The 72,089-nt window shown below is 37.4% G+C and overlaps 1 protein-coding gene across 3 annotated transcripts; it reads right to left on the bottom strand.

Annotated features, from left to right (window-relative positions):
• Nucleotides 1–33,814: 33,814 nt before the first annotated feature.
• LOC107086957 (uncharacterized WD repeat-containing protein alr3466-like) lies at nucleotides 33,815–53,916 on the bottom strand. 3 transcript variants are annotated; one of them, XM_015378263.1, is made up of 10 exons: nucleotides 53,857–53,916; nucleotides 50,976–51,085; nucleotides 50,155–50,460; nucleotides 45,715–45,888; nucleotides 45,156–45,230; nucleotides 43,683–43,775; nucleotides 43,379–43,553; nucleotides 38,030–38,197; nucleotides 35,452–35,600; nucleotides 33,815–34,828 (listed from the first exon to the last, which is right to left on the bottom strand). In XM_015378263.1, exons 3-10 carry the CDS (start codon nucleotides 50,401–50,403, stop codon nucleotides 34,625–34,627), a joined length of 1,287 nt encoding a protein of 428 aa, XP_015233749.1. In that variant the 5' UTR covers nucleotides 50,404–50,460; nucleotides 50,976–51,085; nucleotides 53,857–53,916; the 3' UTR covers nucleotides 33,815–34,624. The 3 variants fall into 3 exon arrangements, with proteins under 3 accessions (XP_015233749.1, XP_015233748.1, XP_015233750.1); XM_015378262.1 differs by lacking the exons at nucleotides 50,976–51,085; nucleotides 53,857–53,916 and adding exons at nucleotides 50,572–50,666; nucleotides 50,762–50,826; XM_015378264.1 differs by lacking the exons at nucleotides 35,452–35,600; nucleotides 50,976–51,085; nucleotides 53,857–53,916 and adding exons at nucleotides 50,572–50,666; nucleotides 50,762–50,826.
• Nucleotides 53,917–72,089: the final 18,173 nt, after the last annotated feature.

The following is a 72,089-nucleotide window of genomic DNA, read 5'->3' as shown; positions in this document are numbered from 1 at the left end:
TGTTATATTTAAGCAGTTTTGAGTTACTCTCTGTTGCCCCCTGGTGCCTGTTTCTTTTGCCCTTCTAGTCACTTCCATCCACACCTGCTCCATATCAGCTGATTACCCCAGTCTTTTTTCTCTCTCCCATATATACTCTTCCTGTGTAGTTCTTCAATGTTGGTTCATTGATGTTACTTGGCTCCTCATGTGTGTGTTTTCCTTGGTTTTTGGCTTCTACTATTTTGTTCTTGGATTTTGTTTCTGTTACCCTTTGACTTCATTAAACTTGTATGAATTCATCTCTGCCTTTGGGTACTCAACCAACCTCCAGCCCCACGTTGACACAGTGTAGTGTTCATATTCCTATTTATGAAAACTTTGGAAAGCTCTGAATCATCCTTCTTCTGATTTGAAATAATACACTTCTTTAGTTTTGCCTGACACATAAAATTCCCCCCTAAATACACTGAATTGTTTGGTTTTAGGATGACACTATGGCAAGAAATAACTGCAGGAAGCAGTGGCTTATCAGATTTATACAAAGTCCTGAATTACAAATGATATGGTAAAATTACTGTTAGAGGGCACACCTGCTCTTAAAAGAGCCAAAAGTAAAACATTTTACCTTAATATATCTTCTTCTAAGTCCCTATGCAGAGGATCTAAGTGTTTATGAGACTTTTGAAGGGCCTATCATCGCCCCCCACTGTCTGTGTGTGGAAAACCACACTTGCATCCTTCAACAATGTGACCCAGTGACAGTCTCGCTGCTCTGTTCTTGCCAAGACTAACAGATTTACCGCACCCCAGGGTGGGGAGCTAACAATAACCACGTGACCCTCCCTGCACAACTTGGAGATCATAGAACATTTTTGGATTTTTAAGGTTTATGACATTGAAAAGTAACCAGAAACTAAGCTGATGTACACTAGTTTACAATACTACCAGCCACTTAAGACATTTGGATGTGAAATTTGTCTTCCAGCTGCTTTAAGAGTGACAGTTCGGTGGAGATGTGCTTGGCAGACCATTTAGAAGGCATTCAGTGGGTCCATCCAAAGGCAGTGATGAATGAGTCAGGAAGGGGAGGCAGGATGCTTGCTATTAATAGTTAATTTAGCATAGGGACCTCCCAACATTCCTATTTGCAAATGGTTTAGAGGCATATGGCAGCTTACATTTTAACAAAAACACATCATTTGAAGACATGTACCCTGTGTAATACATACAAATCTGCACACCTTTATAGATTTGGGTTTATAGGAGAAAGCCTTACATTTTTGTGTAACTATTGTTTTTTTGTAGGTTTTTTCTATAAGGCTGTAGTCCTAATTTGACAAGCATCATCCATGGTTGTCTAGATTCATCAGAGCAATCCAGATTTCCCTTTTTACTCAGGATAGTGTTCTTTATGTTGACCCCACTAAAGGTGAATAACAGATCAGTAGTTACAAAGTGCTTATACAGACATTGTCCTTATCACTGATTCTAGACAAGATGATTCATGATTACAGGTCCCATAATAGTTAGTGATCTAGAGAAAATGCTAAAAGATAAAGGTTTCAGTTGGTCTTTTAATGAAAAAATTACTGCAATCATTCTACCAAGAATGTATCCTTCTATAAAAACAGAGAAACTAAAATAGAAATAAAAAGTAACAAACAAATTACCACATTAGTTAAAAAATAATCCATTAATACAGACGCAGTTCTTTGGTTCAGCTCATCTTCTCTTTCTCCCCACAGCCCACCATCCTTATCTTCAGCTTATATTTCCACTTCTCCTTTCGTTGCAGCAGGATTGTGAACAGTGCCAGCATTGCTCTCTGGTGTCACATTTCCTCTAATCTTCTCTCTCTTTAAGTTCCCCCTCTGTTTCATGTCCCAGGTGCAGTGTTTCCAAACACCAGCGGTTCTTCTGCAGAATAGGAAAGGGAACAACTATAAAAACAACAACATTTAAGAGCTGATCAGAGAGATGACCTTGAATTCCAGTAAATTTTCAACTAAAACCCACAGATTAAGTGTTTATGCGGATATGGAGACAATAAAGCAGCACCTTAGCCTCAGTGAGAATTATTACACTAATTAAAATACTAGTGGAAACTCTTTCATTTGAACTACTGTCTCTGTGTTGCTGTCCTTGCTTTAAAACACATTCATAATTAAGATTTGGCAACCTGATGTGTTGAATATGCATGCAGCACATTTTCTGTCTGGGTAAACAGGATTCAGGAAATGTAGTAATCCAACAGCAGAGAATGGGACAGAACAAGATACTTAAACATAGCATGACACCTTTAAAGCAAATCTCTTCAAATGTGTTTTATATGTATGCCATGCTGTAGGTCCTGCATGCGTTCTTCTTTGGGCTGTGGTGAGCTAATTTGAATTAATTTGTTTCACTGTGTGTTTGGGGGAGCCTAAGGCAAGCTGAAAAAAGGCAACACTCAGCAGCCACCGCCGCAGGCTACCTTAATATGGTCTCCCTTTGAGACAAGCGCACAAACCTCTAACCATTGCCTGACGCTGGGTTTCACATTTATTTCATCAACAGGATGCTGCCACCCACCAGCATGCCAAAGAGTGGGAGGTTAGTCTTTATCAGAGCAAAAACGCACAACTGTACCATTAAACTGTAAAGATGTAAGGCCACTTCCTCGGTGGAGTGATGCTGCATAAAGGAAACATTTTGTTATTACGACTGCTGCCATGCAGCTGTGTGTTAGTTTACCTTAGAAGCAACCATCTCTTCAGGCAGGCAGCTAAGAGCCAGGAGCCTATCACCGTCCCTAAATATGTCCAAATGAGTCACATGGTCAAAGTGGGGTTGAAAACTCTGCAGTATTTTTAAAGACCATCAGAGACTTCCTTGTTTGGTTTGACACACTAAAACTAAGGGCCCACATGAGAAAATTGAGGAAAAAAATACACTGTCAAATGAATAAATAGGTATTTGTATGGTGCACCAAATATGTACTAACACCTCTTTAACATTTTCCCTCTTCCTCATGTCAAAACCACTAACTTAAAAATATTTTATTGGGTTTTATTCCGACAGACCTACACAAAGAATTAACTCTCCCACCTCGGCTCTGAATTGTGCTGCTACTCATGAGCTACCTTGGGTCTCTTTGCTTTGTCTTTGATTAATGCTCTTCTTATCCGCCCTGTCAGTTTAGGTGGACAAGCATGTCTCAGCAGAAACAGAGCAGTACCTTTTTCCATTATCAAATGATAAAGTGAACATTGCCCCCGAACACCAAAACTTGCTTTAAACTTCTCCATAACTGCATGTCTGAAGGGTCTGCTGTGTTCCTTGATCTTCATGATTCTGCTTGTCAGATATTTAAAGACATTTCTATTACGGTACATACATCTTTAGTTACTGGATAGTGACTCGCTCATGGGGTTTTGCAAGGTACTGCAGGGGAGTTGTGAAATTTTCTAATTTTGGGTTAATCTAAATCAAACCTAAATGAGATGCTACAACAGTTGCTCTTGTGGGAAAATGTGAAGGAGTTAAAGAGGTGTTACCATAATGGCACTAGTGGCTCTTTTTGTTTGGACAGTAGGCTGACAAGAAAGGGGGTATGAGAGAGGGGGAGAGACTTTCGGCAAAGGACCACAGGCCGGATTTGATCTCAGGTCGGCCGCGTCAAGGATTAAGGCCTCTGTAAATGGATTGTGTGCGCTAACTAATGTGCCACCAAAGCCAAACCCAATTATTATTATTTTGTTAGCATTTTTATTCCACAATATGCAGACTACTACATCTGTTTTCTTACAAGCTACCTTTAAGGTTGACATATTAGATCTTTATTATAAGATCTTATGCTTAATGAACTCACAATAATTATACTCGGGTATCATTCCCAGAAATTAGAAATGATATGGATTGTTGTTGTTGTTGTTTTTTTTTTGTATTACAACAAAGAAGGTCCTGAGGTGTAGATACTATTTTGTTCTAACAATATTCTGGATGAAATCCTGCAGCAAAGTTGCTCTCAGGCATAAAACTGACCTTTCAGTAAGACGATAATTACAAACAAGCTGACAATGTTGCTTTGAAAATTCAGAAAAAAGTAAATACTATCACTTTTCACACTTTGTGAAACATATTTAAAGCGTATATGCTTTAAAGGTTTTGTTTCCATATGAAATAAGGCACTATCATGTAATGGGTTTCTGTAAAAAAAAAAAAAAAATGCTGCTTGACAAACTCATAGTTGATAATTATCTTTTTGTTTTCCTTATCTATAGCACATCAGCAAATACAAATAACATAAAATAAAATCTATATAAATCTGTCGGGGTTGTTAATAGCTGTAGATTAAACTGAATTGCTTGTTTTCACAAACTGTCAGAAGCATTGTTGATGGGCCGAAGCCTGTGNAAAAAAAAAAAAAAATGCTGCTTGACAAACTCATAGTTGATAATTATCTTTTTGTTTTCCTTATCTATAGCACATCAGCAAATACAAATAACATAAAATAAAATCTATATAAATCTGTCGGGGTTGTTAATAGCTGTAGATTAAACTGAATTGCTTGTTTTCACAAACTGTCAGAAGCATTGTTGATGGGCCGAAGCCTGTGTCTAAATTGAGAACTGCTCTGGCTGAGCACGTAAAACCATATGCTGCAAAATTATGTTAGTCATCCATCCAATTCAAAAGCATGCTCCAGACTTGCCACAGGAAAGGATTTCTGCCAGAGCACACTGAGCTTGCCCCATCTTCCTCAACTCTGCCACATATATACATAAATCTTCATAAATTAAACTGGAAGGCAAATGAGACATAGCCATCTGAATTCATCCCTTCTTATAAACTGTGACAGAGAGCTGAGCTGGTTATATTGTGGCAATAATACCCAAGAGGGTCTTCTTTTACTACGATTGGGAGCATGACAGTGATGCAGCTCCACCTTATACCAATGGCACGATCCTTGAATCTCAGTGAACCGAGTGGAGAGGTCAAAAGTTCTGTCTGGGTTATCAAAAACTGTTCAAATGGAAAAAATCTCACCTGATTTATTTGAAGGAAGCAATTTGCTAGTTCTATTTAAACTAGTAACTAAAAAACAACACAGACAGACAGACAGACAGGCAGGCAGGCGTACATTTGGTGTCTTGTGTTGCTTTTTAGTTACTAGTCCAAATAGAACTCATGAATTGCTTACTTCAAATAAATCAGGTGAGATTTTTTCCAATGATTCACTGCCCTGGTTGCACTTCAGTGACTGAGGCCTTAGAATGACAGACAGTGTAAAACAACATGCCTAATCTAATCTACTCTTTTCTCACTGTTCATTACATGACTTGTCTTGATCTATGTCACTCCCTGTGACTCGAAAAAATCCATCACTGTCTTTCCTGCTTTCTGCTCTTCCTCAAGTACTTGAAAATGCTCTGGTTGAATGAAACCAGCAGATTTAGTCTGAACTATAGCGCTCCAGTGCATGTATTACCAAAATGCTTTTCTTGATGTCCCACATATTGATTGTTCCCTCTCTAAAGGGCTGTGACTAAATACTTCCCTCAGGGGTTGCCATTCATGACAATAGATCCCAAAACACTTTATGAACGTGTCTGACAGTTCAGATGGACATTTCAGAGTCCAACCAAACCCAGATCCACCCAAATAACCAAATCTGCACTACTTCATGGAAATCCAAAGGCCGCTAATACCAGGACTTTGTTAAAGCTGATTTATCGGATGTTGCTAAAGCTAGCCACATAAAAAAGGATCACCATAGTCTACATATTTTTGATAAAAAGGAAAAACAAAACTTGATTTCACCAATGTTTCTGCCTTTGATATGACATAAGTACGTATATTCTGTATCATTCAACTGTGAAACATTCAAAGCCATTATTGGTAAAATGTCTCCATCCATCCATCCATCCATCCATCCATCCATCCATCCATCCATCCATCCATCCATCCATCCATCCATCCATCCATCCATCCATCCATCCATCCATCCATCCATCCATCCATCCATCCATCCACTTATCTGTCAGGGTCACCATGGGGCCTGTGCCTATCTCCTGCAGTCTATGGGCAAAAGGCATGGCACACCCTGGACAAATCACCTGTCCATTAGGGCAACACAGAGACACACGATCATGCACACACATAAACAAGCACACTTTTAGGGCAATGTAAGGATGCCAATTAACCAAACAGTCCATTTTTTGGACTGTGGGAGGAAGCCAGAGTGCCTACAGAGAACCGACACAAAAACAGTGCAAACTCCATGCAGAGAGTCCCTGTGCCAGGAGTCAAATCCAGGACCTTCTAGCTGCAGGGCAACAGTGTTACATACTGTTTCACCATGGAGCCCTTAGTGAGAAAAATGTAAAATAAACGAATAGTTGTGAAACCAGTAAAACATCTATGAGATTCTAAAATCAATTATTACTTCATAACTAATAAAAAAAAAAAACAAGATGGAAACAAGCCTGTGGGGGTGTAGCTAACAGCTTGAAAGAAACACAGAGACCTGGTTAGCACCCTTCAATGCTTCTGTTTAACTTGTGGTAGCAGTCAGAGTCTGATGGGTTCTCCTTAGTTCTGCAATCAACCTGCCGCCATCCTGAACAGTATTGATAGTTTGATGTGCAAATGCTAATTACTTTATGTATGTCGTTTTATAAAAAGCTAACCATGGTATCAGGTAATTTTAATCAATGATGAACCAGACTTCCACAGATCAACTGTTCTCTTCCTTATATCTTGGTTGATCTCTCTTAATATTTGCATGGATTGTGTTGAGGGGGTTGCCTTAAAATACATTTAAGGATGTGCTTCCATTTCTTTCAGCTGTTATTAATAAACTAATAAAAAGTTGTTGAGTTAATTTTATATATATGTGTAAGTTTTTTATTTACCTTTTCATTGATCTTAATATGAACATGTGTCCTTTTATTTGATCTAAATATTCACGATACAAAGATTAGTGCTTTGTTCTTTTTCCAATTTTAATTAGAAATAATTATTTGAATATTAAGCCATTGCTTAAAATATTATCCTACACACCATAAGATTAATAATTATCTTAATTATTATAACTATCATTTAATAATCTTGTCATTGCAGAAGGTGATTGTCTGTGGTCGTAAAGGATTCTCTGTAGCTGTCTGTATTGCAGCAGATCCATTGACGTCATGACTGAAGTGAATGCTGTCATATTGTCTTACAAAGAGGTTGTCTTATTGTTCTTCACTCTTGAAAGCATCTGTCCTGACACAATCAAAGCTTTTTTCTCTGCAGGTGTACCACATAAATATCTCCATCATGGCTCCCTGCACACAGAGGAAACTAGGCAAGTATCTGAAACAGTATAAAGTTTACTTTGCCCACACAAGCTTTTACATTTACCCTTTCTACTCAAAGCCAATTACTGTATATCAGCATTAACTAAGCTTCTACACTTATACTTATAATAAATTAACTTTTATTCTGAATACACTCCCTTGTTAAAGCACCAAACTCACATTAAACCGTGAACATCTGTCCCTCACCTGTCATCTGTTCCACCATTCAACTCTTACCCAACATACCAAGGTAAAAGGCTTTTCCTTTAATCTCATTTATATAAATAGGGTCCTGTATGCTCATCTGTGAGTGCTTAAGAGAAGAATCCTAGCAGCTGTCCTACAGTAATAGTCTAATAGAGGAAAAAAATCTAGGAGCTGTTTGGTGACTATGAGGAAGAGAGGGTGTAAAATGTATGATAGGGTGTGGTTTATCTGCATTATTCGTTAAGTTCAGGGCCAGCATTGATATTTCAGGGAGGTTTTTATCATGTTATGTTTTAGTATGTATGTGTGTGTGTTTGAAAGGCAGTGATGGACATGGAGAATAAGAGTGTAAATACCTGCAGCAGCAACACAAGGCTAAGCTTAATTTGCCTCATTAAGTTTCAAAAGTGCCCTAATGTGCTAAGAACTGGCGATTGTGGTGAGAAATAATCCTTTCATATTAGAGTGCAGAGGATCATTTACACAGAACAACAAATATGCAAATCCTGTAGAAGCTCAAAGCTGAGGTCTTACAGGCAAAGATACAGACTCTTTTGATTCAACACCTTCTTCCTCTTATAACCTTGGGGCGTGTAAAGCACAGAGAAATATACATATATATATGCTTATTGGATTATTTTTGTAATCGGTAAGCTTAATGATTTCAGTTATCTTTACTGTGATTGAATTACACACATGAGCACAAAGAAACCGTCTGTGGCTACTTTTATTCATGGATATGTGTAAAAATTCCACTGACTAATTGTTTGCACTACCAAGTGGTGTGTATGGGTCTTTCTGTACCAACAAATGTTCAATGACTTTAAAAACACAACCAAATAAATAAGGGCAGTTTTTTTTGGGAAGATTCAATGAAAAAGACATTTTTTTTGAAAGTCTTTGCATTGCATCCCAGGTGACACAACATACACTTATGTAATGTTCAGTTCAGGTGTGACTATGATTTTTTTAAAAGCCTGTCCTTGTACAGATACATAAGAACATTTTTGAAGGCTATGAAGATAACAATAAACTGTGTAAAGAAAAATAAAATAACGACCAAAAGTTAGTTGTCACCTACTTCATACTAGATCACCTGAAGCAGCTTTTTTTACGAATAGGATACTTTAAATTATTAAATTATGATTGACAAAAAACAGTAAATAAAGTGAGTGATGAACAACACTTAGTACCTATAGCAGACATCTCACCCCAAAATCACCTTTGCTCAAACTTTGCAAATAAACTATGTACTTTAATGTCTTATAAGGCTGTTTACATGTCCCAGGCCTTATTTTGACAAATTAATGTCCTGCTCTTGTGTCTAAATCTAATTGTTTTATGGTTTTAAACTTGCACTGCATCTGAGTTTGAGTCAGCAACAGCCATTCCAAAAAAAGTTAAAAACAAACCACTGGACTGTTGTTTTTAACTTTTTTTTGGAATGACTATGACCTGGATGACTGAGAATCTTCACCAGCAGTCAATACTGGTGTTGGCCTCTACCGAGCAAAATTGGGGGCAGCAAAATTATTATGTGGAAAAAAAAAAAAAGACTTGATATTGAAAGTTAAATGTTTTGGAAGACATTTGAAAAATACAACCAACTACAACTACTACAACCATTTGATTCTAGAACAGGCTTTCCCCCTGTTGTGGCTGGCACTGGGGAGGGGGGCATGTTCAGCACAAACAGCAAGATGACAACACCGCAGAACACGAGGAAGTAGAAAACCTTACTGTTTACAACTTTGTCAAAGCCTCTTCATGCCATTTAAGAGCGACAGTATTTCATTTCCTGGGTTTTTTTAATCTATTCATAGTGATATACCAGTATATAGGTTAAATATGTCTCTAGATCAGTGTTTGTCAGCCCTGGTCCTCAAGGCACACTGCCTTGCATGTTTTAGCTTTTTCCCCACTTCAACACACCTGATACAGATAATTGGAATTCAGAAAATCCTGTTAATCTGCTATCAATTGATATCAGGTGTGTGACAGCCTGGAAACATCCAAGACATGCAGGGGGCAGTGGGCCTTGAGGACTAGGGTTGAAAAACACTGCTCTACATGGTTCCATTTGCGAACCATCGCCTGCAGAAGTGGCTGCTCACTCCCTGTGTTTTCCAAATTTTTCTAGGTGCTGTACATATATATATATATATATATATATATATATATATATATATATATATATATATATATATATATATATATTATATGGTGATGTTGACATTTATTTATGATTCTACATAATATATACATTGGTTGAGAAGTCGATCTTTATTTTTTAACTACAAAGAAGACCAGTAAATGACTGCTGTGGAGACATACAGCCTGTGGAGCTGGTTGACAGTTACCTTTTATATCTGTGCTTCTTTTACTATGTCTACCTCTATCTCCTCAAACCCCAGTCGGCCTCGCCAGATGGCAGCTCACACTGAGCCTGGTTCTGCCAGAGGTTTCTTCCTGTTAAAAGGGGGTTTTCCTCACCACTGTCGCTACAAACATACTTGATGTGAGGGATTACCTTTGGGACAATGAGTCGGTGCAATAAAATGGTTTCCTTAGAAAACTTTGAATCAGTTTGACTGCATGATCTGGTTGAATTGTCTCTGTAAAGTGCCTTGAGATGACGTGTTGGCACTATATAAATAAACTGAATTGAATTTACAGTAAATGCCCCAATGCATCAAGTAGCTACTAATTCAGTGAAGGTTCTCAGTCATCCAGTTCATAGTCATTCCAAAAAAGTAAAAAAAAACAATCCACTAGACTTTGTTTCTAAGTTTGAAGACGTTTTACTTCCCATTCAGGAAGATTTTTCAATTTAAAATGTCAGAAGTATCGTTGAGTTAGCCTCTTTCCCACTGAAATTAGTGGGTTTAAGAGGGTTTTCAAACACTTTCCCAATGGCAAAAAAGCTGTGTCTAACCTTTCTGGCATGTTGCAGTACGTGTCTGTTGACGCCATTACGTTGAATTGGGGTTGATGATGTCATCCTTGGCACCAGAACTGCATCATGTTTATCAAATGTAAGCAGAGTTGTTTTTGCTTGTTAGACACCACTGGCACAGTGTGTTGACACCCGTATGTTGCTCTCAATGGTTTTCACAGCATGCTGATCAGAGCCGAGGCAATTTTAACACGCGTCACTTCCCGCTGGTCATTTGACCCGGTTCGACACATGTCAGCGAGCTGTTCCCACTGCCACTAAAAGCTGATTGTTTGATTGTTCCCGGGTTTAAACTGGTTTAGGCCACTGGGAAAGAGGTATTTTTCAACACGGACTGTTTGCAGGGTTTAGCTAATGTTTCTCCAGTCAATGCTGAGGTTAAAGTTGATATATATTTGCTGCAAATTCTGTCTCTTTACACAACAACATACATGTCTGTGAATTTTTAAAAAAGCCTACTCAGCTTGATGTCAAACAATGTATGGTACAATTTTCAAAAGAAGAGGCAATACCACCATATTCGTCCCTTCCAGTCTTTATCTACTTCTTTGCAGGTGAGAAGTAGCAAACAACATGCCAATCTCATTTTGATTTCAGCTTTGCCATAGTTTTGTCACACCACCACTTCACTGTATACTTCTCAAATTTTAATTGGAGTATGTATGCACATGCACTCTCCTACTGATGTTTAAAGTGAGCAAATCTCCCCTCATGAATAACAGTTTGTATGCAGACAGTCTCCTGTAAGGCTTCTGAATGCATGTATTGTTTATGCATTTGGCTTGTGAAATATTTCATTATCAACAATTGTGATTAAACAGCTAAGAGTTCAGCATGAGATCTGCATTCCTGTGCCAACACTGGTTTCTACACCCTGGGGGCCAACAGATGTAAGCTGACATCATCTCAGAAAAAATTACCCGGATTAAGTTATTAGATTTCATAAAGCTGGATCTGGGAATGCTAAAAACCTGAAGGTCTTCTCACACATACCAGAAATACTCTTTAACACACAACCACTGCACACAAACAGAGGTAATTGTCGATTTATTTGGATTCCTGCTCTTGCAATTCCATTTGTGCAGCATTTTGGCCATCAATCAAAGCTCAGATGAGCTGAAGCTTGGTTGCTCAAAAGTTATTCAGCCACGGAGAATTAAGGGATCTGAGGAAAGAGGGAAAAGCTGAGTTGTGACTGAAGGACGTGCACAGGACTCCTGTGTACATGTACTCTGCTGTGTACGTGTGCTTCGATAGTGTCTGCATGTGAGAAGTCAAGCAGAACCTCACAGAGACAGAATATAAATGAGAAGGCTTGGTACCAAATAAAGCAAATGTTCCTGCTGCAGCTCCAGACACCAAACAAAAAGCGACACGTGCGAGCACACACACATACAAAGCAAAATGTGAAACCATACACTGTCTTCCTGAGCATGGGAGAGTCCAAACACAACTTTAAATTGACTTTTGTCACTGGTGGCCATTGCCACCACTGTTTTCACTTGGCAGCATTAATGCGTGACTTCGCGCAACATGTGCTTCCATGTGGAAACATCAGAGCTGAAATGCAGCCCTGAAGAAATATGGTGCCAAGTTCAACTAATTCACTATTGCTTTTAATCTAATGTGGTCTGGTTGAGTGGATTTGGGAGGAATAAATCTAAGAAAAAACATCATCTGAGTGGGGAGAAACAAAACCACAAGACAGAGTGATTTATAATTATGAATTCATATTGTTTTGAATTGCAAAGTGTGAGAAATTATAAGCTTGAAGGAATTTATCGCTAAATTAAACCTTCTCCATTATCGTGCAAGAAATCCATCTCTAAGAAATGCAAACCGAAAACAACAGAGGAACACTCTTTAAGTCCAATATTATGCAAAACTCACTTTATAATCGTTTGGTAACAGTCATAACTGTGTTGAAGCCTGTGTATGTGGTTCACAACTGACAAAAAAAAAACTTTCATCTCTATTATTGCCTGTCTTAACTAATGTTTTCTCAAAAGGGTTTAAATAGCATTCCCCTTGTGACATCATTAGGGGAAACAAACTCTCCACAGCAGTCTGCAGCAGGCCAAGCTACAGCCTTCATCTGTTTTATTATTCCACACTCCTATGTTATCTTTACAAACTCTGACTCGTTATCATTGTTGTTGGTTGTGGGGGCGTGGCCTACAGGAGGACGGTATTTGAAAGCCAAAGCAGCTGGTCCAGGGGAGGGCTGAATAAGGAGATTTTTGGTAAAGGTTGTGTGCCTAATCTGAGAGGTATTTTCCTGCAAAAATGGCAAAAACATGCTTTGAGTGCCTTATTGTTAGCATTTTTTTTTATTTTAAAATGTAGAATGATACCGCATGAGACCTTTAATGCCAACTCTGAAAGAAAGTCTGATAGAAATGAATACAGCTGACCAATTTTATGGGTTATTTTACATCTGTGTGATTCATCAAAACTCCTCACAATGAAAATGCTCATGACTAAGTAGAAAATGTAGAAAAGAAATCTAATTTAACTGAGCAAAATAGTTTCTTTAGCCTTGCTTAGGATCTTATTTTGAATTCTAATAAAGTTGTGATTAACATTTTCCTCATGTGCTGATGTAGCACAGGCTTTAAGTTATTTTTGAATGCAATATCACTGAAAGTAAAAAAAAAAAAAGGTGTAACACAGCTATAAACTATATATGGAATCGAGTAGCTCAAACATGAGTATTTCCTCTTAGAACACATTGCTTGGCTGGTTTGCTATGAACAGTAAAGAAAAACTGTCCAAATGCAATCCCATTGTATTGTACAAGTGGTGCTGAGCCCCCTGCTAAACACACTTTAAGGTACCCACTGTCCAGAAATTGCCAGAGGCATTTACTTTTTACTTCTAAAGCTTGCTAGTCTTGCCTGATTTTTTATAAAAATACTCAAGAAGGAAAATGACCCCAGAAGTGCAGCCTATGACTACAGTGGGTACAAACAGGTTTGATTTGCCCACTTAGGTGTACCTATTACTGCTTATCCAGGACCTTCATAATGTGGGACATCAAAGCAGCCATGTCATGGTGGCCCTTCAAGCCAGACTGGTAAAAGTTAATACAATGAATCAGAGTATCTTCCATAGCACTACAACCTTCTTCTTTTGTAGGCTAAACAGGAAGATATCATGTAGTAATGATCTTATTGGTCTAAGAAAATTCCTAAAAGATGTATGTGAATAAGCTGCAGCATAAAGTGTGGAAAATGTGAAAATTTCATGTTTCTGCTTTTCATATAGCATTATAAACTAGCAGTAAATGAGTAGGAATGAGAATAATACTGGTTTTGATGACTACTCTATTAATACTTATTATACTGACTACTGAAGTACCAGAAGATGAAGGATTTGGGATACCTAACATCGTTTGCAAGTTTTTCTTTTTTTCACTTTTTACCTGAATTTTTAAGGTTTTCAGTTGCAGGTTACTTTAACCTAGTTTAAATGTATATTATATTATATATTGTTTAACCTTTCTATGTGTTTACTTTTGTATTTTTGGAATAACTTCCTGTTTTTCCTGACACTGCAGTTAGTTAATAAATTTCAGCTGTTTGATAATAATCCTTAGCAGGATTTAGCCCCTTATCTCTCTACACCAATACAATCAAACTGTCATGATCTTGGCGCTGATGACTGGCTGCATTACTAATTTTGTTCACTTGCTTAGCTCTGCCCATTTTCTCATTGCCGTTCATCATATCCACCTGCTCCAGCTTCTATTTAACCAGCCCGCCAACCAGTCATCAGTGCCAGACTGTTCTCGTGCCAGTGGGACGAATGTGTCCAGCGTTACCTTAGTGTTTCTGATTACCTGTTCTGCCTCTCAACAACTGTGCCTGCCTGTTCCCGTTCTGATCTGTTTGCCTGACCTGTCTATGGACATCAGCCTGATTGCTGAACTTAGAAATGCTTCCTGTCACCCATCTGAATTTCCCTTTAGAACCTCTTCAGACTTCTGATCTCTTGGTTCTGAATCCTGAGATCTCTTGGGCACCAGCTTTGGCTTCGCCCTCTAGGTTATCCTGCCTTCCTTTGTCTGCTAGGATTTAATCGCCTGTCTGTTCTCCGTCCTCTGAGACTACAGCATCTGCGACTCTATGGGCGGTGCCTGCAGGCTCTTGTTGGCAGCCCACCAGGTGGTTCCTGCCTCGTTCTTTGGGCACTGATTAAACTATTGAACCAGGCTAGTGACTCACGCTCATAATCTTCATCCACCAGATTTACGTGGTCACTAACCTGTGTTTCCTTTCTGCAGAGGTTCCTGCCTTAGATGGCTGCTGCTGTTACTGCAGATCTGTTGTTAAATAAATGCTTTTTGAGTTATATGTCTGTCTGCCTTGAATACTGGGTCCCCTGTTCTGAGCCATGACACAACAGCATGCCTTGATGTTAAAATTTTAATTTCTTGCTGAGATTCTATTTTTTTTTTTTTTTTTTCACATGAGGGTCTCTTTATAATGCATAACCTTCTGCTTTACATAGTAGTGCCAACCCAAAAATACAACAGTGGCATACATTGTACTCAACAAAGTTAATAAAATTACCTATTCTTCTACACGATATACCATGTAAAAATGTTTTTCTTAGAGATTAGAATGAAACCAGTTCCAGGGCCTTTAAGTCACACAAAACAGTTTGGGAAAGACTGTAGGTGTATCCCAAATCTTTTAAAGATTACTAAATATTTGGCAAAAAAATAAAATAAACTAATTAAAATCTGTTTAAAGATGTTCTATGGCCTTGTTGTTGTTTTATGCTTTTGCAACAAATGCACCATTCTTGAACAACAGAAGAGAGCCAAACATTGCTGTTTTTCATTCAATATGTTTTTTTTGGAAACTGGCTTCATAAAAGAAATTAGGTTGTCCTGTGCAATCTAAAGAATGCCCAATTGGTCTGGGAGGAAAAAGTTCAGTACCTCAAATAACATTTTCTCACTCAGCCAATTACAACACATGTAAATTATTACTAAATTACGGTAGTAGAGTAAGTTATTTTAATGAATTTCAGTGCTTTAGACAATTTCTTACCTTAAACATTTTTAATCACATCAAACAAAAATAGTGACTAAGAAAGATTATTCCAAAAAAGTGAAAAAAAAATCTGTTTTACATAGAGGAAATTGTTGCTGTGTTTTTTTCTGCTTTAATTCAAGATCTGTGACATATACACACCAGCTCATCCTTGATTCAGAGGCTTATTGCTGCCTCCTATTGTCATAAATGCTATTCACAATCAGATTCTAATAACAAAGATCAACCAAAATCATTCAGCATTTCACACCATTATGGGTGAAAAAACTCTTCACAATCAACAAGCAATTGTCTGAGTGATGCATTGTATTCAGAGTTACTGCAACAAATGAAGCTCAATTCTATATCTAGTATTGTTTAAATATTCAAACCTAGCTTGCAGCTGAGGATTATATCCTTAAAGGGAAATAAAAAGTATTTTTATTATTGCCCATAGGTACAAGTTTAATAAATTTGATGTAGATTAGACATTTGATTAAAACTGAGTAACAAAGAGGATCTAGTAGGTTTGCTCTGTGTCTGTGAAGAAGCAGAAATGAATCCAGCAAGCTAAACTTCTAGGATGACAATATAAAAAAGTAGAAGAGGAGTGCCAATCTGAGCTGTGGGGAAGAAGAATCAAACACAGTCAGAAAGACAAGCTGAAAACACTGACAAAGAAACTTTGAAGAAGTTTCCACGTTCTGAAAGTAGCTCCTGAACTGTGCTTTTGTTCCAGCTCCCACTTTTCATTTCCTTCCGAGCTACTTTCTCGTTTCAGCTTTGAGAACGCCCCTCTCATCTGCTTTGCCACCTTCATCTCCTACTCTATCGCTTTCAGTGCTTACCTCTGGGGTTGATCGGTCGTGGAAAGCCAGAGAAGGTCTGTAGTTGTTTTGCTATCTGACTCGTGAAATGAATCTGTGCTTTTGGTATTTAAAACACAGTGATGCAATTTCACAAACAAAGAACAAACATTCTAGGTCAAACTGGGTGCAGAGCATTTGATGGTAATAAAAGCGGACCAGTAACTGGAGGATTGCTAGTTGTGCCGCCAGAGGGTGAAGAATCTAAGAAAGGAAATAGTGCTGAGATGTCTGTTGGACTTTTAGAGCATGTTCTCCTAATATGTGTTTTCAGAAAAATGACTTTCATTAAGAAACAAAACACTTGATCTTAAAAAGGAAATTATATGAAAGAATTCTGATATGTAAGATATGAGATAACTGCAACAAGCTTGGTAAGATCCATAAAAACTAGAAAAAGTTTAAGAATCAAACGGACAAACTTTGGGTAGGAGAGTTCTAAAAAAGTCCTCACAAGCTGAATAAGAAGCGGAGTGATTGGAAGAGACACGATGCCGCCATTAGCCAGAGGCACACAGTGTGTCTGCATTTTAATATGTGCTGCTGTGATTTTAGCCCTCCTCCCTGATTTTCAGAAAAAGTGTGAAGCATATCCATTTCATACTGCTGAACATGTTCTCTGATCAGCCAACTCATCCTTGTGATTGTAACAAAAGAAAGATTTGTCCCTATTCTAATTCTATTAGGTCTTTTTTATATATCTATATATAAGGCTTCTTAAACAAAAAGAACGCACAAAGAGGGATTTCCATTAATTTCTTGCTCCTTTAAATATAATCCCCTCCATAATTATTGGCACTGCTGATAAAAAGATGTCAAAAAAAAAATGCTTTTGAATGATTTCTCTTTTTTTCAGAAGCATCATCTCTCACTTAAAAATGTCCTGCAGTTTTATAACTTAGAATGTTAAAGGTATTTTATTTTTAGTTCATTTTTGAATGGAAAAAATAAATCTAGCCAGAGTTTAGTTATCTTTATTCGATTTCAATTAAATCTCAACCAGTATGAGAAAAGTGGGAAGTTATAGATATTAATGCTCATCCGTCCCTCTTGGGCTGCTGGTTTTGTTGTCTTTGATATTTTAAACAGAGTTGAGTAGAACAGATAATGATAAAAAATGTTGAGCCTTTTGGATTTTACACTGATCATCACCATAAACTCATGGTGGTGGCTACATCATGCTGAGGGCTGCTTTTCTCCATTAGGAAAGTGGGTACGGAAAGTATACAGACCCCTTTAAATGTTTCACTCTTTGTTTCATTTTAGCCATTTGTTAAGTTAATTTTATTTCTCAATGTATGCTCAGTAATCCAAAAGTATATTGGGACAATAAAAGGAGTTGGATGCAGGGTTATATAGGGTTTGAAAGGGAAATATTAGGGCATATTTGTTAGAAGGTTCTGAGTTGTTTTAGAATGGCCTAGTCAAAGGCCAAGTCTAAGACTAATTCAGAATATTTTACAAGAATCTAAAAGTAATGATTATAGAACCTCTAAATCCAATCTGACTGAGTTTCAGCTTTTTTGCAAAGAGAAAGTTTTGATTTTCTATATGTGAGAAACTTGAATGTGTTAGTAATCTGGACTACACATTCAAATTCCAATAAATTACGGTGAGGTTTGTTATATGTGAAAAAATGGGAAAAATTTCAGAGAACATATTTTCCTTTATAAAGTACATCATACTCCAGGAAAACAGGAAGGATGGAGTAAAAAGTTGAAAATGTATCTGATTAGTTTAAAGGATGTTGATACAAATTTTAATTTGTTTTTTTTGGTCTGTTTGATTGGAATTGTTAGAGTTCAATACAACCTTGCCACTCTCTTCCCGTCTTTGCGGACATATCTCTATTTTTCTCATGTAAAAGAAGTAAATCAACTTGAAAATGATCAACTTAAACACAATAAATTGAGTCGTTGCTGTATTGTGTGAAGGAAAGGGACAATTTTCCTCCAAACAGATTATCAGGACTCACAAACATCTTTAATAACCTTGTTACTTGTTAAAATGTTGGTGCACAGAGGGATGAAAGATACTGAGAATGGGTTATGTATATTAAATAAAACCAGAAAATGGAATTGTTTCATTAACTTATTTGATTTTTCTGATTTATTTGATACACGATTGCTGTTCCTGGTCATGGATATAAGGTTCATTAACTTCTAGGACATTCTTTTAGGGGTGCATAGTACATATGTTAGCAGCTATTCGTTCCAATGTGACTTCTGAAAAATATTTCATCGCTTTCTGCCTACATGCGTAGGCAGACACTCAAACAGAGCTATTTCAAGCAGAGAGAGAAGTGTGGCGCTCCGTTTCCTTTGATAACAACAACACTTAGTATAATCAGCAGATAACTGCTGCAAGTTATTTTTTCCATCTCAGTGAAGTTTCTTTTCAAAAATTCTCTTTAATTCTTAGCCTTTGTTTATTTTTATGATTCCATCTCTCTCTCCCATATTTTACACTAGTATTCTATTCGTTGTTGTTCTGAGCTGTAAGAGAAGAAAATGAGAACAAATTAAACTGTAGGCTTGCATGTGTTTGGTTATGAATCCTTGCACTATTTAATGTGAATAGGAAAAAACACCAATATGTTAGATCATAAAGCCACAATTTTAAGATTTTATAAATACAAAACAAATGTCCAAAAAACATTTACACATCTTTGACAAACAGGTCGTCATCAAAATTCCTCAGCATTCGACTGGAAGAGTTTGAGTTTATCTCCTATAGAGAAAAACTCAAAGAGAAGAGGATGGTGGGAAGTATGTCCAACAATGTGTCATAATCATGAAATGCAAAATTTTTAAACTTTATTGCTGACATAAAGACTTTATTGGCAGTGGTACCAAAAACAATGCAATTTTTTGAATAACTTCTTAGGGTTCTTTAACGAAACCACATATTATATTTTATGGCTTGATTAATCATTGTCTCACAAAAGCAGTAACATATAGGTTACCATGGTGATTTATTTTTTGAAGCTCACCTGCTCCAGACCAGGTCAACAGCCTGTCTGAGTTAAGCCTGGTGCCTTATCTGTTTTGTTAGCATCACACCCATCTGAAATTGATACCTTTTCGAAGGTTATTCTGTTTTTGTGTGTGGTGTGTGTGTGTGTTTTTTATAAGCTTGCCTTAAAATACCACTAATAGCTATTAGTGTTGTGCTGTAATTATTTTATTGTAGTAGTTTAGAGAGTTATTAGCTTTGTAATTTTATAAATGGACATTAAGGCCTTTAATAGACTGCATGCATTAAGGGGATTAGACCAGATTAGATAATTGATGAAAAAAGAAGCAAAGATGTAGTACATTAAGTGATGCCTTAAATTGTTAGGACTCCAGTCTGTGTGGTCTGTGTTTTTGTGTGTTTGTCTTCCTTCCTCCACCAGGCGGCACCTGGTTCTGATTCTCCTCCTCACACACCTGCAAGGGGTTAGCTCGTTAACGGAGTGTTCTTAAGCTGCTGACTGCCACTAACTCGATGCCAGAGTGTATGCCAGTTTTGGGTACTCTAGCCAAGCTGAGTTTTGCTGAGTCAAACTGAGTTTTGGTCAACCTGAGTTTTAATCTTGTTTTTGTCTTTGCCTCTCGGCAGGAAATCATCCTGCAAACTGGATTTTCTGACCTTCTCTCCCTGGAAGGATCTACTGAGCTTCAAGCTGAGCTGGGGATACAAACCGGGAGTTTGGATCCACTTTCCCCCCAAGGAATCGTTTGAGCTTCACACTGAGCAAGGGATTCATCTACACCACAGTCCGTTCAAGTACAGCAGGAAAACTGAGTGGCAGTCAGTCTTTCTCTGTTCATCTACAAGCAACAGCATTCTGGGTAACCCTGTCCACCCTCCTCCGTATGAGACAAACACCAGAACACATTCCTCATCTACTGGAGTCTAAGAGTCAACCTAATCTCTGAAAATGTGAGTCTGCCAACCTTTTCTCCTCTTCAAGTTCAAGAATCAATTCTCCCACTGAACCTGAACTAACTGCAGTGTCTTCCCCTCACCTTTCAGTTCCGGTTGAGCAGTGTTCAGAGCAACACTGGAAACTCCACAAAACTTCTCAATAAACCTGTTAAACTTTTTCCCTTGTCTCTCTGGACTGGTTTATGTGCATGTGGGTCTGAACTCTTGATAGAATCATGACATAAATAGCTTCAATCCTATGTGTCCTCATCAACAATGGCGTGTACTTTTTTTTTTTTTTTTTGTTTATTTGCTGACATTTACCTGCATGAACATTACTGCTTTTCTGGGGCTGGCCTTCGATGCCTGTGCAGGCTGCTTGGTCCTAATTCAGCACCACACAGAACACAGCCATTCCTTTACCTTTACACATATGATCTGTGTTGGGCTCATATTGTTCATTGGTAGTATGTTCCTGTATGCTGGAGATCTTAGCAAAGCCACTGTTTGCTTCACAATCAGAAGAGTGTATTTAATTTTAAAATGATTTGCACATATTTTCTTAATCTTCCTAAGCCATCAAAAAATGAAGCACATCAATAAAAGGAATTAGGTTAAATGTCACAAAAGAAAGTTTAGAACAGATTGACATTTTCTCACTCAGCCAATTACAACACATGTAAATGATTACTATGTAGAAGAGTAAGTTATTTTAATTAATTCCAGTGCTTTAGACAATTTCTTACCTTAAACATTTGTAATAACATCAAACAAAAATAGTGACTAAGAAAGACTATTCCAGGAATTCTTCGCTTTTCGATAAAGGACTTCCTAATGCTATTGGTGCACTGGTCTGCATAAGCATTAAGGTGGACTGTCCCTCAGCTGGACATTAAGGTGATTTTGTTAAAAGGAAATCAACACATTGAGGTAAGAGTGAGTTATTGGTTGGCCTATTTTTCTGTGATTTTCAGTCATCCAGGTCCTGGAAATTCTCTCATAATTCAGCACCAGATGAAGGATGTCCATTCCAAAGTGCAAGGCAGGTTGCCTAAACTGAACCTTTAAAACTGGTTTTGCCCATTGTCAGCTAGATACATTCATTATGTGCATGAATTAACTTGAGCACATTGCATTCCCACATATTAATTGTGATGCTAGCTGCATCTTCAGCAACATTGAAGCAAAGAACCTGTTCCTGCTTTGATCTCTTCTATAAGAGGCCTCCCTTTGTTTATATGAAGAGCCAACTTTTCTACTGGAGTAAATTCTGGAGTTGGTGGGCTGCCCCCTGTGCCAGACGCATTAACCTTTCTTTAATAACTAAGTTTAATACAGTAAGAGAGTCAAATATGTATGCATGCATCTTCTTAGGTATTAGTACAAGTCATCTGTATATTATAGACAACATTTTATCCAGATATTGCCAGGGTGCAAAATGTTCTTATATTTGATCTTGACCTTCTGTCAGGTCCTGTTTGGTCCAGTCATATTAGTTCTGTATGAACACTGACAAAATGTGTAACACAAAAAGTAGCAATGATTCATTTCCACTGCCTGACAAAGTTGTTATGTCAGATGCCACTTTTGAAATAAAGAGGATTTGATCCCGAGTCCCTGCCATTATATTCAAAGTCTTACTCTTCTGAACCACAAAAGGACTGAATGTCAAAACAAAATCTAAATCTATCAGCTATTAGATCTGGGCATGTTCCTATTTGAATTCCATCATTATTTTTTAGGAAATTGAACAACAGGTCCTTTAATTAGGATGTTTTCATTTAAAAGTGAAATGTACAATTTATGCTCTTTATGCATTTAGCACATTTACTAGTTTGTTGCATCAATGAATATGTGATCATCATCATGGTCTGTGAAAGAAAGCTCTAAATGTACCTGCCTTACTTACACCTGGCTTGGCATAGTCACACTTGTTTAGTGTGGGTTGGCCTTTTGTGAAATGGATAAAACCAGGATTGCCTTTAATCTTGGATTGCAAAGACGAAAATCGAAGCCCACTGAAGTTCAATTATATACTAAAAACACAGATAAAAACAAACTGTAGACCTTTGTTCTGAAGACTAATATCTCGATGCTTATTACATAACAGCAGGAGATGAACAAAAATTATATTTTGTTTTATAAAAGGTTTATTACATTTTATAGAGTTGGGTTAATTTTTTGTATTTAATCCTAGTCTTTTTACTTAAATATTTTGAGTTGTTTGTGTTTAAAATGAAAAAAAGGAAACAAAAAAGGAAATATTTCTATAATATCATAAAGGCACTTTGTCAAAACTTATTTCATTTCCAATATTAACATATATATATATATATATATATTTTATTTTTTTTTATTTTATTTTTTTGCATTTTTCTCTCTAACTTGGTTAAAATTTGCTTTGTAATGCAGCTAGACAGTAGTAAGAAGCAGGAGTGTTCACCCTTTATAACAATTGACTGTTAGATGAGGGGTTATGCATACGGAGCAGTTTAATGTTCTCCATTCTCAGGAGGCTGTTCAGTGCACTTGAAAGGAGTTTTTTTTCTAACTCAAGTTTTCTTTTCATTTTGTTGCCTTAGGTTGCTGCAAATGTGCACCATAAAACAAACAGGACACAAAATTAGCGATGATGCACTGCTTCTTCATACTGAGAAGAGAATCTGTCGGTGAGATGTAGATCTTTCAACCTGCGGGAGATTGTTTGGGCAGCAAAGGGCAATGGGAGTTTAAATAAGGCGCCATGCTGCACAGGGCTGCTTGGCTTCAACGGGAGGGGGTGGAGGGGCAGGTTTATGTGAAGTAGCAGGAAATTAAATGAGTGATGAAAGTCATAATGACACGATTTGCTTTTACTGCTGCTGATCTGTCGCCTCTGCTCCTTTTACCGCTGTGACACCCCTGAGAGGATGTAATTGTGAGAGAGGGGAGAAGGAAGGGGGCTACTCATAATGCGTAAGGCTTAATTTGTTTACACAGTCATTTTAACAGGAATTTGGCATCCTCTTGAGACTAAGGAGCAAGGTAAAATTAGGCATCTTTTAAGGTTACTGTAAACTTTGTTTAAAGTTAAAGTTAGAAATGGGCTCTTCTAACATAAAATGAACCCACTGTAAATCATCCGTGTCCTCTAAAGTCATGGAGGTTCAGCGGCGTGTGCGCTGGTGTGTGCATATGTGCAGACGGGGGGGAGAGACAGAAAGAGCTGAAGTCGTATAACTTGATGATAGCACACCACTGAGTCCAGCTCAATGGGTGTGAAATGATGATGATGATGAAGAGCACATGTGATGTGGGTACACAAAGGAGGCACACGAACCCATCCGCTCAAATCTGAGGCAGGGATAGTAAAACGAATGCGAGAGCCCTGGAGCGTTCTGACTTGTTAGGGTCCAGATGTCTAGTTGGCTCTGAGTTGTTGGCAGGCAGACACAGCAGGCAAGGACAGACAGAAACGCACACACACACCCTGACACACACACCCACACTGCCTTCTTCTTCTATCTCTGTGAGGAGAATCATTGACCAGGTTACCACTAAAAATAATACAAACTCTCTGACCTGGATGTTTATTTTAGACTATAACCCCCTAAATGTTCCAAATATGCCATTTTTGAGGTAGTTTTAAATGCAAGACGCTGTTGAAAACACAAACTGATGTTGTTTTTGTTTTTTTAATGGACCACGGATGATGCATTTATGTCTATGATGCAAAAGGAGAAAAAGGTGCAAGATGTTCACAGGCTCTGGCATGATTCTGTGCGGACAGTGGCTATTAAAGTCCCAAACCCGAATCACAGACAGACCTTTTGTTTAGAGCCCAGTCACAACCAAATGAGCTGAAATTTAAAGCTGGTTGGCAAAAGCGAACATCTGCTGACATATCAGCAGTATCCTAAGTAGTTTGCATAAAATCTCAGGTAACCTTTCATAATATTACAGCTTTACTATAAGCACATACCAACAGCGCAGATCAGGTGTGTGCATTTTAGCTTTTCCTGGGAATTAATATGATAATTTGGTGTTTTAGCAAATCTTGTTCAGATTTCAAAAACATGTAAGTGGACAAGTTTGTCATTTGAAAGCAACCAGTTGTTTTGAAGTTGCAACCAGCTACTTGCTGATTTTAGTTTTGAAGTTAGTCCTCCCTCATTATCATCTCATCCACTGTATAGAATGAGCCACTAGCAGTCAGAGGGAATCAGACGACAAGCAGGAGAATGCCAACACTGTTTCTTAGCAGTGAGTGCAGGGATCTTAGTTTGTTTTCCATATTTTCAAAGCGTGACCTTTTTTGTTCTCACATAATTCTTATCATGTGTCCAAGCAGCGCTGTCTTGATGGGCCTCTATCTGTCATGGTTCTGCCATTTGTGGACTTCTTCTTGAGTTTCTTTCTGGGTTTTCAGTTACACTGTGATGTTGTGTTTTCTTGGTCATTGGTTTATTTTTCATTATTTGTCATTGTAGTTGTTTTCTAGTTATTAGTGATGTTATGAGATGAGCCGAGGATTCGAGGCGTGTGTTGAGTAATGAAGGGGGCGTTTCCTCGAGTTGTGATCACTGTTTTACCTTGATTAGTGATTAAGAACCACCTACCTTAACCTCGTCATGTCTGCTCACTAAACAACATGCCCACTTTCTCCAATCAGCTGGCAGTGATCCGCTCTCAAAGTTAAGGTGAAGTGGCTTTATTCTGTATAAATACAGCCTCTAATCTCCTGTGACTGTTAACTTTTCCCAGAAGCTATTCAGCCTGCTTATTTTGCTGCTGCACAATATAAGCTGAACTTGACTATGTACATTTTTGAAAAGGCACTTCTTTCTTGCCACATGTTTTTCTCAGTTTATGGTAAACTTGCTGTACAATAAACAGGGAAGCTCTATCATCTTCGATTCTTTCATCAGCTCCAGTCTTGCTTAATAAAGCATGAATACGTAAGTCAGATTACTAACACTTGGATACTTTTAAGTGTCATAAAAAACAGTTGAGTCCTTGCGAACCTCAAAACTTATTTTCAGAAATAGAAATAAGTTGATAAACTGCATCTTGAACAGTCTTCATCTCAACCCTATTGAAATTTAAATACATGTTGTTGATGATATGCCATGAAACAAAAGAGTTTAAAGCTACAGTGTGTAACTTTTACCGACATCTAGCGGTCAGACTGCAGTCTGCAGCAACATGAACATCTCCCCCCCACCGCTTCTCCCCCCCAACAGTACGGCGAGCGTTACGGGACAAAATGTCTTCCACGACGTCCACATCACCTACCTTCTCAAGTGATGAGGTTTGTTTACATAGATAATTTTACAGATAGTATTTCATTAGTCTGTGTAGGGTATAGATTTCATGTAGACTTAAGATAATTAATATACCCGTTATTTTTTCTACATCGTTGTGACGTTTTGGCGTTCTCGCAATCGCTAGTTTGTTGGCTCTGCGCTGCCGTAGCGCAAAGATGTCTGCCTCCATGGCTGCGAGACCCGCTCCTATGTAATTATAAATAACGAATTCTAAGGCAACGCAAATATTAAGGTTAAGAGGCTGAGCTCGTAGATGATGATAAATAACATAGTTATGTATAATATATTACATTTCTGACTGTAGGCCTATATCCCTGTAATTATTACACACTGTAGCTTTAAAGAAATGATTTCTGGTGAGAACTGTGACAAAACAGAATACTGATTGTTATTCTAAAGATAATGTGGTTTCAAAACATATAAGGAACATTCAGTCAAATCTCTATAAGCGTGTAAATATATATATATATATATATTTAATTTTGCATCAGTAAAAAAATATCCACCCTAAAGTCAAATCTGTCAACCCTATTTTTGTCTTGAAAATATCTGTTAAATTCTATGTGTAATATATTGCTGAAAGTGTGTATGTACTAATCTGTTTTTATGTCCCTATTTTAATTGATTACTTTTTCCCACTTAGGAACAGAATAAGAAAAGAACAGCAGCCTCCAAACTACATCATGTTTTATTCCTTTCTCAGCGCAACCTATGCTGAATATCAGGAAATTATACTGTTTTGTAAATATATTTTACCCAACAGGCTGGACAGTAGAGCAGTGGGCAGCACTGTTGCCTTGTAGAAAGAAGCTTTAGGGTTCAATTCCCGCAAGTTCTCCCTGTGCATGTGTGAGTTCACTCCAGGTACTCCAGCAACACATGTTAAATGGCATCTCCTCATTTTCCTTAGGTGTGTTTGTGTACATGGTTGTATATCTTTATAATGTCATAGTTTTGGTTCTGTTTACGTTTAATCTTTGAGTTTTCATTGGTTTTATTCCCATTAGAAATAAAACACATAAGTCTTTGTGATGCCCTGCTACAAACTGGCGACATGTTAAGGGTGTACCCGGCCTCTTGCCCATAGAATGCTGCAGATAGGCCCACAGCGACGCTGACGGAGTAAGCAGGGGGAAGATGTATGGATGGATTTTAACCAAGACATAATAAATGACTGATTTTCTATTTTACAGAACCACTTCATGTTTAATCTCTCTGATTTACAGTGACATATTTTTTTAATGAGTGATAAAAATACACTAACGTTTGGTAAAATCATTCATCATAGCATTAATCGGAAGTGTTTGCTCAGTTGGTATCTCTCTCTGTCTCGCAACAACTTTGCATGATGACGCAGTTTGCGCCCGTGTTTATGGCATTTGACAAAGGAACACTGATTGACTCAATGGGAACACTGTAATTAAAAGGTCAGAATTTTTAAATTCTGACTGCTGCTTACAGCTACACCATGCGCTTAGTGTTGATGAAAATTGGAGAGAAGATGCTTATTGTAGCTAATTGGCCCAAGGGGTGCCAGCTCCTCTGCAGACAATGACATAAGGAGCACTCTCAAGTGGCAGTGATAGTTTATCCGACGCCGCATGCACATGCGCACAATGCAGACGTCGGCTCTCTTGCAAGAGCTCATGGGGTCAGAGCTGATGTGGTTGATTGTATTGATTAATTTTAAAATGCATAATTATTCTATTTATTTGTTAAGACTGAAATCATTATGCAGAGCAGCAGTCTGAAAAACAATGGTCAGAGCACTTGTTTCTGCCAGAAGATGATGCAACAAAGAACAAAAAAGACAAAAAGGGTATTTTTGCACAAAGGACTTGAATAATCACATGCAGATTTAATGGAAACTATATTATGGATATATTTCTGTGATGGAAAAAGCTGCTGTTTATTTCTTCCAAGGAATGGTGATTTAGTCTTTCTTTCAAATCTTATTTAATTGATGTGGGCTTTAAAGAATAGAAATGTTGCTTTACACTTTTCTGGAAAGTGTCTAAAAGTTTTTGTATTACCTGTTTATCTGTCGGCTGTGTTTTCTTTCTGCAAGGTGCTGTAGATCAGTTTAAATAACTTAGAACACTTGTATAAATAAATATCTTTACCAACACAAAAAAGTCCTAGATGATCAATATCAACCACTCCTTACTTTTTTAAACTCTCCTGCTAGAAGATAATGCTACCTTTCACGCAACAGGATGAACTACTGTAGTTCTTTTCAAAGAAAGTAATTTGTTTTTTAAACAAAAGCATAAAAGGCTTTACGTTTTCCTTTTCTGTTCAGCAGATTTGAACAGAGGTTCTATGTTTCATTTATGAGAACATGTTTTAATCGATTCTGTTTTTTTTTTAATCTTCTAAGAATCGATAACTGCAGTACATTACTGGGTTGTATGTCCCGCAGCCATGAGCTGTAGAGGATGCTGTTGACTTTAATTCTCTCTCAGCATTGTCTGCTGTTAAGAATGTTTGGATAGGAATTGTGTCTTTGTTTATTTATTTTCAGTTATTTTTTAGTTTTTCTTGTCTAAAGCCATGTGTTCATTTAATGAGCAAAAAATAAGTATGTTTTCTTGTATTTGCTTCATAGGAGAATTTAGTATCTTTAAAATAATTGTTTACCCTTAATTACCTCATATATTTGAAAGATACATACATATAAATTTTTCTAGAAAATAACTGCCTTAAGCCTTTAATAATTGAACATGGATAGCGCATTAGTTTCATTGTTATGATATTTTGCAAAACTTTTGAATAATCTAGCTGCAGATCATATTTTTTTATTTTCAGCCAGTTTTCATTTTCGGTCCAGAAGTAAAGTGCAACTGAGATAATTTCATTAGGTGGCTAAGAATCCATTCAAGCACTGGTTAAATGTACAGTTTAGAGGAAATCAACACATTGCTATGCCAAAGTTTCCTTTATTGCAATAAAAGCAAATCTAAAGTAAAAATTTTACTTAGGTTAACACACATCGTTAGTTACAATAAATCACCAATCAGGTCCAAAATCAAGCTTGAGGAGAGCATGCGCTATATTATTAATTAATTCATAAGAGAAAAACATGCAGTAATGAATGCTAAATTTAAAATTACATAATTAAAACTAACCATTTTCATTAATCACACACATTTCTGCCCAAACATTTTCTTTTCATTTTGGATCTTTGTAATGGGGTTAATTAGTATCATACAAACTTGGTTTGTTCTCTATTGCCAAACTCAGCATTTCTTCATCCATGCTTGCAATAAGAAGTTTGTTTTAAAGTTTTGAGATGCGCTCTTGGAAGTTATTTTTACTGGATTTGATCAAAAATTTCTAAGCCTCTCTGTATAAAAAAAAATATTTTGGTCGAGATGAGAAATCTGCTTCCTTACGACAGAGTATTAGGGCCAGGCTAAGGATTGTATTTATTTATTTATTAATTTTTTTTTAGAATAAAGTAATATTATGAGAATAAGGTTGTAACATTGCGAGAATAAAGTCTTAATATTGTGAGAATAAAGTTCAAAAATTACGAGAATTAAGTTATTATACCACAACCCGTTTCAGAAAGAAAGCTTTGAGCTCCGACCAGCATATGACGGCCGACCAGCTCCATCAAACAGCAACCTGAGTCCACTTTGACATACTGCCGAATTTGATGCTGGTGTGCTAAAAGATTTCCATATTTGTCAAATCGATGCCAAAGTATAACTTCACATGTTGCTCGACATTCTTCATTTTAGGGAAGAAAGTTCTTCTTGTAAGAGTTGTCATAAAATACTACTTTATTCTCACAATATCTGGGTTTGATCTCCAGTTCATAAGAGAGACACTCAGGACAAGGAGCCACACTCAAGGGAAATTTAGAGTGTTATATGTTTGGATTGTAGAAAAAAAACATGAGTACCTAGATCCCATATGTGCACTGGAAAAAATACAAACTATGCACCATTCTATGGAGAAAAAAGCTCATGAAATGGTGTGATAGCCCTGCTGACAGACCTTGCAGCTTTCTGAATCATAATGAGAAAACAAAAAGTGAATGACAGTTTTTTTCTCTACGAAGACTAGAAATTCTTTATTCTCCCTTCTCAAGTTATATTGTTTGTGCTTTATTTTTAGTTTCACATTGTGTGCATGTTTGTGGATGAGTTCAGCTACTTTGACCTGTCCATTGGTGCCTGCAGAAAACAGCTGGCTTTGCATACTGTCCAGCTCATGATGGAGATCTCTGCATTGTCATGGCAACAGCTGAACCGTCGCTTCTGTCAGCCTGCCAGCAGATCAGAGTCGCTGCTTACTACCTGCAGAGGGGGGCTGGGTATTAAAAATAAAGACTTCCATATAAGTTATTAATGATTTCAGACCCTAGTTTTAATTGTACTAATAAATGCTACAAAAGGGTGAAAATTTAGGACGGCAAAATCATAACTATGGATGTTTTATTTACATATTCCCTTGAATACATTTTATAATTTTTTTTTATTGATAAAATTATAGACAAGGAAAAGTTTAAACCAATAATAAAGCTGCAAAAAATAAGGGTAACTATGTTGAAAGTTATACTGCTGGAAATTAAGAAATAATATTGAGATAAGTAACTGTAAATCCCCCTGAAGGGATTCTGATTTGTAAAAACTAAAGGTCATCACAAACCTCAACCACAAAATCCAAAATACCTGCAAAAGCTGCTGTTTATTGGATTTATTTTTCATCTGTATTCATTGATGACCCATAATAAAATTATCATGCGGGTTTTATGTTATTTATACAAAAATCAAAGGCAAAAATATAAACTAATAATATAACAATCTGATGTTTAAAAAAAAAAATCCTTCATAGTTTAATATACTTGTAACCAATACTTTAAAAGCTTAAATATAATGGAACCTGTTCTGCTCCACCCAGTGTCAATGCCAGCCCCACAGGTTAGAATACAGTGAGTGAGATGAAATGAGGAGGGTGTGTACTGGGAAGTCTGCTAGCCTTCAGTTTGTTGTCCTGAAGCATCTTGAGGAATGTGCTTCAGAGTTGGCAATGTCGCTACAGTTCATCTTCAAGTGTAAAGTAAGGCAGGTTTATTTGTATAGCACAATTCAGTACAAGGACAATTCAAAGTACTTTACATGAATAAGGTTACAAAAGAGAAGAAGAATAAAAGCAGAATAAAAAAATGAAGATAGAAACATGATTAAGACAAATACACAGCTGGACAATACCTTCAACTAATAAAAAACCTCAGTTAAAAGTTTAACTTCAATAGTCCATGGCATATCTAAAAAAAAATATTGTATTTTTTTAACTGACTTAAAATAACTCAGGCTTTCAGCACTTTTCCAGTCTTCGGGGAGATTGTTCCAGTTAATGGAGCATAGGAACTAAATGCTGCTTCTCCATGTTTGATTCTAGTTCTGGGTGTACAGAGTAGGCTTGAACTAGAAGACCTGAGTGGTCTGGAAGGTTGATACACTGACAACAAATCTGTTATGTATTTAAGTGGCGATCCATTCAGTGATTTATAGACTAACAGAAGGATCTTAAAGTCTATTCTCTGAGCTACAGGGAGCCAATGGAAGGACTTCAGAACGCTGATGTGATCTACTTTCTTAATTCTAGTGAGAACACAGGCAGCTGCATCCTGGATTAGCTGCAGCTTTCTGACTGACTTTTAAGGCAAACATGTGAGGACACTGTTGCAATAATGAATTCTACGAGAGATAAATGCATGGATGAGTTTTTCTAGAACTTGTTTGGACATTATTTCTTTAATCCTGGAAAAGTTCTTCAGGTGATAAAAGACTGACTTAGTAACTGCCTTTGTGTTCATCTGAAGGTACAAGTCTGAATTCATAATGACAACAAGCTGTTGGCCATAATCCCTGGATTCTAGTTGTAGTAGCTGAAGCTGTGAGCTTACTTTTGATCCCTCCTCTTTTGGGCGAAAAGTTTTATCTCAGTTTTGTTTTTATTCAGTTCTAGAAAATTATACTGATGAAATATACTGATCTGTAGACTCTAAACCTGATGTGGCTCTAAACGTTGGAGAAACCTCATGCTTTGTAGTGGTGTCCAAAATAACAAGCCCAGCAAGGATAAAGACCAGTAGCTCTGTTGTCTCGTTTAGTGAAAACCTTTGAGAGACTAGTACTCTGACTCCTCAGACCCAAGGTGGAGCAGATACTGGACCATTAGATTTTGCTTCTCAGTTAAATTAGGCAGGATGACATGGCTGCTAGTGATTTCAATCCATTCAGCCTCAAATATTGAAGTGAAAACTGGAGAAGATAGGAGGGGATCCTATTTTATATAACCTGGATCTACAGCTACTTCACTGAGAGGTTGCCATGTTTCAGGCTGGGGAGCAGTGTTTTAAGTACTCTTGGTACCCTGCTGACTATACATATCAAGCCATACTCAGAGGGGTGACACTTTAAAGACCTAAGAGATAATCTCTGACCTTGGAGGGAATCTCACCATTTAATCATCATCAATAGGAGGTTAAACTTGTAAGAAAATACAAGTATAAGAGAGTCCAATTTGACCACAAGCTAGACTGGCTGACATAGGGAAGCAACCTGTGCAAGAAAGAACAGAGTAGGCTCTTCTTCTCGAGGAGGCTATGATCATTTAATGAGAGCAGTTAGTTACTGTACATGTTTTATCTATCTGCATTAGTGTTGTGTTCATTGGGATGGTCTGTTGGGGATGTTTGACCCTGAGGGACAATAAGTTGGCTTGTAACACCCATTTGTAAGTACTCTGCTATGATGATGAGGGTGGACGCAATGGGTGCAGAGTAGGAAAGAAGGATGAAGAGTCTCATACAGCCTTTATCAAAAAAATAATTTTTCAAAATTATAGTTGTCATTCAAAAACATACATTTTTATAAGTTAAATTAGATCATTTATTCGCATGGGTTTTGATACATTAGGAATGTCTGTATAATCTTTTAAACCTTTTCTGTTCACTACACCTCACTGATTGTGTAAGTCGTGGTTTTCAAGAACAACAATATCACACTAATAATGTCTCAAATATTCATGTATCAAAAATGATACACTTGGCTTTAAAGGGTTAAACCAATTTTGGTTAATTTAACCAATATATTGGTCAGAAACTGATCAAGTCATTGGTTTCGGGTCAACCAATTTCAATGGTTAATCAAACAATGATTAACTATTCTGATTGTTTGGCTGTAGTCAAGTGTAGTGTGTAATAGTTATGGACCTAGAGAACAACTGCAATGGTGTGTACTTGCACAGCTTGCTGTTACCCTTAACTGTAACATTAGTATTACTGTAAGTAGTATTACGTTCTGATGGCGATAGTGGTGTCAGATGCAGGGGTTTCACCTTTAACCAAAGGCTTTTTGATTCAAGGCCTGACCTTGGCATCAATGTTGCTATAGTAAACCAACGTTTTGGTCAAAGTGACCAATTTTTAAAAACACTACTAAATTACATTAGTAACAAAGGAACCCTCTATATGACACCCTGTCCACTCAGACGGTCACCCACAGCAACAGCCTGCTGGCCCTTTGCTGAAGAACAAAACACCTTAAGAGATTTTTTCTTACTTCTTCTATAAGACTGAATAACAGCTCAGCATGAACATGTGCACCTTTAGCACTATTATTAGTCACTTTTTAACCTGTATTTTAGTGTATTTATCTGTCAATGTGTTTCTGCCTGACATCTGAATTTTGCCTTAGGGAGATTAATAAAGTTCATCCCTCCATCTGTCCAGAATATAACATCTTTTAAAATGATAAGTAATTTTCATGTGCATGTCGGACAGATTATTACCTACTTTCCATTCTGCTCTATATAGTGTTAGAGAAGCCTCATGAGGCTTAGGTTCATTAGTCAGGCTTCTAGCTCCAGAGTGACTGCAGATGGCTACTAAGTAGGCACGCTGTCTGTAACTTGCAAAATGCAATTCTAAAAACATCTTAACAAGGAAAAATATGTCCCCTCCTCAGTTTCCACAGTGTTAATGTTCCTTGTCTTGTTGTTGTTTTCCAAACATATCACCAAAACTTTATTCATTGCAAGAAAGTTAAATCCTTTAACTCACCTGACCAGCAGTGTGCAGCAACAGATAAGAAATGATAAGTTCTGCTATACTCACTGCTCTAAACAACTATAAAGAAAAAACAAAACTTTGGCATCCAATGAGAAAACTTTATTAACCTTAAGATGCAACGTTGGAATGGGTTTGTTCCGGTAATTTTTTGTTACTAAGTTACAGAGTATTATTTTCAAGCAGCCTGTCTGTTTATTTGTCCTTTGGGATGAGCTACATTTCTCATCAAAGTAATGTCCAGCTGAAGTGGTCAAACCTGACATATTGTTCTAGACTCAAACATCCTTAAATAAAGCTTTGTAACCCTTTTATCCAAACCTTGTTTTATTTATTCTATTATTATTCATTTATTTTATGATGCAGCCAGCTTGGCTTAAGAAAAACAACAACAAAAAAAATCAGCATGATGTAGACTAGTAAAAAACTAACATTCTACACTAGGCACAGATTATTTTGAAACAGTTTTCTCCATCTGAGGAAACAAAAATATTGGAAATATTTCTAGAATATTGTTTTGCTTTAAATTAAAATACTTGCTGCTGACAGAAATATAAAATCAGGACAAAAATAAATGTACAGGTTTGCTTTGAATAAAAACAACTAAAAACGTATAATCATATGCTAGCAAAGTCTGCCTTTGGTGAGTAAAGGTTTACACTGGAAAAAGTGTCAATAAGGCAGCAGAATAATAAGCATAAAAAAATAGACTTTTTAATAAATCGTCTTGGGAAAAAAAATGGATAGTTAGTTTAGCATCTCATTCTGCCTCATTTTGGTATAAGTTATTGTTAAGTATCTCACAAAGAATAATGGGCCACCGGAGAAGATTTATCTTAGGAATCACAGAGATTCCTGGTTAGAAATTTCAGTTTAAATGAAAATGAAAGGAAGAATCATTCAATAAAAACAAGAGAAAACAGTTTAACATTTCCTTAAAAGCACTTAGGTAACAGGGTGTTGATTGTTGCTGGTCCTCCCGTCCTCTATTGTCTCCAGCAGGAGTAATTGGCTGTTGAATGTGAGCAGAAGTTGGTTAAGCTCCTCTTGTAGAGACAGGATTGTGTGAGGGTCCTTTTGTGTCTTAGGAAAGACACCAGCCAGACGGCGAACACATACTTGACTGGACACCTCCCAAAAGCACAGCACCTGGATAGGAGGTAATGTAGAAGAGGGTTTGTGTCCATGCCTTTATTGGTATGAGCGTAAAGGATGGAGATGCCATCAAAATTTAAGGTCCAATTAAAAATCATAGGATACATCTTTATCATCAAAACATCATTCATACACTTGCAGAGTCATTCTAAGTAAAAGTTATGTCTTCAACTGCATTCCCTGCTTAGTGTAACTCAGATAAACTCTTTCTGCTGTATTTCTTTATGGTGCAAAACAAGGCGACTGCTGCCGTTTTAGGAACTCCTCCAAAGAAAAACTGAGGTAAAGCCTTAAGAGTTTCTTGCTCTGGCAGATGGTGTTTGAGCAAAGGGCAGATGGAGCATAAATCACCTCTAAAATATTCATTCTCCTCAGAGAAACCAAAGAGTAGGCAAGCATGCAGTCTGCTACTACAGCAAGAGGAGAAAAAGCATAGCAACATCATCCCTGCATCAGAGAGAACATGGATTTAAAGGAAATGTCTCAGCTCAGAGAAACTTCTGTTTCCTTCATTGGCACCAGCATAAATACCAAAAGCGCACCCTCTCAGCAAAATAATGGAAGGGATGAAATCAGTATTGGGACTGCAGGAACGATAATCTTTAAATGTCTCTTACCTTGTCTTTGGAGTAGGTGATCAGCTGTCCTTTTGTTTGCATGAACTGAACTGTTGTGACAGGGCTTGAGTGTCCGATCAGTGCACACACTGGCTTAGAGGTCACATAGGGGTTCCACAGAAGGACATTGTGATCCACACCTGCTGTAGCTGCAGCCAATACATGTATTCTATATTAACAAGAATTATTATTTTTGCAGTCTGTTAAGTACAGATAAATATCAGATGCCATTGATGCCACAAAGGAGGCATTGGTAGAAAACCAGAGAAAGAAGGTCTATTCTAGGTGCATGTAAACATGTCTGGATCATCAGAAATATTCCAGCAGAAAAATATTACTTCTCAACACTTGCTCTTCTATAGTTCATTAAACACTTTTGTGTTTCTCATCTCAGCCTCAGTTTAGTTTCTACTTTGTCTCAAATTTGTCTCATGTTTTTCTCCAAAGATTCACTGGGAGAAATAAGTTAACATTACAGTACAGGAATAATTGTGATTTAAAGGGAATACCTTGCAAAACTTATATTTACACATTCATACACATTCACACTCATACAGCCACATACAGACTCACACATTATCATGGCAATTCACATTGTAGCCATAGCTGCCCTGGAGCTCACTGACAGGAAGTAAGATGAGAGCCTGAAAAGTTTGTCTAATGTTTGGTACTTGTCTAAACTGTCGATGATCTTAAAAGACTTTCAAAGTGATGTTATTATGACACTAAACTTAACTAAAGCCATGCTTATTGTCTATTTTAAATCTAGAGGAATGGAAAGCGCAATAATAGCTCTGTAAATTAATTTAAACTGTAAAACCTAAACTGCTAGTTGCATGAGCTGAGCCCTTCATTTAACTAATTATTTTATTTAATTATTATTATTTTATTTTGCTGATTCTTGTGATCCAGTTCACTAGTTTAACTGCGTTTCCAATCACTATTCTAATGACAAAATAGGCATTTTGGAGTTTTCTAATGATACTGCCCCCTGTGGCCAAAACACAGAACTGCAGCACTCTTCTGCTCCTTCTCATAGCTGGCTCTCGTACTTGATTGTTTGCTAGGTTGGACCAATAAAACATGGACGTGCTTGACGTCACATCAGCTGAAGAGTGCAGGAAGTAAATTTAGGAAAGTAGGAAACAGACTTATAGATGTATCAGTGCTACTGAGGTGTAGTGGTCATTGAGGGTCAAACAAAAAAGACTCTTTTTGTAAAACTTACATAAAGCCTTTTAAAACAGTGTTGAGATTGGCCTGAGCATGGTAACCAAGTTAACTGTTGAGTGTAAATGGCATGCACAACTGAACCGGACCGCGCCAGACACAACAGAACCGCGCTAAACTGGTAAAAGTTCATCAGTATGGCTTGCAGGGTTTGGTTCTGGCACGGTTCTCAGATAAGAGAGCATGACCAGACCACGTCATCTCCTTACAGTCAGCCTCCGTTGTCATGAAACTATATTCATAAAAATACTAGCTTCTGTACTGTGCCACATGATTACCAGTGATTCTTCTGCTTAGCAGTGTGATGAGCCTAAACGCCCATTGTTGTTTCCTGCGTCTGTACACCGTGATTAGACTACTGTTTGTCGTATCCACCTCCCAAAAGCCGACTCTGTCAAGTAAATTCACCAAAGGCTGCTTTCTTCGCCTGACTCTCCACAAACAACAAAATATCACAATGATAACAAAACATGACTTACTGAATGTTATGTGCGCTGCCATGTTGATTTGCTTGTTTACCTCTAGAGAGCAGTAGTACCGTAGATCGCCACAAGGAGGCGAGGAACCATGCTAGCGTGTTGTGTAAATGTTCGTAAGGAACCGAGCTTGGCACGGTTAACTGATCCAAGTTTGGCACGCATTGGTTTTCAGAGAGTAGTGTAAATGACGCTAATGTCTCTTTGTAAAATCCCCCCATGAAACACTAAGATAGCAGATGGCCTAAAAACGATCTTTAAGTCTTTTTCATTACTAGCTTTATTATACACCTCTCCTGTCAACCATCTTATGTGCTCCTTAGGAGATGCATATGGCACTACTTTTAGTTTTTAACACGGTCTCTTCCTTACACTTAGCTAAGACTATACAAGTCTAGCTGTGATTTCTTTTATGCTCTAAACTTAAACACTGACCTAGAACTTATCAACTTTGCTGTATTTTTTAACAAAATTAACCCACTAAAGCCATTTCTATGCTGTTTTTATGCATATGCTCCACCTTTTCATATCCCCATTCACTCTTGGCAGATGGCTGTTGCTATTGCACCTGGTTCTCCAAGAGGTATCTTCTTGTTAAAAGGGTTTTCCTTTACACTATTGGTATTTATTATCAGAATGAAGGATTGCTGCCTTTTGCTAATTTTTTTATAGTAATTAGTGGCTGCAAATTTTCCTTTTTAAGGTCAGTTGTTTCAGTCTCTTTTATTCAGTTTTATTGTATTTCACATAAAAAGGTAACACTCGAAAAAATCAAATCCTAATCAAATAAACTGAGACTTTCTTTTTTCTTTAAGTAAAAGGTTTAACTTGAATGTTCATTTGAACGTCTTGGATTACTATATTCTTCTCACCTATCAGACCAAGTCCACTGTTGTAATTCACGTCCAACACACCACTCTTTGTTGCAAAAGAAGAGACTCGCAGGCCCCTGCCATCCTTTTCCCTCCAGCCAATCACCATGCTGCTATCTGGTCTGGTGCTGCAGGACAGAAAGGCTTCAAGTGAAGCCAGGAAGCGCACTGCAGAAGGTAACAGTCAGAGACAAAAAATCAGATATGGATGGTCTAACAAAAAGCTTTTGTAGAAACAAATATGAGAAAGCATGAAAATCTGAAAAAGTAAAGGCATATAACAGAAGATAAATTATACAGACCATAAGAACTAGAGTGATAATGAAAGAGTCACATTCTGCTTCTTTGAAATACCTTGTGTGTAAATGTAAAATATCCCATTAATAAATTGAATTAGGCCTTGTAACCCACTTTGTCAGAAATAGGGACCTCCAGCCTTTTTATGAATAATGGTTGGAGCTTCGGAGTTTTTTTCTCTTTAGGTTTGGAAACAGAATACTACCAATTGTTTGATTTAAATCATCAGGTTTGGTAATTTTTTATTGAAATTTTACGAATAAAAATTATCTTCTACAGTCTGTGGAATAAGCTGAACTTCTACCTAAGTGACTTGATGACTGGATTACCATTTCTTTAAAAAAAAAAGAAAAAAATGCATTAAAACAACTGACAACCTGCTCTGGCATCTGTGGGGGTGGGTGTGCGGTTTAACCGAGGATGCTTTGGAGGGGCTTCGGCTGGTGTCGTTTGAAGGGGGTTGTCCCTCCTGGGGGTAGGTCTGGGGTGGTGTTTGGGGCTAGTCCTGAGCTACACTTTTGTAAATGTAAACATCCAAACATCTAAAGACATCCTGTGTTTAGCTCATAAATACCACCACTATCAACAGATTGTGGAAAAACTCCAGGATAGAAACGACTGATGCTCTTGAACAGCATGAAGAGGCTTTGATAAAGTTGTAAACAGCTGTGTTTCCTACTTCCTTGTGTAGTGTGTTTTTGTCAGCTTGCTCTTTGTAGATTGTTGGCAACATTCCAACTTATTGGACACACAAAAACATTTCCAGTGCTCCTTAGTTGAAATATTTGAAGATAAGGCTCTCAATCTTTTGCTTAACAGCAACTGGCTGCTGGCTCTAGGAAGATACTGTATAAATGGTTTGTTAGACCTACATGTAATAATTTTTAGTTGAAAATCTAAAATATTTGGATTAATTAAAAAAAGAAACAGATCTAGGAATTAATTATTGTGAAAAAATTTGTGGAGCTTTGTGGCATAAGGCCACTTAAGGACTAAACAACCATTAAAAAACACAATGTTAAGTCTTCTCTCTAAGATGGTTAAGGAGTGTTTCTGCATTATTACTATTGTCATATTTTAATTAGTTAGGTAAAAACAAAAAATACTTTGAATTTGTGCATATTATCAGGGCTAAAATTCAATGTAATTTAGAAACTCAATGAAGGAAAGCAAAGAGAGGAAAGACTAAACAGGTTTCAGCTTTAACCAGTCAAATGAAAATTAACTCTCAGCTCAATTTTCTTTAATGTGTTCATTAGACACATCTCACCAGATGGAAAAATGAAAAAAAAAAAAGGAAGTCGAGCCACTTTGTGAAATAGCTGTGTTCTATGTGCGATGACCGCAGCCCTGCTGTAGGGCAGAAACGAACCGATTCACAGGCGCTCATTTGCTCACTGCCATTACAAAAAAAAACTGTAATGGATCTTGCATCACCATCTATCTCAATTAACATGTTGATTGAGAAGAGTTAAATTGGTTGCCAGCGTGTCTCTATTAGAAGCTGCTTAGCTTTCAGAGACGGTGAAAATAAGCAGTGTGTGAGAGACGACATGTGACAGTCTCAGGTCAAAGATCGGCCGTATAGCTGGGCCAAATAATTACGTCTGATTACATTTCATACATCAGGACTTTTCTCCCTCATACATATCAAAAGATCAAGAATTTTCAGAAACGATTTATGAGACTTATTCTTTCTTTCAATGACATGCACAAATCAAACTTTATTACAGAAACTGATTCATAGCGCCTGCCTTCTTTAGCTGCTGTTGGAGTTAATCTCACACTATGGTTGATGACTTTAGAATTAAAACTGAAAAAGAACCAGATATCTATATGAAAAAGATCCTTTTTGGGTTTGCTTCTCAACCTCAACATTCATCTTAAGCGTTCATTTAAAGCTTTTTGGTTTGAACATTGCAACCATAAAAAAATGCTGCTCTTTAACACACAGATATTTCCCGCAGCTCTCCTTCCTTGTCCTTGCAGCATTGTGTCCATCCCAATTTGCTTCTAATTTCCACTCATTTTCCCTCTGCGTTCCATCAGCCGCTCCACTTCTCCCTTCCTTGCTCTTGTGTCTCTGGAGCCCCGAGGTTTGGAAGTCTGGATAACCAGCTATGTCTAATGGTACACAGCCCACTCATACTGAAGGGCAGGAAACTTCAAAAGAATAGCCCCAGCACCCCAGAGGTATTCTAGCACACATATATACTCTCACAAAGGCATCCATTTTGTGCACACACCATTGCATATGCACACACAGACTTGAAGATTACATTCATGCTAGACTTTGTTTTGTCTCCACGATTTCCCCTGTAGTTTGTTACCCCTTTGTCTTCCAATTTGTTGTGTTCTATCTACAGTACATGCATGCTATTCTTTTCACTTTTTTATCAAGATTTCAGCCAAGACAGTCTCAAAGCGCTGCCTTGGCTGAGTCATTGTCAAAAAGCCCAATTACTCTTCAGAGAATGTTTATTCCAGTGATGCAGCTGAGATAAAACTGAGCATCTTCTCTGCTGCACACCCCAAGCTGAACCGGGGCCAAGAACTCACACCTGTAACTTTACACTGAAAGTGAAAAACCTGCCTGTATAGAAGTGATTAAAAGTGCATACAGTAAGTGACTGAAACCACTACATAGCTCATTCCAGGTGTCAAGGTGAAAGGTGTTAGATGTGTCATCAGCATCTCTGACACCCTAAGCCTTACATTTTAGCTAAAAATACTAGTTATGTTTTTTTTTTGTTTTTTTTTACTTTTCTGATTAAAAGTAGGCAGCATATAAGGCACAACCAATCTATGTCATGTCTTACTACTTGCATTTTTGCCCTTTGTTTTATTAGTCTAGTAATCAGTGACAAGTTAATAAAGCTCAGGCATCAGCCGGCTATGTATTTGACAAGCTGGCAAACACAATTTGATCTTTAGATAAGACAGACTGCTCTGGTTTTATTATTTATTTTAAATCTCAGAAAGTCCACTGCATGAGTCCTCTTACACACCTCTTTTTTACACACATCCCTTAGACAGCATTTGCATATGACACTGTTACAAAAGGAACACAAACGTGACTTGAATAAAACAGTCAAAGGTCAATTATGACTTCACTTAATCTAACATTATGCTATGCTGTCTGTACTGATGAGGAAACATTGACCTGACAAGCTGGATCCTTGAAACTTAAAAGCAAACTGATAGCTTGTCCTACTTTATGATTAATTCTGCGTTATCTAACCACTTAAAGGGACTTAAAGAGAATGGATATGCAATTCCTGAACGGTTTGTTGAACCTTTAGTAGGAAGACAAGTAAAATATGACAGTAGCAATGCAGCAAAAGTATCAGAATGATGCAGCAGAAACCCTGGAAATTGGAGTGCATCAAAACTGAAAGAGATGAGATGTGTCAGTTATGCTGTAGGAAATGCTTTTTACATCCTAAGTTGTAGACCATCATAACCTGCTCATAACAAGAGAGGAAGGAAGCATTGTAGTACTAGAAGAAATGCGTTCAGGTTGGTAAAAGATTAACAAATATTACCATGTCTGCTCAGCATGACGGATGATCTTTAGTGCAATAAAGGCCATTTCTACAACCAATTTAAAATATGAATGTTTCACACAAATGATTAAGAGCTGGAATGTAAAGGTTGTAATGATGTCTTACATATTGAAATGCTCCAAAAATGGCTCTACGGCCTGTTGGGAGTTTGGCCTATTTTTTAAGGCATTGCGCTTGGAATCCAGAATCAAGCTGGACTCTGAGTTCTGAGTTCAAACCCCACTCCCATGGACTGACACTCTGGCTCCCTGAGCAAGACCATTAACCCCCACACTGCTCCCCGGGCATCGCACAATGGCAGCCCACTGCTCCCCAAGGAGATGCATTAAATGCTGTTCATTCTGTTGCTCTTGACCTGTGACAGTGAAACGACAATAAAACCTGAAGAAGAGTAAAAAATTTAAAAATATAACCTGTCGAATTTGTTCTATGGTAGGTCATAAAGGGTTAAACATTTCAAAATATATGTAGGAGAAACCCAAATTGAACACTGTCTGTAATTTGAATCATTATATTTGGAAAAATTACTAAGTAATACTTTTTTAGATCTCAGTTTCAAATGATCATTTAAAAAAATAACTTAATAATCTCAGGTTGCTCTAACACCCTAAAGAAATGGTTGAAGCTCTTTTTATGTTTGCACAAAAATGATAACGATTTTATAGATCAAAAGCTGTATATGTCAGCCTTTTTTTGTTTGGATAAAATGTTCAAAAGCTTCTACACAAGGTTTATCCATGCATATACAGTGTTTGAAGGGTGGTTTATATTAGATATCTATTTCAATACAGGCATACAAATTAAGATTATTTTTGTGAAAATAAAGGGTTTAACTGATAAGTGATGTTGAGCCCAAGATCTAGGGCTCTAAATGGAGCCTCATAAGAGAAGTTATAAAAAAAAATTATCAACTGGTTTACATACTTGATCAACACTGTTGATACATCATTTCAGATCCAAACTTAGATTTACACTGCAAAAAAAATTAAGTTAAATAGGTAATTTTTTCTTAAGATACATGATTTTTTTTTCTCTTCAATTGAATAGGAAAGTAAGACACTTTGCAAATGGAACATTTACATTGTAAATAAAAAAACTTGATTTGTCTTATTTCAAGTGCATATTATCTAGTTATCTTGTTTGAAGAGTAAAAACACTCATTCCATTCGCAAACTCATTTACTGACTCAAATTAAGGGTAAAAACACTTAATTTAAAGCATTTTTAACTATTTCCAGATTATTTCTCCAGTGTATAGACAAGCCAAATAACCACTGTTATTTTACCAGATAGGAGGTAGGTTGTGTGTTAATGTGTATCAAGAAATATCCCAGCTGCATTTGTTTGTTTTTTAGTATATTTACACATATTTTCCCTTTTCCCAATGGCTTGCTTTGTTTTAGGCAAGACAATACAGTAAATAATGAATTCAAGCAACAAATTCTGGCATTGAAGCAAATGATTTTGTTTATGTGAACATTCCCTACCTTTTCTGACCCATGCAGGAGAGTGAGCTTGGTGCATCTCCACATAGCAGCAGCAGTGTTTGCCTTTGACCAGCTCATCCCACAGGACTGTCGGTGCACCACTGTCAGAATCCATCCTCACACAGAGGCTGTCAAACAGACAGATCTGGGCGAAAGTAAAATTCAAAGCACTGACCTGGGAGGACAGAAATGTACATCTGTTACTTAATTGGTCAATGAACACATGGAGGTTGTGAAACAAAATGGACATTTGTGGCAGTGTTCTGCCATAGCCACTTTGGTTTTATCTCTTTCCTTGTGTTACCTTTCCCCCAATATCTCCTATGGTGAGCACAGCTTGGTCAGAATGAGACGAACCCATCCAGAAGTCCAGACACCACGGGGCAAATGTCAATCCCTTGATTTTTCAGTAAAAGAATGCATGAATATTGAATATCATGGCTGCAGCAGGATGCCCTTATATGGTGATATACTGTATAACAATGTACCATTTTAAGAGTTGCATGTAATATTGTTTAACTTTCTCTGCAAATTGCTTTGCTGGCAAAATCTGCAAATTAACTCCAAAATAATACTTAAATGACTACTGATGTTTAAAAATTATTTAACAGCCTCATGTCAACCATATTTAGTCCTAAAAAAAAGAATAGCTTTGCTGGGAAAACTTGCTACCAAAGTGATTTGAAGACATCGGCTTCTCGTTCCTTAACTGTAAAAAAAGGAAACTTTAAAAATCAAGACAACCAGCTTTTTTAGTAAAATCCATGAACAGGCTTGTGTTGAGTGAACCTAAACCAACAGGGTAAATCAAAAGTGAAATAACTTTTCAACACGCAGTTAAACTGTGTTTATGAGTTTGCTCAACTTTTACATGTAGATATTTTATCAACTTAACACAGGTTTTGTCAACTTAAAGATGGGAGTAGATACAGTATGACTAATCCTTATAATTTCGTTGAATTAAAGATTCTGACTTTATTTAACTTTTTTACATAGACCTTTAGATGAGCCAACTCAAGCTGGTTTCCTTACTTTTTTAAAGTTTGTTCAATGTTTCTCTTTTCACAGTGTAGTAATCTTAGGCAACTCATTAGAAGTTAACTGATAATTAATATTCCTAATTTTTCATGTTTTAAGAACATATTTTATTTTAAATCTTCTTGGAAAACTTGGTTGACTTTGAAATATGCTTCATCTTTGTTACAAAAGCTGAAACCTGAAAGACTGCCGCTGTCAAGTCTTCTTTCAGGTCTTTGCAGTCAGTTGAGTACATTTTTCCAAATGCATCCTCTGGAATGTTGCAGCATCCGTGCATAACTTATTTTTGCAGTGTGGCAACGTTCCGTTTAACTATGAACTTGTGAGCTTGGCTTTTAGCTGTATTCCTCTATGAACATTAAGTGCTTTTATGTTCGAATCTTTTTCTTTTTGGTGGAAAGCAAAAGTAAATTCTTTTGACTTAGCAATATGGCTAAAAATACGATGAAACAAAACAGTCAATAATCCAGACATCTGATCTGCAAAGAAGGAGAACTGTCTACAGATGATGGAGTATTTTTTAACCTGCATTGGTCAGGAATGTAGGATTTAGTGTTAGATTTTGATTAAATCTAACACTAAATTCTAGATCATAATATGTCTTGCATTGAGCCTATTACGTTGTTTTTCTTTCATTTTTATGTGCATTGCAAACATCTAAACAGCTCAATTTAGGCAATAAAGCTCATTTGCAGAGAGAGTTTAAATCTAAGAGTAGTTTTTCATCCACACAGTTTACCTTCAATTTATATTTGCAGCTGAAGTCCTGTATGTCGTAAAAACATACCTCTTTACACGTGAATGAGACAGCAATCTGAGAGCAGGAGGGCCATAAGACACAAAGTGACACACAGAGCACTTTATAATGTGACATGATTATGATTTACCAATTTCCCAGGCTAAAAAATCAATGCCAACAATGAAAATATTTTATTCATGCTTATAATTAAATACCCCAAGCCGTTCACAAATCTGTAGATTAAAGAGTTGCTAATTAGGAGTAATGATCAATAATTGATGGTCCTACAACAAAGAAATGAACATTTACTTTCTAAATATTATGCAATAGCCTCTTGTCTGCGACGCTGTTACACAAAGAACAGATCAATAATTAATCAAGTGACTGAAGTATTTGTCTCCCTTTGTAAATTACAATATCTGGCCCAATAATTCTGACTATTTATCTCTTAACTATTAAATGAATCATCTTAAAGAATATTAACTGGCTTTCAGAGCAAGGATGCAACTAATCAACTACAAAGTGCTAAAAAGCAACATTTACAACAACACCAAATAACCTTGTGCATGCTCGGTAGGAGCACCATGTCTGTTACCCAGAGGTCTCTGGGTGTGACCGTGTTGTTCTGCAAGCGGTGCTTTTGTTGAATGGACATGTCTCCTTTGTCCCGCAGCACCACTGTTCCTGCTTTGCTCACAGTCAGGTACTGACCTGAGCTCTGGATGTACAACACCTGGGGAGACCAGGGGATATAAAAAAACAGCAGTTTGGCTGGGGAAAAAACTATTCTTAACTCAAAGGCAAAAGCAGCTTCTAATACATTCGTGTAACATTCTACACCAAAGACGAAAGTATATTAATTCAAATGGTTTGGAAGATTTTAAACTGAGCTTTAACTGTTAAGTATACCCTTTTCTTCTCTTCTCAGTTACTACAGAACCATGCTTGAGCAGGCCCAATAAAATTGCAGAATTTTACTTGCTGAGGTGCAGGAAAGGAATTTTTTTATCTACAGAGCAAAAGTGAGGTGCTCATTTTCATTTGGTCAAAATTATGATGTCTGCTTTTAGTCTGTGGTGGTCTACATACTGGTAACCTCTGACAACTTTTACAGGTCCTTGCAAAAAGTAGTCATACCATTTTATTTGCAATATGAAACACAACGAACCGTGCTAGTATTGTGTGTAAACGGTCCTAAGGAACCAAGCTCTGCATGGTTAACTGATCCAAGCTCGGTCTCAACTCAGCACGGGTCAGTTTTCAGAAGGTTGTGTAAATGGGGCCATAGAGTACTGGCCATCTAACCTGACTCCACCAGATGGATTTGCTCTGCATATCCATCTGGAAACCTTCCGTTGAAGTAATTTTGGGAAGGGGCGAAAATACTGGTTAGCTGATTGGCCTATGTTGGTGATAGACGGGCCAAATAAACCAATCAGATCAATGAAGCATATCACGTACTAACAGAACAACAACGAAAACACAACCACAAGCCAGGCTACTCTTGCCGAAACCAGTCGGGAGAAGAGCAAAGACATCTTTTCCTCTGAGAAAAGCCTCCAGAGCAGTGTTTTGCTCTTCTTTCAGTGAAGAAATACTCTGTAATTCCGATAAAACTTGCTCGATAGCCATTCTAACGCTAGTTTCATCGGCTGAAGCCACCATGTTCTTTAGACTGAACTGTCGCGCTTCTCGTTGCGTCACACCTCAACCCGCCTCAAAGCCAACGCTGATTGGACGTTCGTTTGGTGAACGGCTCTAAATTTTCTTTAACGGAGAGTCTCCAGACTGATCTGCGAGTGAAACCTTGAAAGCTCGCGAGATCAGGATGGTCTACTGGCCATCTGTTTGATCGGTCAGTTAATTGAGGTCACTATAAAGTCCACTATATGGTCCTCGCTCTACAGTATATGGTGATGGAGGAGTTTGATGGAGGAGTTAGGCATTGTGTCAGACATTCCGTATTGCATTTGTTTTTATTACCTCCGCCAAGGGGGTCCTGTTCGTCTGTGTACAGGAGAACTTGAAAAGTTATGAATGGATTTTAATAACATTTTTACCAAAGCTTCACCTCAGTCCAAGTAACAATTCATTAAATGTCGGTGATCACCCACATCATAATCAGGATGCAGGAATCTTTTAAAAGATTCATTAACATCATTTGGCAGAACAAGCAGCTGCCCCCTAAACCAGAGAGTGGTGTCAAAGATGTCCAGAAGCCTGTGCTCTACAACTGCTTTTCTGGTTAAAAATAAAATTTCTCCACCATCTGCCTGGTTATTTTTCCAGCTCTACCTTTTAACCCTCTATTTTATTAGGATTGCTAAATTTGTGCCATTTGTGATTAAACAAAGGTTTTTTTAGTGGCTTATACAGAGATCACGTCATTTACTTTTTTTTTTTCGTTTGAAAGGACAGCTGAATTTTAGCACTTTTAGACCTGAATATGTCCTTTGATATTGTTGATCACAGCATTCTCCTCCACTGCTGGGTCAAAATTAAAACTCACCTTTCTCAGGATGCCCTAAGGTGCCCAACAGAACATTAATAACTCTAGCAAAAGTGGTCAATAGAGACATGGGGAAAACAAGTACACTCCATGATGCAAAACTTTTTAGCAGCAATAATCAAAAGTAGAGGTTTTCTGTTTAACTTCATCAGTCCTCTCATGCAATGAGGTTTGTTAACATTTCTTTAATGCACACCTCTGTTGAGATCCAAGCACAGCATTTCAATTGAATTGATATTTAGGTGCTAACTTGATTCTCTTTTTGTGGTTAGAAAACTAATTGGATATTTGGAATGATTGCCTTGTTTTAAACTGTAGGTCAGATAGTTAGAGAATTGACCAGCAAATATATAGCGAATATATATCTATATATATATAGATATATATAGATATATATATGCATGGGTGTTTGTGTGTGTGTATTTTCAAGCCATGCCAGGCGGGTGTTTGGGCCTAGGATCAGAGATTGCATGAATGATTGAAGACTAAATTTGACTTTGAAAAACTAATACCAAAAACAGGCAAAAGATGGCAAAAGTGCATCTATTTCTAACACTTGCATGTACCACATTTCCTTTGATATCCAGTTTTGCTGCTAAGCATTGTGTTCGGCGAGGAATGCACAAACCCTTATTTTTAACTTGCATACACGGTCAGTTATTCACGCTGGTCATCAGCTGTTGCTGTAGCTCCCGCCAAACATGTGGTGTGCGGGCCGGCATGAACAGCAGCTTGATGATCAGGATCTAACTCATGTTTGCGTAGCACCTTTTTGCCGCTGGATACATACACGCTGGAGCACAGCGTGTAGAGGCAAGTGCCTGGTTCCCCTAACTTCCTGCACCAGATGCTAAATGGCTTGTCATGTCACCCAGTCTCCTCCAGCCATGCCCAGCGCCATTTATTTTTGAGATCTTTATCTCTTGTACTGCATTGTGCCCTCTCTCTCGTCCTTCTCTCTAAACACAAAGTTAAATATATTTATTTTGTGGTTTTTTACACGTCTTTCCGTTGAATGGAGCCGTAAACGGCGCAAGGTCACTTTCCGAGGAGAATTTCAGCACTGTAACACAATTTATCTGGCGACTTGAGCAAAAAGCATGAGGAAGAGGTATACACTTTCCTAAGACCCGCCCCCTTCTTCTTATGATTGGCTAATACTGTCAGTTTCAGAGCGCTCCTTTGCTACCATTGGCTGACAAATGCAAAAGGGATTTCGATTGTCTTTTTTTATTTATTTACTGTCAATTTATTTTTGATGGATTTTTTTTACCCACGGACAATTGCTAGGAGCCGGAAATCCGGCCTGAGCCAGAATACTTTAATCTCTTAACATATCCTAAAGATTATTTTTAGCTCTTTGATTTATTAATTTCTAAAATATTTTCAATATATTATAGGGAAATGGTAGATCATGCTTACATGATTTCTAAAATAATACTTACTGATTTCAGTTAGGATCTATTTCTGAGCTTAATATACAGATATTCAAATCTTTCTTTGCATTTGAATAGAATTAGTCAAAAGTTATTCTTTTTAAACACAAAATCAGTTATTTTAGTCTGTTTGCTTAATACTTTTAACAACCTATTATGCAAAATCATTCTAGTAGTAATAAAGGGCACACTCCATTATATGCTCAAGTCAAACATGTTCTCGTCTCTTCCATCTTACAGAAATCTCAAAAATAACAACATTTCTTTAAACTGTCTACTTAAAAGTCTTATTCACACAGTTTCATGCTCTGACCTTGCATTAGTGAGGTCTCTTCTATTATCAGCAGCAAATGCTGCAACTACAATCATTACTGGGACCATAAGGGCAGAAAAAAAAAACATTCCCCCTGAGTTTACCTCGCTTTGGGATTCTTTATTGATTTTAAAATCAATCTGGAATCGTTTTTGCTAAAGCCTTGTGCAATTTTCATCAGAAAAGCACAGAACAAATGATGTTGTATTGTGCCTCTAGGTTTTATTACAGTATGTTTAAAAACGTTTTCAATACTTCTGCGTCTGCATCAATTTAAAAAGCTCATAGACAGACACATTGTCTCAGGGAAAAAATCTTCCTCTTTAAAGGGTCTAAACCTTCCAGGCATTTGGAAAACAACTGACACAACATTTTGACATTTTGACATCCTGCGGATTGAAAGATTAAAGCGGTGAGCTTTCACTTTATCCACAGCAGTAGGCACTTTATACTAGCTCTCCATTTGCATATTAATTGATAGATGTAAGAGCAGTCCAGAGCCATTTATCTCAAAAGAGGTGTGCCATTTTGATGAGTAAGACCCTAATACTGGTGAACGTTTCCCGGCACAATGTTTAATAATGTGGATTTCCCCCCAGTCAGCAGAGTTTAAAATTCTAAACTTGATGAATGTGTGTTTTTTCACAACACGCAGGGCCGTAAGTTCAAAATGAGCCGTATGTTTAGGTTTGTAACAAACTCAACTTCTAATAAGTTTCTGTGAACTTAGAAATCTTTTACCTTCTGAACAGGTCCCCGATGAGGACAAGTCAGAGTTAACGTCGGCTTCCAGCAAGGAGCACAAATGGCTCTGCTGTTGTGTAGTTTATCAGAAAGCTTCAGGAGCAGAAAGGAGCTCAACCCTCTCCAGCTGACACACCCACATTCCTTCACACCATCACTTTCCAGGAGCTTTCGAGGCTCCTGAGAGGCAACCGCACTGTCAAACAGAAGACCATATTCTTCCCTGGATCCACGGCCGACTGCCATCCAGGCAAGATCGATGAACTCATTTCTGGACAAGGAGCGGGATTCGCTACAGGAGTCCTGCATGCAAGATAAACAGCACCATTTAATGTATTACATTTGTTATCTTGACTTGTGAAACCTTGTCTAAATCGGCACATTTAATAAACTGAGACACTAAATCAAACTTACAAGGAAAAGGCTCTGTAATTTTCTATAATCCTGAACGTTCATCCTGTCTTCAAGCTGTGCCACCTCTGTCTTCGTTGCCATGGTTACAGCTCAGACTTGCCAATCAATCACCCCAAACATAGCAGGCAAGGTCAGAGACATAGACACCTCTATAGTATTTGTGCATCAAGCTCTGTCTAATAATACATACCAACATTTCTGTGTTACACAACGGAAACAAGATGTCCCCAGCTTGAGTAATCCCTTAGTAACCTTCAAAATCTATTTCACAGCAGGTTGTCATGTCATAATGGACGTACAGCAGGATCACAGCAGTTGGCTTTTTTTTTTTTTTTTTGTCGGGTCTTTTTACTTAATCCATACGGGTCTGTGTTGAACAGCATGCAAAGGTCTTTCTTTCTCACCCAGGTAGATGACTTCTGGAGGCGGATGAAAAGGTCTCTGAATCAGGCCTCAGAAATGGTTTGAGGGCACAGTGGGTTGTCAAGACCAGTCAAGCCTCTGATTGTGTCAGCTAACACCAAAAGGAAGGACATAACATAGTCAAAAAGCAGACTAATGCTGTGAATGAAAGGTAGGATTTGTTCGGTGCGTCGTCTGCACTATATTTAGAAGTACATGTAATAGCAGATAAGAAATGTGAGAATGTGCAATTTGCTTTTAGCTTTCACTTCCCCTGGGTCCCTTGAATGTATTTTTTTTTTAAATGTTTATGGCCTGCTCAGTGGAACAGTGGGTAGCGCTGCTGCCTTGCAGCAAGAAGATTAATGGTTCGATTCCCGATCCCCGGTCTTTCTGCATGGAGTTTGCATGTTCTCCCTGAGCATGCGTGGGTTCTCTCTGGGTACTCTGGTCTCCTCCCACAGTCCAAAAACATGACTGTTAGGTTAATTGGCTTCTGTAAAGTCCCCTTAGGTGAGTGTGTGTGTGAATGGTTGTTTGTCTCTGTGTTCCACTGCGATGGACATGACCTGTCCAGGGTGTACCCTGCCTCTCGCCCGTAGAAAGCTGGAAATAGGCACCAGCACCCCTTGTGACCCCACTTGGGATAAGCCTGTTAGAAAATGGATGTATATATATTTATATACACATAGTCCTTGCTATTTTTTCCCTGTTTTATTTTAATTTTTTTTTTTCTAGGTTAGATTGTAATTAAAATCTTCACAGAAAGGCCAGCAAATAAATATGTGGATTTAATTTTGCTTTAATGAAACAGGTAAAAAAAAATGTATGAATATGGTATGCACATTTTTTAGGAGACTTTCATTGCTAAAACTGACCTTTAAGGGTAATTAAATACATAATAATTACTTAGGAAGAGCTAAGAAATAATTACATTAATAAAGAAATATGTTGATGCATAATGGTTTTCTGCCAAGTCTGTCTCGTATTGTCTGTTTGCGGTACCCTGGGGTAGCAATTTATTTATAGAGAACTTCACAGAAATAAAATAACAGAGATTTAATTTGTTGTTATTTTTTTATAGTAAGATTAAAAATTAATAAAAAAAAAAAAAAAACAAGAAATGGTTTTCATTTTCTCTGTGGCTAAAGGACACAGCTGTAGCACCAAATGAAGCTTCCCCTGAGGTTTAAAAGGGCAACAGACAACAATTTCTTCTGATGCAAATGTTTATGTGGCAAATCTTCTTGAATGTGCTTTTAAACTAAATTACCCCATGGTGGGACAATAAAGAATATACTAGTTTATGCTATTCTAAACTGATCTGAGATTCTAAAGACAGGCTGTAAAACAAAAGCAAAAGAACAACACAACAGTGCTTGGTTAAAGTCATTACTCTGTGGTGTGATTCTGATTGGATGCTTAAGCCACCATTTTTCCCATCTCTGTTAACAGCAGGAAGCAACAGATGTGCCTCTGCAGCTGCTATAAATGCAAAAAAAAATGGTGATAATCTGGTGATAATCTTTACTCCTCTTTTGTTCGTAATCATGATGGCTTTTAATCAAGTGCACCCTGACTTGTTTTGGAGCCAGCTACTGGTTATCAGTCTGGATTCAATTACATGGGGGCAGCTCTTCTCAGATGAAACATTTCAGCTGATGATTCATCTAAGCTGGTGTTGGAGTGATGGAGAAAAGATTGCAAAATTTTCTTTGTTTTCTGTCAGTGAGATCACATAAAAAACACTAATCAGTGGAATCATTACAGGCACTTGGATGTGAAGAGGAAAACATTGATTATCTCTCTACAAAAGTGTCTGACACTAAGTGATCTATCCATCTTTCAAGTTGTTTTTCTTGAAAGCATTTAACATTTCCGTTATTTGATCCGTCTAAGCAAGGACTAATTTGCTCTGAGGGTGAATCCACTTAGCAAGCTGCATCGCAACCACTTTTTTTTTTTTCTTTGTGGACATAAACAAGCTTCTGGGTACAAACTGCTGTAATCAAAATACCAGAGATCACTTTCATTAACTGATTTTTTCGCATAATCCATAATATTTCAATCAGGTAAGCATAGAGAAAGCTGCACTTTAAGGATTATTGCTGTCTTTGAATATCTAACTCGGTCAGAATTTCAACCATCTGACTAAAACTTACTAAGATGAAAGGAAAATTTTCAGGCAGTAAAGTAGAAACTTTAAATCTTGACAAACACCAGTACATCTACTGTATGTAGTAAGGCTAAAGAAGAGTTTCTAGTTGCATTTTAGAAGCTTTCACAGAAATTAGGCTGAAAGGTGACAGCTTTAGAGTCCTGTTAATACTGCTGAGACTGAGGTTAATCAAGGGAAACTTAATGAAACACAGGCTTTAGAGAACCATGAAAAGAAAGCAAGGGAAACAATGAAGACAAAGGAAATCTTCCAAATTCATCAAGTTCACCTTAAATAAACATCCAGATTGCTTAAACGTGTGTTAGACACACTTTCACATTTTCAAGCCAGTTTGTGCAAAGAAATCAAACAGAGTGGCTCCACTCTTACCATATATTCAAACTGGATGATGCCACAGTCGTGTCGATGGCAATGAAAAAAAATCAAGATGTACTTTGGTTAAGGAATGTTCACATCTCATTGAGGTAAGTCTTCAATTTAAACTTTTGCACCAAATTATTCTTTTAATACGCTTTCTTGTCATAAGAGGTCTGGCAGATTATGGATCTTTTGTAGTTCTTGCTCAATTATAAAAATTTCAGTCACCCTTGTTTAAAAACAAAAACAAAAAAACAATTGGAGCACACAAATATGGCCCTCTTCATCATTCAAAATCTTAGTTCTACCAGGATATAAAACAGAGATTTGTGCTGTCTCAAACAAACCTTTGGATGATTCATCTCGACCTTGTCCGTGGGTAAAATCTGCTGAATCCAGCACTCGCTCTGTGTCTTCACCCAGATTTATGACAGACAGCAATGGCCACATGGAAATCAACACCTGCAGCATGCAGACACCCACTGGCAGTTAACAAACTTGCCCAGACAGAGGCAGGGCACACACAATTCTTTATTATCTCTCACCCTTAAAGGCTCGGGCTAAGTTTCCTGGCAACCAAGTAGTCAAAAAGTGTTGTGTTTGTCAGTGTGGCTGTTATTGTCCACACATGTGGCACTGCCTGATGGTGTGTGTGGGCGATGTTTCTATTCACAGAGTAGTCACAAAGAGAAGATAATCTGTTTGAAACACAATAACCACATCACAACCTGCACGCATGCAGCTGCTGCAGCGACAACACAATTCAAGGTAGTAGTTTTTTTCACTTTTCAGTTAAGACACACTGAAAGCACAGAAAAGAACTGAGCCCCAACCTAAACAGAAAAAAAATCAAGCAGACAGAACAAGAAGCTTTATGGGACCAATCAAATGCCTTTCGGAATGCAACCCATGTGTCATTCACAGCAGTGTGCACAGTAAAAAGAGAGAAAAAGAAAATCTTGGAGACTTGTTTAAATCAAACAAAAAGATTGCCAGCATGACAACAAGCAGGAATGCACCCAAAGACTCGCACATAGCTCTTCCTCCCCTCCCGCATCAGCAGCCATGACCAATCCCTAGTTGTGACTTAATGGTCTGGAATAATTTGAATTGGATGATTATGGTGGCCGTCAACAGTGACAGGATCAGAAAATTAGGTCTCAGCAATTTCAATAATAAAGCTTTAAAAATTAACACTATCACAATTGGATTACGGCGGCGCATGCCGGAGCCAGTGCAGAACCCAAAAATAGCCCCACTCAAATCCACCATGGAGAATCCACTATTATACAGGGAGAAGAATGAAGTTGCTGGAATGGGGCGGAAAAAAATAATGTACGGATCTTGGAGTGAGAAGCAAAGAAGTGCAGTCGAAGAAAAGAGAATGCAAGGGCAACTGAGCGAAAACGAAGCACTTTCATTCCACAATGCAAATTCAAAGGGAGACCCACTTTTGTAAATCCTTTTCAGAACTCTTTAATTTACAATAAAAAGGAAAGTGCCTCCACACTCCAAGACTCTGTCAAGTGAGTAAAGTAGGGAAATCTCAGAGTATGAGAAAAGAATTCTTCTTAAACATTTTAAAAAGTATTTATGTAGTACCTGCTAAATTTTGACTTGTTTTAGTTCAAATCTCTTCGAAGCGAAAGAAAATAAAACTTTAGCTTAAACTTCATATGATGCAAACAGCAGACCAGATGTGCGATGCATCTAGGTTTTGTGATAAAATGTAACAAATTCTGCCTCAGATTTTTTTTTCTCCAAACCGATGCTGTCCATTTCTGTTGATAACTGCAATCCAAGTGAAGTTTTTAGACATGAAAATGTGTCTATAATTCCAAAAAGTACTCCTCACTGAAGGAGACTGAGTAGCAAACTGGACTCTCAACTGAAAGAAGCTCTTTGATGTCAACAAACTGACAAGGAGGGCTTCAGAAAAGTCTTCAATTAAAAAAACACACAACTAGGCTGTCGATGTTTGAGATCCAAAAGCAGAAGAGAGAGTTGTCAGTGATAATTAGAGCTTGACTTATGGTTTCATAACAGAACTGAAGGGAGAGAAAAAAAGTGGTTAGTGCTTTTACTGCATTGCGCTGAAGCAATTCAGAGCGGGGGTGAAAATAGATTCAATTCAGTTTAATTTCAGTGTCATTTCAGGGCACAGAGACAATTCAGCAAGATCAAACAGTCAGATTGGTTCAAAGTCCTCTGTCTATGGAAAACCAGCTGATTGCACCGACTCTGACTCAACAGTAATCCCTCACACCAAGCAGGCTTGTAGCAATAGTGGAGAGGAAAACTGGAGGAAATCTCCAGCATCACCAGACTCAGTGTGAATGGTATCTTCCGAGGCCGACTGGGGTTCAAGGAGACAGAGGCAGACATACTGAAAGGAGCACAGATATAAAAGGTAACTGTCAATCAGCTTCACAGGCAGCCCTGTCCAGGAAACACACAGCCAGGTAGATGGGCACTGAGTCAGCTCCCATGTCAGGTGATGAAACAGAGCACATACAGTTAGTCATAGTCAGAGAAACAGTACTACGCTGAAAAACAGGCCAAGCACAAACATCTATAAAACAGGTGTTGATGGCAGCAACACATCTCCACGATGAAGTCACGGTCAAACAGGAACAGACCAGATGAAGCTACTATATTGAACAACAAACAATGCAGAATGAAAGAATAGAGAAAGAATGAAGTGGAATGATAAAAAGTGGTCCCTATGTCCACTAACAGTCTAAACCTATAGCAGCATAACTATAGAGATAGCTCAGGATAACATTAGCCCATCTAACTATAATCTAAAAGGAAAGTTTCAAGCCTTGCCTTAAAAGTAGAAAGGGTGTCTGTCTCACAGACTAAAACTGGTAGTTGGTTCCACAGGAGAGGAGCCTGACAACTAAAACATCTGCCTCCCATTCTACTTTTAGAAATTCTGGGAACCACTAGTAAACCTGCAGATTGAGAGTAAAGTGCTCTGTTAGGAAGATAAGACGCAATCATTTCTCTGTTATAAGATAGATCTTGGCCATTTATTAAATGTGAGAGGGAGGATTTTATTCTGGATTTAACAGGAAGACAATGAAGAGAAGCTAGTATAGGAAAGATATGATCTCTCTTCTTAATACTTATCAAAGCTCTGTCTGCAGCATTTTGGATCAGCTGAAATCTTTTAACTAAAGTTTGTGGAATTCTTGATAGTAAACACTTATAATATTCTATCTCTGAAGTAACAAATGCATGGACTAGTTTCTCAGCATCACCCCTGGACAGGGTATTCCTAATTTTTGCAATATTCCTGAGATGAAAGAAGGAAATTCTAGAAACCTCTTTGATGGGATTTTAATAACGGGTCCTGATTAAAAATAACACCAAGATTTTTAACCTTACTATTTGAGATCAATTAAATTCCATCCACCCATTAGCCGAAACTTTCCTTTTGTTATTTACCTTTAATTGTCAATGGAATCTGGGACTAATCCATGACTTTCTGTTTCCTGGGCTGTAATATGCCGTAACAGAAATACATTTTTTCCCTCCGGCTACTGCACTGGACAAAAATCCATTTTAATGCCATTGCAACACACAGCGAGCAAGAGGGGTAAAGAGGTGGAAAATATTTACAGCTCTCTTTAAGAATATTGATGAAATGTGTATCACCTTAAGGATTATCGTGTTCAGCAATAGCCATTAGTATTCTATATACCAACCAGATGTGTGGGAGTAATAGATTCCTTTATATAGCCACGTGAAAAAAAACTAATTGAGAATTGTGGCCAGTGACCTTGCCAAGACAGCAACTTAGTGGTTATATGGCTACAAAAAAATTATAAAAATACACAAGCATATATCACACACAGTAAAATTTTAAGTTTACAAAGTTCTGTCAAATCACCCAAACAGGCTTTTTACTCTGTCATTTATAAAAGATTTCAATTCCCTCAGTGATAAGAGTTCTCAATTCCAAGTCCTGTACTTCAGAACATTTTCAGTACATTTTCAGTCTGGAAAAAAATACACTTTTCTCTTTTCCATTTACAAACATAAACTTTTCTCAACTTTGTTTCAACTTAAATACAAACATGTGCTCTTTAAAGCATATTTTGTTTTCTGTAACATACAGTAGGGGATCCATGATGCTGTGGGTCTGCTTATCTTACTCAGTATTTACATGTAAAAGGTTTCTTAATCGAATTGAAATGTGTTTAGCTTGAGAAAAAAAAAAACAGATGCGGCCATTAAATCAAATAATCTATTTATGACTGTTTTTTTAATTTTAACCATGATTTATTGGTAAAGCCATCTGAGTTTTCATATTAGGCTAAAACAACTGCAGATAAAGTCTGTTACTTCTGCCTGTGTGGAAAAAAAACAATATGCATGAAAGTATGTTGATTCTGGCTGTCCTAATTCCTAGAATGGACGTATACCAGGTTCATAGAGCGACTGAGGTGTTATTGCTTCCCATAATTAAGCTAAAGGCTTAGCAACCATGCTTTTCCTTTTCTTTAAACAACAGAATGAGAGAGCAGAAAAAAAATGAATACCTTCCTCCACACACATGTATGGTAGGGTCAGTTTTCCTCTTTCCAAATGAAATTACTGGAAAAGGTGTGCAGATGCCACAATCCCTATTTTTGCAAATCAGACTCATTTCGGTTCAGCTGAATCCAATCACAATATTACAGTTTGGTGTGTTTACATGATGCACTATTATTATTCTTCAAAATTATTCTGATCAGCTCTTTATTCTCAAAACTTCTGCTCTTGTAAGCATACCTTTAGAGTACTGGCTTAATGAGCTCAGAAGTACTTGACCATTGAGAAGAATGGCAGGTGGACCAAAACCAGTTTACTAGACATGGGTTATGAACACATTTTTTTTTAAACATAGAGCCAAACATGAGAAATGGTTTTTCGAACCTAAAATCAACATTATGTGTCAAACCCCAGACATGTACTATATAGAAAGCCTCAGGAGAAAACCTGCGGGAAAACAAGAAAAGAGATATGTGCTGATCTTAGGAGATTGTTTTTGTTTGTTTTTTTATCCAAACAGTAATCTTACTTCTTAAAAAAAAAAACATCAACTTGACTTTTCAAACTCAACCAGACTAATCCTCTTTGAAATCCATAAAACCATAAATTAACTTAAAGAAAATTGGAAAATGTCTTTCCAAACCATAATCCTGCAATACCTCCATTTACCATTTTCTTTGCAAAAACCCATTGCTGCAGTAGTAAGCTTAGCCTGCTTCTGTACAACCTTGAAGACCCGCTGTAATCATGTTGATCTGCTGATCGGGCCCAGATTGCGATGACAAACACATTTATCGCCCAGGAAATGACTGTGACTGAGACGTGAGGACACACGTGTCAATCACCCAGTAAAGAAACCGTGGCAACGATATTAGGACTGATCCTGAAAACACTTTGATCTGCCTGAAATGGAGAATGTCGGTCTTCAGAGAATACAAGTCGGCATGAATCCACTGGAAGTGGGTCAAGGGAATTATTCAGCAATGGTGGATTTGATAGCGGTGGGACTGTGATCAAACAGTCACCATTTACATGGTGGGACACAAGCGTGAATCGGAATGTGCCTGCAAAAGCACTGCATGTTTCGGTGCACAAGGATGAGAAGATTTTAAAACAAGTGATTGAGAAAAAGAAAAACAGAAGAAATAAAATAAACTAAAGGTCCTGAGCTTGTTTCACAAAATCTTTGTTCTTCTGTCTCTCTTCCTAACCACAAACACAGACATCCTTTCAGCTTCACTTGTTTTACAGAGACTGTTTCAGTTAGAATGGTTTTCCTCCTAAAGACCCATCTGTTGTGACAGTTTTTTGTTTTTTTTTCTGAAGGCAGCATTAACTGTCGAACATCTTTATAATGGCAGTGGCAGTCTCTCTGAGGATGATACAATAACGCATATGACCTCAAAACTATCACTCTTCTTTTGTCTTGAATTTTGTCTTCTTTCCATCAGGCGCTGATAGCCTGAAACTACACTCCTTTGATCCGGCTCATTCGCTCCCTTTCTTCTCCACTTTCTCAAAGACATACTTCTGACCTTTTTTCTCAAATGTTCATAAAATCTGCTGTTTCAGAACTTTAAATTCTCAGCTTTCCCTTTGAAATTCTTCTAAGCCCTCTGCTGACTAAGTTTCTTATACTAAAAGTATTAAAATAAAGTTAGAATATGGGGACATTTGAGCACAGTTATGATGAAAATCCTGAAAAGGTGTCTTTTGGTTACAGGACATTACTACAATTGGAACACTAGTTTAACATTTCGATAAAAATGTTATGGTGCCATTAGGAAGAGTTTTAAATGGTCTGGTGTTAAACATAATGGGCCATCATGGCCAGACATGAACAGTGCTCACAGATGCGTTGATGAGGATTTTACTTTTGACACATCCTGCTGAGGTTTGGACATCTGATAAATATTGGGAATGTTTTCTAGTGATGAGGAGAGTTAAATGACATGGGGCATAACATTATGATCAGAGAGAAAGTTAAATAGGACAGATTTTTTTCCCTTTATTGTGAGATAAACTGTATCAGTTAGCAGAAGTAAATCAACTCCTGAAAGCAAATGGGTTAGATGCAAAAACATGAGCAAGAATGGGGATTCAAACGAGTTTGACAAGGGCCAAAACTGTCAGATAACTGGGTTTAGAGCGTGATCAAAACTGCTGCTGCTGTGTCAGAAATGGTCCAAGCAAGAAACAAGGCTGATGTATGAGTGGCAGAGTGCAGGATGGTTCAGGCTATACTAAAAAAAGGTTGAGAAAGATGGTTCTGTTACAAACTGCTAGAAACGTGACCAAAGTATATCACCCTGTGAGGGGTTGCATATCTGCAGACCAAGTTTCTATTCTGACCCCTACAGTACTTGTCAGAAAAAGGTCTGTTTTGTGCTCTATGTGATATTTTTCAGGAAATTCCTACATTCTGCCAAACAAGTTCCTAATACTATAAGATGGACCACATTTTTAAGCATTAATGCAGAGCCAGTAATTGGAAGTACTATTCCCTAGTAGCAGAAATTCCTCCGGTATGAGCTAAATTAAACATCTAGGAAATGTCCAACCCATGAAGTCCCCACTTCACAGCTTACGTGACTTAAAATATCTGCTCCTGACATCTTGGTGCCAGATACCAAACAATACATTAGGGGTTTAGTGAAGTCCACACCTCTATAGGTCACAGCTAGTTTAAAAGAAAATGGGAGGTCAAGACACTTTTAGACCGGTGGTCATAATCCTACATCTGGTCAATCTGGATTAATAAAACATTTTCAGAAGAAGGCTAAACTTGTGCAGTGCCTTTAACACAATTCAAGGCATATCTTAAAAGCTATGACTTAAATCATTCTAGACATCCATTAACTCTCTAAATGTGATCTTTGAACATTTTTCTACCTTGCTTGATATTCTCCTCACTCTGATTGGTGGAAAACACACCTTCTTTTAAATAACTTAGTTTGGACACTCTCTGATCTCTCTGGCTACTTTCCAGCCCTTATTCCACACTCACCTCGCATATAACTGAAACTTAATGAACACTTTTTTCAGAATGTACCCAGAATTTCTAACCATTTCCTAGAACTCACTGCAGACTTTCTTTTAACCTTAAATAAAGTACTGGGAAAATGAATGAATGAATTTTTATTTTCCTAAAGCCTATTGGAATTTTTGGTTTGTTTATTTGTCAGTATCTATTTCCCCATAGTCAACCTTGAGCAATGAAAGCATACATACAAGGTATTTTTGTTTGTTTTTTTGTTTTTTTGTCTAATTTTGAAGATTATCTAACATAACTGTGCCTTCTTGTCACAGAAACATAATATTTTTTGTGAGGAAATAATGAAAATATCCTCAATACTATAATGAACTGTAAAATGCTAAATAGTCGTTGTACATTTACTAAATAGGACTTTTTAGAGCCGCTGGTATTTTTCAAACCAATGATTTTACTAAAAAAAACATAATAATTACCTGTTTGTTTATTTTCTTGTTGTTTTTTTCCCTATTTTCCTGTTGGATTTCCAGTGTGAAGTGATACCTCTTCGATAAATACAACGTAATTTCATACAAGGCTGTTTACAGCTCCTTACCAAAGGTGCCACTAAGTGGGAAGAGTACTGTCCTTTATTTAAGTAAAAATATACTAAAAACAATAGACAAGAAATTTGAGATAATCTGTACATTTTAACATGACTTTTGTAAAGAGTTAGACCATAAATGAAAAATTAAAGGGAACATGCTGGACATGTTTTGAACAAACATTAGCAGATTTTCACTAAATTCCTTCTAAAATGCTAATAACATATTCTTTTTTATCAGTTTTCTTTAACAGTGTCCTGTCTGGTAATGTGGCAATAATTGTCTTGATGCCAAAGAAGGGCCCAACTGATTTTGCTTTCACAAGTGGAGCAGTACGGCTATCGCCATAATGTTCCTCTTGATTTATGCATATAAAATAGCTTTATAATTCATGCAGGGAGTATTACAGATTGTTAGACACTGCAATGTAAGTAGAACAGGAAAGGAAAACTGAAAAAAAGGAGAAATGATGAAAGAAAGAGGAGATAAAAGGTAGATAATGATAAAACATCTGCAGTCCGCTTCATCACCTGCAAAGAGATGTAAAAATAACAGAACAACCAACGGATATAGTATAAGAGATACCACAAAGTAACACCTTGATACTATCGCTGAAGTATAAGTAGTATTATTTAATCTGACATTAAACCGCAATCTGACATAAAATGTTAATAACTTAAACGAAGCATAGAGTCTTTTGTCAATCAAAGGCACAGTTAGCATACAGGGGTCTCAACCTGCAATATCTGGCTTCAATACATGATCTTCAGAGCACGTGAAGATAAAAGGAGGATTGTCATCCTAACATATATAATGACCATAAACAGGCAGATTCCAGAGGTTTTTATAACAAAGGCTTCAGATGCTGTTCCTGGTTCCAAAAATGTCCATCCTTTATGGACATGTCTATGTCTAGTATTCTTCATAACTTTTTTATACATATTTTATATCTATATATATATACACACATATTTGTTTTGTGACTATAAAAATAGAAAACTAATTCAGAATTGAAACAGACTCTAAGAATGTCTAAGTTTACAATTTGCAGCAAGCCTTCTCTGTCACTGATCTCATCTGCTATTGTGCTGAGGATGTTTTCCAGAGATCAGACCCTCTGGTTCACCTCCTGCAACTCGGGTTCTCCATTCTGTCAATCATAAACCCTGAAAATGCCAGGAGGAAGAGAAAAATACATTTCTCAAAACTGTTCAGCGATCAGAACGTCAACACACATGCAAATCACCCAGTGGGACATTGGAGCAGAGACAATTAATACCAGTGGCGTGTGTTAAAAACAAAGGTTTTCATCAGAAATGTGGAAAATGCAGAGGACTGGCGCGTGTGAGTGGGTGTGGAGGCGGTTTAAACGGAGAAGGTCGGCTCTGGGAAGTGAAGGCGAGATTAGGGTGCAACTTAGGATGTGCCATGCTGGAGGTACATAAAAAATTCAGCCAAACTGTGTGTGTATGTATGCGTATATGTGCGCGTGAATTCATTACTACCATCAATCACTGTGGTCGGCAAAAAGGAATTCAATTACAGGCAGAAACAAGGGAGAATCTGAACACTGGGGAGGAGGGTTAGTTTGTGGGGAAACAGCGCCTCCCAGTGGATAATTGAAGCAGGAGTTCTAGAAGGCAAAGCAAAAATACATTAAAAACTAATCAGTGTTTTAAGTAGTTTTTTTTTTTTTGTATTACAGACTGACTGAACCTTTTATACACAGCTTCATTGGCATGGTATTCCTCTGCGATCTTATGCTACTTTTCCACTCTTTATTGTCTCCCATTTTACCATCTTTGTGTGAAGAAGACTAGCAATAGGTCATTTTAAGCTTTTCATCTTCAGCATTTCCACAGTTCTCTCATAAATCAGACCTACATTGCCTTTTTCTGTCTGCAGAAACACAAATACGCAGCCGTACAGCGAATTCACCGCCAGTTTGGGTGTTTTTATGACAACACTTATCAAAGCCACAACCCACCCAGCTGCTTCATCTGATCATTTCTAAGGTAAAAGATATCAGAAGAGCTATTGCAGGAAAGATGGCAGCTGACATGAAATGTAAACAAACAACCAAACAGAAAGTTTGCCTTTCTAACAACGGCTCTCAAGGTGTATGCTGCAAATAAATTGATTCTCTTGCAGCTGTGAGCTGTAATACAAAGAATCACAGCGATAAGCCGGCAGCACATCACAACACATGACACACACAGCTTAGCTCACACTGAGGACCTGGATCTCTCCAGGAAAAAAGAGCATGCAGTCCAAAAATCGAAACACATCAAAGATTTATTACTGAGGTATTGAATTGTGAAAAGCTCTGTCAAGTCCTTTCACCCATGTTTTCTTTTGTAAACTTCAGGAGAAGTCAAATTGAATTCCTCTGAGCTGATACTTTGGTAATACACCACTCCTCTAGAGAACAGCTCCCTATTTCTACTGTTTGCTCACTCTCATTGTAATCAAAATAAGTCTTACATTACTATACTAATTACATGTGAATACTTAGAGAGTCCTCAAACTGTAATTAAAAGCCTTTATCTGATCCAAAATACCACAGCCAGAGTTCTGATGAAAATTATGAAGAAAGATCATATCTCTCTTATCCTAGCTTCTCTTCATTGGCTTCCAGTTAATCCAGATTAGAATTTAAAATCATGCTTCTCACATATAAAGCCTTAAATGGTATAGCTCTATGTTATGTCAGAGGACTGATTGTTCCTTATGTTCCTAACAGAGCACTTCGCTCTCAATCTGCAGGTTTACTAGAGGTTCCTAGAATTTCTTAAAGTAGAATGGGAGGAAGATCTTTTAGGTACCAGGCTGCTCTCCTGTGGAACCAACTACCAGTTTTAATCCATGAAGCAGACACCATGTTTACTTTTAAAATTAAGCTTAAAAGTGTCATTTTTGATAACTTATACTTAAAAACAGAGTAGTCTTTGCTTATTCGCTGGATGAACAGCCCAATCCGGCGGGGGAGAATTTCAGTCTGGACAGACATTTGTCCTTGGCTCTACCTTGGCCCTACTGTGGCTCTCTTTTCCTTATACCTCATCCAAAATGGTAATTTATCCTGAGCTATATTCTGTTTAATTCTATATCTATTCTCCCCGCTCTGAAGGATTTGTCAGGTTCCACTCATAACTTTGTCCTCTTTACTTTTTCTCATAATAGTAGCTCCATCTGGTCTGTTCCTGGTGGCTGTGACTCAATCCTGGATTGAAATATAAGCTGTGCTGCTGCTATCGACATCTCTGTTTATAGATATTGGAGCTTGGCCAGTTCCCAGTGTACTCCTGTTTCTTTTAATGTGACTAGCAGAACTGGCTCAGAGCTCATCTGCCTGGCTGTGTGTTTCCTGGACTTCGCCTGTGGAGCTGGTTGACATTTGCCTTTGTATCTCTGCTTCTTTATGTATCTCTGCTTCTGTCTCCTTGAACCCCAGTCGGCCTCGGCAGACTCACATTGACCCTGGTTCTGCTGAACATTTCTTCCTGTTAAAATTGAGTTTCCTCTCCACTGTCGCTACATGCATGCTCGGTGTGAGGGATTGCTGAACAGTCAATGAGAAAATACAAGCAAAGCTCATCACCGCAGGTTTATCCAAAAGGAGAATGTCTTGCAAGTTAATGGCTGAATGCATTTAACTAGTTATCCTAACCAATCTGACACCATTGTCTCTATAAAGTACCTTGAGATGACATATGTGGGCAAATGGCGCGATATAAATAAACAGAATTTAATTTAATTATAGAAGTGAAACAATTGTGACACTGACTTATAATACATTTGCATAAAGATTGTGCTTAAAAGTAGAAACAAACATTCTATTATAGTCATGGAAAGGTATATTTAAGCCAAAATAAAGAGTAACATTTTAATGAAGCAATTCATTTCCATCTAAGTACATTCAATTCTTAAATGTATGAAATGTTGAAAATAGATACAAATGTACTGTAAGAAGTTACTTTTGTGTTTGATATATGGATCATGTTACAACATCTGGAAAAAAATATCTAATCTCTGAACTTTTTAATGATGATGTCATGCTTCATACACAGACTTTAATGTATTTTTGTAGGAATGCAGGTGATAGACCAACATAAGTGAACCAGCTGCATCCAGCCACGATTGCCTTGTATTTACCTCAATTTCTCTTCACTTTAACTCTGATCTGTTCCCCTCTCGGATGAAGATAAACATCCACTTTCCCTTTTAGGATCAGGTGTTCTGCGTAATGGCCAAACATAAAGTTTTTTTTTTTTTTTTTTTTTTTTTTTTTTTTTTTGGTATGATCTGATCACTGCTTCTTTTTCCACACATTCACCATTTTCTAAATTGAAATCTATATTGAGCATCTTTGGGGTTTTTCATGAAAGGCTTTTATCTTAAGGACATCTGGAAGCCACAGTTTGTATCTGTTCTTTTAACAGATTCAACCACCTGAGATGGAAATCTTTGCAGTCCCCCCAAAGTAAACAAGGACTATTTCTCTTACTAAGGCTGTCATAGTTTGTTAGGAGAGCTAAGTTTTCTTTTTCAAATGATACTTTTGATGAAGCTCTGTTAGACCAAATGCTCCACAACTTTGTCGCAGAATATCAGCTTTCTTCAAACTGTGATAAAGCTATTGACATATGAACTCTATTCACTAAAAGCTTCTACAGGGGTTTAATTTAGGGGTTCTGGAGTAAATATGAACTAAATAAATATGCAAGTCCCTTTAATTCTTTCTGATATTTGTGTCAGGGTTGGTGGAGGTTGTTGTGGACCTAAATGTAGAGTAGATGAGTCAGAGATGGTTATTGCAGTTTTATCATTGAGGTAGATGGTATAAAAACATAAATCCAGAAAAAATAGGCTGGGAACTCAGGAACCAAAAACTAAGAAGCTCGGGAGAGAGAAGTCATATAGAGCAGCGGTCCCCAACCACCGGGCCGCGGACCGGTACCGGTCCGTGAGTCATTTGGTACCTGGCCGCACAGAAAAAGTATATATATATAAAAATATGACATAATAGGCCTGCAAATCTGGCCTTCGGAAGACACATCCCATGAATTTGAACTCAGAAAAAGAGTGGGGTTATCAGTTAACTGGGAGCAGGTGTGGACAGAAGAAGCTAGAAAGGCGTTAATGGAAAGGGGCACTAGGGGGCAGCAAAGAATAACCAGGAAAAACAGGGTTTAACTGTAGCTACAAAATTACTTAAATAAGGCTAAATGGGAATAAAAGTAATGACTACAAAATAAGGAATAACCACAGGGAAAACTAGATGATAAAAGAAGGAACTGGAGACAACTGAAGCTACAGTATGGGCAAAAAATAAGGAAAAAGGATAACTAACTAAAACTAGGCATAAATACTAACAAAAATACTATAAGATATAACAAGGAAGAGTAAAAGTAAAAAATAAAAAATGACATAAATCTTGACTAAACAGAATAAGATAAAATAAAGCATAACTGAGAACCAAAACTAAAAAACTTACACAGAAACAAAAAGTCCAGAATGGCACATAATGATAATTAGATTTTTCTTAATTTCTGAATTTTGTTTTCTTTAACTTCCCTTTCATGTAATTTGAGAAATCAGACTGGATAATTAAAGTTATGAAATATAAATAAGACAGTAAGATTAACAGGTAATGCAGGCATCACCATGTTCAGAGGCATACTGCTATATTTTTGTAAAAACAAAAAAATGACCACAAACAAATCTTTGGGATATGACAAAAGTTTACCACTGTTTAGGTGGGACTTTAATGTAATTTCTAGATTAATAAAAATCAGAATTTGCTGTTAAATATTGGTTATTTCCTATGATAATATTAATGAAAATTACACATTCAGATTGGATGGTACCTTTGATTTAACATTTGGTGGCAGCACCATTCGCCGCATTTAGTTCAGATCACAATGAAATGTCTTTTCAAGCTGTCTAGGTTAAAACAATGATCTCTGCCTGCCTCACTTTTCAAATCCTTATAGAAAGGATCATCAGACCTTCCTATGAAAGGATTTAGATCTAAGCTGAAGAGACTAACGGGTTTGATATATTAAAGAAGTTATCTCTGCAGAGGAAGTAGGTGAGTGATTAACTGATGCAGTTTGGCTGTAAGACGCATGAAACCAAGGGCTAATGGGAAGTGGATGATAAGCAGGATAAATTCCAAGAGATCTAAGGAAACAAAGTCAAAGATACCAGAAAAGTGTATAGACCAGAAGAAGAACATAACCCAACACAAGAGGGAATAAAGATTTTAAATAAAGGAAAATAAAGAAAATCACAGAACTGAAGCAATGGCAGGTAAAGTAAAACAGGAGTGAGGGTCCTTATTTTTATAAAAGAATGTGTTTACAATACAAAAAGCCAAAAGTAAATACAACCATCAAATGAACACAACACAAAACATCTTAGACTTGATTGTCCCCCACACAGATTTCAGGTGAAGCATACCGTACTGTAGGATCGATCGTCTTTTCTTTAAAAGCTTTGTTTTTGCCTGTGTAAATGTAAATCTGATGTGACTGTAATCTCTAAAGTCTGTCTCAAATAATTTGACCACAAGATACCCTCTAACAGACTTTGAAGCTTGCCAATATTCATTTGGGCAGCTTTCCGGCTTTATTTGCTTGTTTCTGTTTAAAGTTAATCCATCCTCAGTCCTCTGTAACGCCCAATTACAGTTAAGGATGTGATGGATGAGGCTAATAAGGACAGTGGATTGACCTTGGACTTCCCTTGGTGACGTTTCCTTTGGTTCTCTTTTTTTAAACCACACTATCAGACTGATCCATCGGCTTGGATACAGTCTCCTGAACATTGAACTTTGTATTCATAGTGATAACTGTGATCACAGCAATTTTGAGCTGTTTGGAGATAATCTAGTAAGATTGACCATTTGTATGGTTCTCTATAATAATCCTTCTGAGATCGGCAGGGAAAACCTTCCTCTAATTATTCAGGTCCATGTTCAGTTGAACCTCACAGATATGGAGGGAGATTTTTAGCATCTTGTTTGTTACCATAGATGAGCTGAAAGGCTGATAAAATAGCTTGACTTCATCTGAGATAATCTGAGTTAATGTTGAAATGCGACCAGTTATAATTCTAATTGTATAATAAATGTTGTATTGTCTTGTAAAACACAAACTATTCTTTTGTACAAACATATTTCTTCTCTCTGTCACAGATTAAAGAATGTAAGCACTATACTCAACAAATTAGCTTTCATTAAATTGTCATTTGGGAAAATTAACCGTCTTTCAGTGAGCATGAATGGTACCAATGAATTTGTTTGTGCCTACTGTATGTTGTGAAGACTGGCTGATAGGGTTTGGTTTTCATTTGTGTTCTTGCTACATATCCCCCTGTTTTCAGAAGATCTTGCTGCATTGTCTGTACAGTTTTATTCTATTAGTTTATTGTTGTTTGTTTTGTTTCTAGTTGATCCTGTGTTTAGATATATATCCTACAATAGTCTCTCTAGATTAGTATTTGTCTGTTCTTGATCAAGTGTTTCATAATGCCAGCTCTGTTTTTCTCTCTATCTTACCTCCTGCTTTAGCTTCTCCTCATCATCCTCAGATTATTAATCCAGCTTCCAATATCATTCTTCTCACTTCCAGTATTAAAATTCACTGTTGGCCATTGTTCGTGTTGGATCCTCCAGTTATGCCTCAAGTCTTCTTCATCAATCCCCCCCTTGTTCTGCTTTATTCTCCCTTTTCTTTTCCTTTTTTTCGTTTTTGCTTGAATGTTGTTGTTTTGGGGCAACAGCATGGTCAGATGCAGACGTTTGCAACTTAATTGGTTTAAACCCCAGCTCTGGCTTTCAGTGTCGTTGTGTCCTTGGGCAAGACGCTTCACCCTCATTGTCCACTGATGGTGGTCAGGGTGCCTGTGGGAGGGGGGGTGTCTGTGTACAACAGCTTTGCTTCCATCAGTGAGCAACAGGGCAGGCTTCAATGTAGCTTCCCACTATCAGTGTGTGTGTGTGTGTGCATTTGTGAATGGGTGAATGCCTGAAAGTGTTTGGCAAGTCTCCTGAAAAGGTGCTGTATAAGTTCAGTCAGGTTGCGTCACTTTGCTATAAGCTCCTAACAGAGCCACTTTGTCTCCACTTTGAGCCATATTCATCTTGCTCTGCCTCATCAGACCTCTACCTGATCAGACAAAGCAAGTGTTTGTTTACAGTGCAGTCACAGTACAGTGAAAGTGTTTGCTTCCTGGAGGGCGCATTCTTACCTAAACAATCTCTACCTGCACAGCACAGAAAGGTGCTTCTGCTCAGAAAGGAGAACTCATGAGGATTACTCAGAGATGCAGGAATAAGGCAAAATAACACTCTGTGTAATTTTGATAAAAGAATGGCATTATAACATGCATACCTTTGCTGGGGTGGAACTGCAGTATGTGGGACCAGCAGTATTTTCAAGTCAGTGGACTCCAACGTGTTTCACACACAGATGCTGATCTGTCCTGATAACCCCTTATGGGTGGCTTTACATCGAGGCTTCCATCCTGAGAAGTTTTCAGACCACTTTTCCATATTTGGCCTCATCACATATGAAGGGAAACCAGGGTAAAGATAGTGGATAAAGGATTTCGTGGAATGGTGCCAATGAAACCATCTCCTTATCAACGTGATGAAAATCAAGAACCTGGCGGTGGATTTCTCCCACGTATACAGGAAACTTTCATAGAGGCAATAGGCTCTTATAAGTACTTGGGTGTTCGTCTAAACAATAAACAGGATTGGATTCACAACATTGATGCTCTTTACAGCAGGAGTAAAAGCACATTTTACCAACTGAGGAGGATGAAGAGTGGATGCGGCACTCCTTAAGATAATTATTTCACTCCATGATGGCATTAGTCATATTTGATATATTTTTACTGGAGCAGCCATTTATCTACCTGTGAGAGGAAGGGGCTTTTAGACAGGCTCATCATGAAACCCAGCTTTGTCCTAGGATGCCCCCTGGTGGAGGGAAAGATACGTGTTTTTCTGTGGGAGATTTTTTTTTTTTTTTCATGCACTTTCATGCACAAATATACACAAGGATTTTGTACAATCGCCTCAGTTACACATTTTATCTATTGTGGGCTGTGTCTCATAACTGCAGTTGAGTTTCTCCCTTACTTGGAATACTCATGTTTTAATTAATATGTTTTAATATTCTATTCTAATCTGTTCTGTTCTATTTTATTCTAATGGCAACAAACCATAAGCAGAATCATCTGATAAAATACCAAATACCAGAAGTAACAGGATTGAAGAAGAGAGAGGAGACAGGGGTCATCCATCCATAAATATAATTTCTGGGTTGGTTTCTTTTCAATGGAAAGGATAGCAAGTATTTAAGCTATGAGGAAATAATTTTTAAATAACTAAATAAGCAGGTCAATCATCTTTTTTTATTGTCATGGTTATGGATCATTGTTTTCATTGTTTCATTTCCATTTTGTGTTGTTCTAGTTTTTTTTTTTTTGGTTGTATTTGAGTTCTTATGTATTTCTTATTTACCCTCTGTTGCCCTTGTGTGTCAGTCTCTTTCTTCTAGCTCCCTACTAGATTCTTCTGTCCACATCTGTTTCTCGTCTACTAATTAGTCCTCTCATTGTTTCTCCTATATAAACACCTCCTGTTCAGTCTCTCTTTTCTGGTTCCTGGTCGTTTCTTAGCTCCTCTTGTCTGTTTCACCTGATGTCTCCTTATTTTCTGTATTTTATTTTTGAATTTATGTTTGGATTGCCTCATTTGCAAAGAAACCACTTGAGTGTTTGTCTCCTCATCCAACCTCCGTACAAGTTGACAATTATATCTTTAATCATTCTCTGAGATTTATTTGTAATACTTTTCAAACACAATACTTAACCACAATGGATAAAATAAATACAAGCACAGCCTGGGCAGTTAGTTTAATCAGCTCATGAACAATGTTTTTCAAACTCAAACAGGTGTTGGTCCCTGCTGCTCCAATCAATGGTGCTTGGTGGGAAATTTTTCTCTATTGCCAGCTGCCTCACATTCAGCCCAGGGGATATGAAACAAAATACAATAAAGATTTAAGGTTAAATGAAAAATTGTAAATAAAATGAAAACAACTTTGGTGGAGGATATATAATGAAGGGTTATAAAAACAAATTAAAGATGAAATAATTAACTTATTTAAATGAAGTTAAAAACATTCACAGGCAAAAATTTAAGAAGCCCTGTCTGTTTATTGTTATAAATGACTATTTTCATAAACGGTACAGCATAATAACTTTTACCAATATAAAGTTGATAATTACATTTTGTTAGAATTTCTGGAAAACTGACTTGGCCTCTTAAAGACAGCAAGGTTTTTGTGTGGTTTACCTCAGAGTCCAAAATAATTACATGTGCTGCTGCCCAAGCATCCATCTTGAGGCCCCTTTTGTTAAATATCTACATTATGATGTCACT

Source organism: Cyprinodon variegatus, unplaced genomic scaffold (assembly GCF_000732505.1).
Source record: "Cyprinodon variegatus isolate N-32 unplaced genomic scaffold, C_variegatus-1.0 Scaffold168, whole genome shotgun sequence".
NCBI classification, from domain to species: domain Eukaryota; kingdom Metazoa; phylum Chordata; class Actinopteri; order Cyprinodontiformes; family Cyprinodontidae; genus Cyprinodon; species Cyprinodon variegatus.
This window is presented reverse-complemented; position numbering and strand designations above follow the sequence as displayed.

Coding starts and splice junctions, on each gene's coding strand:
- LOC107086957 (XM_015378262.1), bottom strand. CDS start 50,652: ATGGCAACGAAGACAGAGGTGGCACAGCTTGAAGACAGGATGAACGTT. Junction 45,889..50,154: donor ATCGGGGACCTGTTCAGAAG/GTAAAAGATTTC, acceptor TGGTCTCCCCAG/GTGTTGTACATCCAGAGCTC. Junction 43,554..43,682: donor TAGGAGATATTGGGGGAAAG/GTAACACAAGGA, acceptor CTGTCCTCCCAG/GTCAGTGCTTTGAATTTTAC.